This window comes from Gymnogyps californianus, chromosome 4, assembly GCF_018139145.2.
Source record: "Gymnogyps californianus isolate 813 chromosome 4, ASM1813914v2, whole genome shotgun sequence".
Taxonomy (NCBI): Eukaryota; Metazoa; Chordata; class Aves; order Accipitriformes; family Cathartidae; genus Gymnogyps; species Gymnogyps californianus.
In genome coordinates, this window is record NC_059474.1 from 59,729,600 (window position 1) to 59,801,688 (window position 72,089).

The 72,089-nt window shown below is 41.6% G+C and overlaps 1 protein-coding gene across 1 annotated transcript; it reads left to right on the top strand.

The window, feature by feature from the left end:
• Positions 1–4,129: 4,129 nt before the first annotated feature.
• ENPEP (glutamyl aminopeptidase) lies at positions 4,130–52,216 on the top strand. Its single transcript, XM_050896237.1, has 21 exons — positions 4,130–4,162; positions 15,740–16,386; positions 21,377–21,518; positions 24,121–24,252; positions 28,422–28,542; positions 30,703–30,857; positions 31,488–31,601; positions 33,274–33,408; positions 37,731–37,796; positions 39,236–39,301; positions 40,588–40,739; positions 44,500–44,579; positions 46,268–46,395; positions 46,510–46,565; positions 47,396–47,546; positions 48,301–48,374; positions 48,474–48,575; positions 48,685–48,855; positions 50,772–50,912; positions 51,738–51,816; positions 52,067–52,216. The coding sequence occupies exons 2-21, from the start codon at positions 15,773–15,775 to the stop codon at positions 52,214–52,216; spliced, it is 2,829 nt and encodes a 942-aa protein (XP_050752194.1). The 5' UTR covers positions 4,130–4,162; positions 15,740–15,772.
• The last annotated feature ends 19,873 nt before the right edge of the window (positions 52,217–72,089 follow it).

Consider the following 72,089-nt stretch of genomic DNA (forward strand, 5'->3'; position numbering starts at 1 on the left):
TTTTATTCCTCATCAAAAAAAGTCCTCATCAAAGTCATTGTTCAAGATCTCTTGGCACTGTCAGAAACATTGAATCTTGCCCCCACTCCCCTGCCCTGGCACACACTAGCCATTTCAATGCTTTGCAAGAACAAAAAGCCATTTTTGCACCTCTGCGTCAGGCCCTGACCAGCCTCACCTGGGACCCCCACCCACACCTCTACCTATTGGGGCCCTATTTAGGATCAGGGTGGGCTCTTACTCACTTCTTCAAGCTCTGTCACAGCCTGTGCCTGGCTAAGGACTCTCACCCTGTGGACTGACTTCCCAACTAGATCCCAGCCCTGCTTCATCACTGTAGGCACCCGTGTAGTGTCCTGGTGCTCTGTCAGAAATCTCACTTTTAAGGGTGGAGACTTTCCTCAAGGGATGCTGAGTTTTTGGTGCTATGACCAGGAAGTCTGTGGCTTTCCCTTTGAGGAAAGACAGCTTCTTCCTTGACACCAAAAGCAGCCTACTCTGAAGTCCGAAATTGGAGCCAAGGAAATAATTAGGGTTTGAGGAAAAACTGCCAGTCCTGAAACATACCAAAGATCTGTTTTGTGGCCATGCAAAGTTTTGCAAACCTTCTATTAGAGATAGAGTAGGGTGGGAGGGAGGATTTCAGTCTGAAATCTAAGATGCTTCCAGGTTGAAAAAATGTTTTCAGCAATACTTATCTATAGTCAAACTCCAAGGCTATGCTCTTATGTTCTGTTTTACTGTACAATATAACATTTTATTGTTTTGTCTTCAGTTGACACCGCTTAAGAATTTGGAGCTGTCATTGGTTTGCTTGTTTTTAAGTACCTTGCATAAAAATATCTAATCTCAGCAGAAGCCTTCATATGCTGAGCTGTAAGCTACCAGTAATGGGTGTGACATCTCATGATGCTGCCACACATACACTGTGGAAAGAAGCTTTAATTCAAAAGACATATCATTGTACCAATTTTACAAGTGGCTCAAACGATATTGGCTCCTCTGTTTATGATGTTAATGGGAGCTCTTGTACACTTCTTTCTGACAGAAAGTTAGGTAGTGAAGAGGCTGGGCAGAGGTTAGATACTAATCCAGAAACTTTCTGGTCGTGGAAACTGAAGTCTTGTAACATCTGTCTTGTACCCAGACATAGTAATAACAGGAGAATATCTTATAGGAGCATTGGATTTGATTTTTATTAAGAGGTTACTGTATTCAGGTCTCCTGAATTGTGAATGTTTTTTTAGTAGCTGTCAATATACTTATGATAAACTGGTTTCTTCTTTTTGCACTGAAACTTCCAGAATATGAAAAGTAAGCACTGTACTAATCATCATTAGCATAACTTTAGAAAAAACGGTATGTCAATTAACTTCATTATTTCTTTAAAGCAGTGCAAGACAAAAGGTCTCACGTTGCTTCTATGAAATGCACATTGCCTTTGTTCCTGGCACTCTTTCCTTCTACTCATTGCTCAGATTATACTCTCATTCAGTAGCGTATCAGTTGGTCAATGTGAACATGAATCTTTCTTCATTCAACATCCTTCTTACCCCAGTAAAAATTTAATCTACTTATGATATTTCTGATTTGCTAACCCAGAGTACCAGCATGCTTTGCCAGCTTGGAGCCCAGCATTTCATGGCAGGGCAAGCTGTACGGCCTGCTGTGTAGTCTGATATGAAAAGCCTGCAGGCTTTTCCTGTTAACTCCTCCCTAAAAGAATATGAGTTTTATCATTTTACTGTATGCCATGCAGAAACTGCCACTAAAGATAGTACTTTAGGCCTGTGCATGGAGAAAGGCTTCTAAGCATCTCCACTAAACATCTCTCTTCTGCAAGTGCTCCCTCCTGAAAGCTCTTTGAAAGAGACATTAACATTGCCCACTGGAAAATACCAAGTGTCCTGGTTTCAGTTGGGACAGAGTTAACTTTCTTTTTAGTAGCTGGTACAGTGCTGTGGTTTGGATTTAGTGTGAGAAGATGTTGATAACACGCTGATGTTTTAGTTGTTGCTAAGTAGCGCTTATCTTAAGCCAAGGACTTTTCAGTTTCCCATGCTCTGCCAGCAAGCAGGTGTGCAAGAAGCTGGGAGGGAGCATAGCCGGGGCAGCTGACCTGAACTAGCCAAAGGGATATTCCATACCATGGAACGTCATGCCCAGTATATAAACAGGGGGGAGTCAGCCGGGAGGCGCGGATCGTGGCTCGGGAACTGACTGGGCATTGGTCAGTGGGTGGTGAGCAATTGCATTGTGCATCACTGGTTTCCCCCCCCTTCCTTTTTTTTTTTTGTTATATTCCTTTTCATTACTATTATTATTATATTTCATTATTACTATTGTTAGTATTATATTTTACTTTAGTTATTAAACTGTTCTTATCTCAACCCACGAGTTTTACTTTTTTTTTCTTTCCTTTCCTCCTCCTCACCCCACTGGGAGGGGGAGAGGGAAACGGCTGCGTGGTGCTTAGTTGCTGACTGGGGTTAAACCACGACACCAAGAAAGATGAAATTAAGACCTTGACAAGAAGTACTATACAGCTATATTGTTGACCAGGACTCAAAGATTGAACAAAGAAAGATAGTCATGGCATAATGGAGTTGAGGAGAACAACTTCAGATGAGATGAGAAAGCAACTGACATGAGTGTACCTCTCACTGCTTTGGAAAAATGACCGCAACAGGAGTAGTGTCAGCAAAGTGTGAACTGAGGCCTCACAGTCATATCCTAGAAAGTACAGCACTTCTCTTGGATGGCACCAGAATAAGTATGAAGGATCTGAACAGCTAAACTTTTGGGTGCCTGTATATTGTCTTGCAAATGAATCCTGTGTATGTCAGCACTTTGAGCATTTTAATGGAGTAGGTTCCTTTTTCATTCATTCATGAAGTAACTTACAGCTATCAGGCACAAGCAATGGCGTAGTTTAAGTTACATAGTAATGAAATGTTGGAGTCTGGCTCTAAAAACAGCTAGGTTGTAAAAAGAAGTAGCACAGTTCACTTCATAAAAAGTACATCTGAGAACCAGAATGACTGAGTGCACCCTAAGTATTAGCAATATTAAACATCTAACTTCAGAATGGGATGGCAAGGAAACATTATCATTCTGCTGTTTACATGAGTAGAGGGAGGTTATATAGATGCAGTAAGAGCCTGTCCTTTTAGCCTGTTGGTTTCTTTTTAACAAAAACTGTCACTGAAGGATGCACCTAAAGCACTGAAGTCAACAGTCATGCTCTGGGTAATCTCCCAAACAAAATAGCATTTGCAACTTAGGGCCTTGTTTGTACAACTTGGAGGTTATTTAACTGAAGGTGACTTTTTAAAATCTTTCTGTGGTAATAAACATTCATATCAGTCTATTTTTTATACTTGCTCCACTTTCCGTATGTGAGGACACTAATGCTATTTCTGTGTAATCTGACAACCATTAAAGCCACTCCTGATGAAAGAATAAAGTCCAACTACATGTAATAAGATAAAACCATTTCTAGGATTTCAGAACATACTGGTGAATCCTGAGTAAACTATTAACCTGTTTAACTAGAAAACTAATTGCAATACTATAGTACAGGAATCCCTCTGAAAATGAATACCCAGTTTCCATTTAAGCAACATGCTGTTCTTAGAGCCAACAGCTGTGGCTACCTATACTCAAAATACTGCAGAGCTATCAGCAGAAGTCTAAAACAGGACAGTACTTTGACACCATTTGCGTAATCAGGCATATTGATTCAGGTTCCCTCACTGCCACCTTCATACAGCTGCAGAAAGTCATCTGTTTTGTACTTCTGGGCATTGAAGAGAACAGGAGTGTTAAATCCAGATGTTCTCAGGGCAGCATGCATGGGAGGGAGCACACCCTGACTCTTCCATTCCAGCCTGAGCGGCTGGCCAACAGGGAAGTGGATTATCTTCACAGAGAAGCTAGTGTGAAGAAAGGGAAACAATACTAAATCAGGAGGAAATAATTTTGATCTCCACACCTGTTCTTCATTGGTATGTGAGTGAAACATCTGTTCCTGTTTATAAATGAGCAATGAAGTTGCCACAGAGCAGGACAATGGAAGCTTGTCCTCATGTGAATAGCAAAAGTACCTTTTTCAAGATAGGCAGCTCAGGAAAGCAGCATAGGTTTCCACTTGCTGGAACAGGTAAGTAAATCATAATCTGATACAAAAGTCCCTTAGAGGCACATTTCCACCACTGCTGGGTCACTTAGCTCACAACTTTTGGAATTTGATTATGTAAAGTATAGAAACAATCACACAGCTTTGGGGACAGGCATAAACACAGGTCTGGTCCTGGCTGCTCTTATGTTGATGGGAGATGGACGTGAGAGGCTGCATGTGTAACGTTAGTACAAGGGAATTGAATCTGAAGTGTTATACATTTGTCATTGAGTCACACAGGTGCCAAAAAGAAACCAACCAAAACCAACCAGGTTGCCTCATTAACTGCCCATCCCAGGAAATATTTTTACATATATCCATCCTCCACAGCAGATATACACAAATCTCACTCAGTCATCAGGCCTCGCCTTAGAAAGCAAGTTCCTTTAGCCACCACCTCCTTTGACCACTCTCTTCCCCAGCCCTTTTATTCAGAGCAGTTGAGGCCGTTTCCTCTGTTCCCTGGTCATTGCCTGGCTTCACCCCTTGCTTTCTGGGTGAGGTTGTAAATCCCAGCAGATCAAGGGATTTGGAACTGTATTTAAGAGACTAGTTCATGCTGTTCCCAGGGGGGAGGCGGCTTTAGTGATTTGCTGCATAAAAGCACTTTCTTTCCCTTGTTACAATGATCTCTGACGCTCCTAAAGCTGTAAACGTGTGCTGGAAAACACCCGAGAAACTGAATTTTAGAATTTTCCCCTGGCAAAAGGCATTGATGGGTGAGGGTCTTTACTGACCCCAAAAGTGGAATGCAAGGGCTTTGAGGAAACGCTGTATTTAGTGTTGCAGAAATGAATCAGAGACAGTAGAAATGATGGTCTGTCTGAATTGAGCTAGTTCCCAAGGAGTTGGTTAGCAGACAGCATGGACAGACAGTACCACTTGGCTACTCAGAGGGGCTGTGATACAGGGCTGAATGTGGGATCAGCACCGCTCAGGAGAATCACTCTAATCCCTGCTATGCTGGGTGTTCTGCCCTGGGTGAGGCTGCAGGATTAGTGCTGAATTTTATTTTCTGGTGGAATGACAGAGCCAGATATCAGAGTCCTCCTCTGAGCCCTGCACTTACAGTCATCAGATAAAAAGCAGTAATAGGCCATAGAGAGAATTTGCTTGGACACTGCTGCTGGTCACATGCATGACCTGAAGCAACATAACAACTTTCCTCTCTGCGGGGCTTTTTCAGTATATTGCAGGAGACACAAAGTCCTGAGTCTTGCTGTACTGCAGGGAAGGGCTGGCACAATGTGAGCACAGACACCCAGCTCAGTGTGGCGATGGCAATAATCCAAATGATCAGACAAGCATAACTAGAACTCATCTTTTTGTTAAAATGGGGCTGTATTTCTGCCTGGAAGTCTAGATATAATCAGGGGTATAACACTGGTTTTGATAGACTTCCAGGAGCGCAGAGCTGTGGCATGTAATACATATAAGCTTTCAGGATAACCTTGGAAAGCAGGTGCTGACTTTTTTTTTTACTACTTATCTTCTTTCTTGCTTTTTCTTCACAAAAATATTAAATTAAATTACAATTTTGGTAATTCTTTTTTTTTTTTTTCCTGAAGATTCAGAGTTAAATTGGATGCTTAAGTTCACTAGGAAGCACTTGAAAAACTGGGCCACTTGTTTAAATGCTTCATGTGAATCTGGAAGTCTCAGCTGAGTATGTGCCAAAATATTGCCACAGGACAATAGGGAACAGCTTGTGCAGCATGTTAAACTGTAGTGAGTCTGCCTGAAGGCAGGGCTATGAACTCCGCTTTCTCTCCAGCACTAAATGTGCAGCTACCTCTTAGAGGAAGATAAGAGTTAAGAAAACCAAACCCCACCTTAGCAAAGCAGAGAAAGCCCTTTCTATTTGTCTATCTAGACCATTTAGGGTTTTTTACCTGGTATTGTTAAAACAGCACTGTTAAAATGTTCCACATAGTCAGAAGCATTCTTTTACAATCTGGGCGAAATATCCCCAGAATATCAGCAATTCAGATATCTGTCCTGGTCTGGGATAATGGACAATTAGAATAGTAAACAGGAAGGACTGGGGGATGGAAATAGGTTTCAGCGTCCTTTTACATTAACAACTGTAGTTGACTACAAAGACAGCGTTGTTTTGAGCCTCCCTGTAACTTGTGATTAGCTTTAGCTCCTTTTCCCATTTTTTCCCTCCTACGGGCCATGTCTGAAGATTTGAACATCTCTGTCAATAATAGAGACATCATAGACCAAACTAGATGGAAGTAAGAGGGTAGCATAGCTTTTGGAAAAAAACCGCTGACCCTCCAACTGGAGCAGACAGACTCAGATCTTGTACAGAGATGCCCTTATGTCACAGTCAAATTGATGCACATATTTTTATATAAACTTAAGAAAAATATTAAAGTTCTGTCTCTGAGAGAGCTTTTTGTTGCTGTGTATCACTGTAGTAGTGTATCTTCTGCAAAAAAAATGTTATTTCCATTCTAAAAATCACATGGAACTTAAAGGTGTGAGGAGTTAAGTAGATTGCACCTTGCTTTATTGTTAGCCCAAGTATATGCTTCAGAAACAACTTTCTTTTCTTGGAAAAGTAAGGTAGGATCATTGTAAAACTATGCTGAACAGTTTGTCCTTTGACTTTTTAATCTTTAGACTGACTCACCAGAATTGAAAAACACTGTTGATTGCACCATAGATATGAGTTCTGATAATTCAGCTGGCGATTGCTTTGTCTGAGAGTCCAGTAAGTGCTCTTCTCAGCTGAGCAGATATTTTAATGGAATTATTTAATTTAAAAGAACTTCATTTAAAGTCCTGTTCATGAGAAGCAAGCCAACAGAATGAGAGCCTGTCTTGTAATATGAATTACATGTAATATGAATTACATATGCTGGATTACAAATAAGCAAGATGAATAGCACATACCTACCTGCCTACATGGCTATGCTGATATAATTGTGCTACCACTTCATTTCATTATCCTTTTCCATTTTTTAGTACCCTACTTTTTTCTCGTGTCTAATACCAGCAGATGCATTCTGTGGGCAAGGACCAAGCCTCTACTCTGTCTAAAACCATTAGGCTGCTCTTCAATGTAAGTACATAAATAGAAAAAAGTTCTGTAAGGAAGAAACGTCAAACATCCTATGTCTAAACGTTCCCCTCAGACGAAGTAATAAATGTAGGCCTGCACTTCTCTGCTCTACTTCTTGGTCTCTCTGCAGTGAATGGAAATGCTATTATTGACTTCAGAAGGAACGAGAAATAGCCTGAAAACAGCATATACACATAGTAGTATGTGTTTCTAAAAGACATTAGGACAGAGGCTGAAAAGTTGTCTTTTATATCCATTTTCATTTATTAGGTTTGTTGGCATTTTTTGTGGCTTCTATTCCCAGAAGCTCTTGGAAGGAAGTTCTTTTTACTAAAGGAAGATTCCTGCTAAAGTCTATCATTGGGGTTTGAGGAAAAGGAAAAGAAAAAAGTGAATTAAAGTGAGAAGGGAAAGAAGGCTCTGCAGGAAATGCCTGGCTGTAACCCAATATCCCATCCTGTAGATTATCCTGTAAAACACTAGTGCTTAAACTTCTCCAGGGACAGCAGAGGCAGCTACCCTACAAACTTAAAAATAAATTGGTGCATAAGATCTAGTCTCATTTGACATTTGATTATCAGTGGAGAAGGTCTTGGACAAGGAGTTAAAACCTGGAATTGGATCCAGATAGCCCAAGACACTATTTGATTATTTCCCAACTCTAAGCCTCTTTGGCTTCATGTGGTGTTGGATATAAAGGATGTGACTCCTTAGCTGGTTTTAAAAGGAAGATGGAATATTGCTTTGATCATCTGTAAGATCTGAAATTCCTGGCTTTCTTTGATTTTGCTTGTGCTGCTTTTTCTTCAGTGCAATCTTTACTAAGTGCTAAATTTTGCTGATCTGTTCATTTATGCTCTTGGCAACCTGTACTGCTGCATACAAGCTCAAAATAACATGTTATATGCCTGAAGAATAAAGATGTCCTCATCCTTGTGTAGAAACACCTACTATTTTGGTTGCTGCTGCTCATAATAAAAATTTATTTAGATATGAGGACTTACTGTTGGCCCATAAATGTACTCCCAGACCAGCTTGGGTTTGCTAAAATAGGACAAAATATTTTATAGTACTCTTTCTGTGTGAAAACATTTGGCTGGGTGTTGCTCTGAAGGACATGACTCCCAAATAACATCAAATAAATATTACTCGTGTCAGAACCCTCCTCCTAATGTGACACTCCCTTTCAGGCAAACTTGCTAACTGGTACTCCAGTGCATATACCTCACCACCCCTCACATACACACGTGTTTGTGAAAGTGTGTGCAATGAGTGATTTAGGAATTTGCCTGGGAATCAGTCAACTGATCTTTGTCTTTCTCCTGCTCTACCCAACCACTGCAGCAGCTGTTGGCAGTGGCTATGGGGAGGTAAGGACTGATGAAAACAGATCTAGTCCTTGAAAGAGAGACATATTCCATGCAGGGCAAAACAGATGAAGTAAACATGGTTGAAGTCCCAAAGACATAGCTTGTTCTATTTCCATTTTGCAGCCAAATAGATTCAACCGAGGGGGCGGAAGGGAAGGAAGCCAGATCTATAATTGTCGACATTCTTTCATCCTCCAATCTCTTGATTCATTTTCAAATGCCTTAATATAACTACAATCCTGTTTACAAAGGGGGGGAAAAAAGGATTTTTTTGTATAATAGTAAATGAAACAGTTTATGCTACTGCAATTGTTTTCTCTTTTATCAGCTTCATCACCGTGGCCAAGAAAATTAAACAGGTAACAGACTTGGAAGTAACCTAAATACAGGTTGACAGACAATTCCCCTGAGATTACATGTCCAACTGAGCAAAAATGTTTAACTGTCGACTCCTCTTCCATTAACTTGGTTTCATTTATGAGAGTTTTCTAGTGCTGGAAATAATGCCAGCAATTATTTTTCTGTGACTTGGCATAATTTCTGATGCACCTTCAGCAGCAAAGGACTGCATGAATTTATATAGCAGAACAGATCAGAAATCTTCTCTCCTATGAAGACAGGCTGAGACAGTTGGGGTTGCTCAGCCTGAAGAAGAGAAGGCTCTGGGGAGACCTTCTAGTAGCCTTCCAGTGCCTAAAGGGGGCCTACAAGAAAGCCGGAGAGGGACTTTTCACAAGGGCACGTAGTGATAGGCCAAGGGGTAATGGCTTTAAACTGAAAGAGGGTAGATTTAGACTAGATGTGAGGAAGAAGTTCTTCACTGTGAGGGTGGTGACGCACTGGAAGAGGTTGCCCAGAGAGGCTGTGAATGCCCCCCTCCCTGGAAGTGTTGAAGGCCAGGTTGGATGGGGCTTTGAGCAACCTGGTCTAGTGGAAGGTGTCCCTGCCCATGGCAGTGGGGGTTGGAACTGGATGACCTTTAAGGTCCCTTCCAACCCAAACCATTCTATGAGTCTATGATTCTGCTTCTCAGTGGCTTGCATTAGATGCTTCATAAACAGCATCTATGGCCCCTCACTATGAATGCCACTATGAATGAGATATATGTGAGATTAACATGAAAGGTTTGCTTCTAATCTGTGTCAAATTTACTGCCTTTGAAAGCTCTATGAGTTTCCTTGCTGTTATATTATGGGATAGGTAAACTATCTTAATCTAAGCTTATTAAGCTTATTATCTAAAGCTACCCATTATTTTTACACTGTTATCATATCCTATTGCTCTTTTTTCAGTTTCTCAAGCACTTTGCTATTGACTGTAATGGAATTGTTCCCAGTGCACACAGTTGTAAGAGAGCAAGATTCAGTGTCTTAATCTCTTTTACTGATTAAAGGGTTGATTGATCCTTCCATTCTATTTGTCTTGCCAGTTAGTTCAATACCTTCTTTTATTTCCACTATATCTTTCTCAGTAAGATGAGAAACTCACAATTTACTGTAAGTGAAAACATGCCTTCCACTGAAAATACTGTTTTCCACAGTAACCCCATTACCTGCTCAATGAAGCTAGTATCATACTTGGATTTAGTACTATCACTGCATGCTGAGCAGACATCACTACTGGGCTGACTAATGCTTCATCTTCATTTATTTGGCCTCTGAACTTCCCCCTGCTTTTAAATGAGAAAGCAGTACAAATCAGCCTGCCCTGAAGGTTAACAGTTTCAGGCTGGGGCCAGTCAAGGTAAGAAGGAAATTTTACACCTCTCCTCCATCAAAATGCTTTTCTTCTCATGCCCTGCTATCTAGACATAGAAATGGATCAGTATAACCGTGTACCGAATGACACAGCAGTGCTCAAGGGCAGAGGTGGCACCTAAGGGAACTGCAACTCATATCAGATAGATTAAAAGTAGTGCCCTGAATTGCAAGTGGAGAGAGGAGGTCTTCTAAGGTATCACCCTCACTCACAAAAAAAAAAGTGAAGAGAGTGGAAAGCAAGTTTTTCATGCTAAGAGGATAAAATGCCTCCTGAAGTTCATCAAGGAATTTCCCACTGAATTTCTAAACTGCAGTATTTGGTTTTCCTGTGGGCCTCTTGGTGTCCCAATATATCCTAGAGGTTACATTGTAAAAGCTTGTTGCTTTTCTCACTTTTGCTTAGGAAGTTGTTAAGTAAGATGTATGTTGAGTGAGTTTGAAAAAATGTCCATATAAGTTAAATTGTATTTTGTTGATACAGTAGAACTCTCCTCAGGCATATTTTAAAAGACAAAGGAAATTTCATATTGGAAGCTGAAGAGCAGAGCCATAAACTGTAACTATTTTAATGACCAGTGTTGACAAGAAATACGGTACTAAAATGTAAAAATAATAAACCATGTTAGAATTGGAAAGTTGGAACTGTATTCACCAGGATCCAGACTATTCTGGTTTTGTATTAAAGGTTAATGATTAGAATGAAAGAATCCAAGCAAGCTCAGCTTGATAGCAATGCAGCGGAAGATTGAATTATATGATATGATATAATATGATACAGCAAAGCAAATGAATACAATTTGACTTGCTTTGTTTACACAAATATTATAAGAGATGACATTCGCATTTCAAGGCACAGAATCTACATCCAGGAATTTGAAACAGGAAAAAAAAGAAAGAAAGGAAATAAAGCCGCTACTAAATGTAACTCACAGTACTTTCTTGTGAAGAGGCTTTAAGGTAACTCCCTTCAGCCTTGACCCTAGTGATAAATAAAACATCCAGCACTGACCTGCTGGGGGAACACAGCAGAACCCAGAATAGGTGGTGGGACTGCACTGTGCTTCAACTGGCATGTTATATACGGAGCTCGTCAGTCTGCAGCAGGAAATAATGCAGTCCTCCCAAGGCACTGTAGCTGACAGTACCCCACAGCTGGGGCCAGATTTCAAAGATCTAAATGGGGAAACAATTATGACTGAAGAAATCCTGACTGTCTTTCTCAAATCAGTTCAAAACATTTGCATTTCCAAACAACACAAACCCAAAAGGAATTGTTTTGTAGTTAAAAACTGTCATAGAAAAGACTGAATGGAACAAGGACCACTGCAGGCCAGTAATTACTGAGACTTGTGAACTCCAGGGGATTAGTGATTGCTAGAGGGTGTTCAAAGCCAAAGATGGAGACAAAATCAGTCATTACTGACGTAGAAAAACACTGGACAAGGGAATTATTTCTGACACAGTTCATTTGTGACCTGGTGGAACACCACAACCAGTTTCACATTTCTCAAATTAATGTCCTAAACTTTTTTTTGGTAGAGGGCCACAGGGGAGAAGTCTACAAGTGCAGCTCTGCCAGAAAGCAGTTACTACAGCAGATTGCTTCATGCCTTGTTTTTTTGCAGTGACAAATCTAACAAGGAGTATTAGTTTAGCATAAAGAGAGCCAAATTCCTCCTGATGGAGGCAGAGAGGCTCCATTTATTATCCCTAAATCTTGTAGCAGGGTCAGCTCAGAGAACAGAAGGAAATCAGGGGTTCTTAGACTCTGCTGCCCTCATGTTGTCTTAATGTCCCTGGACACAGGGAGACAAAGACCTCCTTGGCGTAGGCCCAGTAAGTGTTTTATGTTATTCCAAGCATGGACTTGGCTCGGAGGAGTTTCATTTATTGTGAGTTGCAGTGGAGGGGTTTTTTTTTCTTTTTTTTTAATATACTTCATTTATTTCCATGTCTTTGATGCTTTCCAGAGCGCTCTTTTCTCATTGTAGGCTTCAATTAAGAATTTCCTGGGACTATGTGACTTCTCCCTGAATGCCTATAGCAGGTCTGTGCTAGTGCTGATCCTGGCTGTCACTTGCGGAAATTCTATTCCATTTTCCGAACTTGAAATTGGAAATTATATTGGAAATGAATGGCTGACAATGTGGGGATAAAAATTAGGATTCCTTTATATTCCTGGTAGTTGTCTGAAAAGATATCTAGATATTGCTCCTACAGGCATGTACATGTCCCCACCAGCAATGTCATGACAAAGCAGGGTGACTTCATACCCCACTCCATTTTAGGTAGCCAAAGGGGCAGGGTTAAGCTAGTGTGGTAATTCTGGTGCAGACTGAGAACTAAATCCTAACTTAAGGTGAAATTGCTTCAATTAAAAATCAACACCAAACAATTGATAGCAGGTGTTAGCATTGTCCAGGTGACTGATAAGATTGTTTTAATCTCTTTTCAGTTTTCTAGAAATTAAACTAAAGCAATTTAAACCCCTCCAAGCTTGGCCAGCACTTGCCTGCAGTCATGCTTGTGGTTTATGCTGGAGCAGCTTGGGGTGAGCTTTCTTCCACTTTGCATATGGGGATTCATCATCTTATGCCTGTGGGGAGAGGGTAGACAAAGTATCTATACCTTGTTGATGAAGACCATGGTGCTCTCCTCTCTGGGGAGGCAGATCCTGCTTCCTGCCCCTTTCTACCTAGAGACGGCCAAGCAGGGAGAGCACTGGCATTGTCTTTGGGAGCTCTGCCCTCCTTCATTGCTCCTGTGTAGAGGAATTAATAGTTTGAGCCCTGTCTTATCCTTGGACATGTATATTGGGTCCTTGGCAGCTAGGCAGCTTCTTAGCGCTGCTAGCTGACCCCAGTGGTGTCAGCTAGGAACAAAGCATATTTCTGATATGGGAGGGATAAGTTTGCTCATAACTACCACTATCAGAAATATATTACACCTATTTTTGGCTGCAAGTAGGCTTGAACCTCAGTTTTTATAAGGACAAGATCAATGCTAGAGCTTGCGTAAAACTGCACTACTGCTCTTGACTGGCAGAAGACACCAATGATCTCTGCTATTTGTTGAGCTAATTCATTTGTCACTCCTCATTAGCTTGTAGTGGCTTTTACTGCTAGCGTTGTTTTTAAGGCTTAGCAAAAGAAATACATATATTTTTGCTGTTTAGGACCAGCTCATCCACATGTTTTCTAGCTTTTCCTGAAGGAGGTAATTGTTACCGGTGAAGAAATCTGCAAGTCTCTTCATAATTACAGTAAATAACCTGCTCTGCAGTCTATAAGCTCAAACAGCATTTTTCATCTTCAGATTAAAAATGTAACAGAAAACTTCATGGCTAAGGAGAACAAAAATGGAGGGATGTAAAAAGCATGCCTGAAATCAAGACACATTTACTGTCTCATCACTTATGGCCTGCTCTGGCTTAAGATGTGTCATTTAAAATCTATTCTCGCTCTTTTTCCTTGTCCTGTCCAATCAGAACAAAAAAGAAAAGCTGAAATGGTTTTAAATGTTAAGACCATGATCTTCAATGCTGGCTCTGTTGCTAGAAGTTAGATTCTTACCCAATCCATTAAAGGGCACTGGTTTCCCATGTCATATCTAGTTTCGATCACAGCAAAGAAATGGGAAACAATAAAACCGGACATAACGTGAAACAGATTTTTAGCTTTCTACTTCTTTTTTTTTTTTTTTGCATTGGTTTTTCACTTTTGAAAATATCTGAGTAAGATGCTCTGCAAAAAAGACCTTTCCTTTTCTTAGTTCCTGGTGGAAAGCTTGCCTTTAAAAGAAGATGTTATATAAACAGTAGTGTGCTGTAAGAGTGCTGATTCGGATTGGGTGGCTAAAGTTCCCCATGGTGGCTGGCGATATTCAAAGGGAGACTTACAGAGCTTGTGAGCAGATCCATTTCTAAACAGACTGGATGAAGTCTACCCTGGAAAAGCTCCTTCCTTGATTCAGTGCATCTCACTCAGAGCACGTGTTGACTGATTCTAGAGCCTAAGTCAACCCATCCAGGTGAAACTTCACCCGTCTCAAAAAAAAAAAAAAAAAGAGGCTAAGTAGTCAGAAAGTTGTAACTAATGCGAAAAGTGATGTTAATCTGTCTCCTAATAAACTAAAACAGGAGGCATGAAGCCAAACTGATGTGCCTGATTAAAAATCTACTCACGTGGGCTCCATAAGTGGAGAAAAAGGGTTAAGAGATCCAGGGACTGAGGTTTCTATTCTACACCGTTTTCCTTTAGTTCAGCATCAAACAAGGTCAAGCCTACTGCTGTACTCAGTTTCATACTGCATTAGCAACATCTTGCTTGCAGGCCTAGCAAGGCATTACTTACAATAAGTTCCCCCAAGCAGAATCAGGCTCTATTCAATTAATTTGTTTCGATGAAGTGCCACATTGTGATGACATGCAGTAAATGCTAAATTAGATCTTTAGTATTTAAATCATATAACTGTATACTTAGAAGTGTCCCTCACAGCAAGGGTTCACAGGCAGCACTGTAATTGCTCTGACCAACAAGGCAATGCTATCCCAGGCTACCAGCTTTCATGCATGGTTATAAGCAATCTCCTGGAAAACTGGCCCTATGAGAGGGAGAGAATAATTAGACATGTTTTAAAGTTTGAAGTCAGTGATCAAAATTTATTGTTCCACTGTGCATTCTTCTGCCCATGACTGCCTCAAATTACTCAGCAAAGGTAAATGAGCCTAGAAAAGAGGGGAAACAGTTGAAAAGGCCTTGAAAGATGTATGTGATTTTTGCTGGATTTTTGAGACTTTGAAGATGTCATTTCACAAACTATAGGGTGGAAGTTCAAGGAAATCTTTGCTAGTAAAAGGAAAAAGTAAAAAAAACCCCAAACCTCAAAAACCCAAACAAGACACAGCAGGGGAAAAAAAGGAAGAGGTAGTGGCAAAGGTTGAGGGTTTGGAGCAGTTACACCTCTATCTGCAAACTCTTTCTGAAAGCTGCTGACAGAGCTTTGGCATCTGATCATCTCCTAACTGCTGATTAACATAGCACTGTTTTATATTTAACTCAGGCCAGAGCAGGAGGGGCTGGGGGTGGGGTTGTGCTGCTTATAAGGGGAGCAAGGCAGGAACAATGTTCTTCTGTGTCGGTTCCCTCCGTCTCCCAGACTAGCTGCGCTCCTTTTGATCATTCACATTTCCTCCAAATGCATGTTGTCTTTAATTAATTGAGTGTCTCGTGGAAAGCGAGGTGGGGGAGATGGGCTATAGCTACAGCTATAGCTACACAATTAAAATACAAACCAAGTCTGCTGAGTTTACTGAATGCAAGTGCTGAAGTGACTAATAAGCTTTTTTTACGGTTAGTGTTTTGCTCTCAGAACAGACTCAGGAGCAGAGATGGAGGGCATGGATTTTGAGGATAAGAAGTCCAAGAGGTACTGCATGAAGACAAAGCACGTGGCTGTCATCTGTGGCGTCGTGGTTGTTGTAGGTCTTGCCGTGGGGCTTGGCGTGGGATTGAGCAGACCTAAATCTCAGCAACCTTCAGAGGGAACAGATCAGCCAACAAACCCTCCTCCCCCAGCGGATTTGGGTCCCTGTCCTCCTAAAAATGATGAGACTGGAGAATGGAGACATTTTAGGCTACCCACTTACGTCAAGCCTGTCCACTATGATCTGGAAATGAAGCCTGAAATGGAGACAGACATTTACACTGGGACAGTCAGTATTTCTATTGTTTTGGAAAAACCTACCAGCTACCTGTGGCTCCACCTGCGAGAGACCAAGATTACAGAAATGCCCACACTCCGGAAATCCTCAGGACAGCAGATTGCTCTGAACGACTGCTTTGGGTACAAGCCGCAAGAGTACATAGTGATGAAGGCAGAAGCAGAGCTCTCTGTCACTAATGAAAGTGATCCCTATATACTCACCCTGAAGTTTCAAGGCTGGCTGAATGGTTCCCTGGTTGGGTTTTATAGGACCACCTACACTGAGAACAGACAAATCAAGTAAAGCAGTTTTTCTTTTATTTATTAAACTTCTCTATTTCTACTTGCTCAGGCCTGCTCTATTCCTGTTTCAGCTTCTCAGTCTTGTATCTTGCCAACTTGCTGGCATTTCTGGGCTGTTCTTTAATTTTCTCACTCTCCTAAGGGTTTTTGTATTCAAAACCCTTTGGCTGTTGACAAGTGAATGTGGGCTGGAGAGATGAGGGGTTTGTTGTTATTCTGAAAAACTTTTTCAAACTCTACTTTGTCCCAGGTTACCTTTAGCTTTACGAATGGCTCCCTCAGAGAGCTGGAGGGATTGAGGCCTGTTTTTATCTCTGTAGTACAATAAATAGCATACAGCTCTCACAACTCTCTCCTGTCACTCCCCAAGGTAACAGTTTCGGTGTAAAATGCTCTTGTGATAGTTTTCCTGACGTCGTGCCTCGTTAATGTTGTAAGCCTGAGGAATATCCAAACCAGAACCTCCTCGTCCCTCCTGCAGATGGTTTAAATTATGGGTAGGAAAGTCCAAACAATGAAGGTTATCTTTGACTTGGGTTTTTTGTGCTCCAGCTCTTCCTTTTTAATATATCAATAGTTATTGAAAGATTACAAAGTTAACACATTCCACTTCCCGGGTTTGCACTACTTCAGGGTGGAAGCTTGAAATATCCATTGTCCACTGCTCAGAGGCATTTCTTTGCAGTTAATGTATGGAGAGGACACTCATTGATTTTCCAATATTTACGTTTCTGAAGTGACTCATTCCAGCCTTTACGGCTAGAAGATAAACTTGGCTAGACTTTTCCAATGCCTTGTAGCAGGAACATGGAGACAAACACTGGTGTGTTTTCAGGCACTTGTTTGCCCTCCTGGGACAACGGTGTCATGAGTGAGAGTCACATCAGCTCCATTCAGCTGCTGACAGGCAATGCCAGGAGTAGCAGCAGTGACAGGCACCAGCAGCAGCAAATCCAAGAGGCAGAGGAAAAAGCAAGCATTGATTTTTCATACTTAAACATAGTTATCTGATCTGGGAAGAAGCCATGTAGAGAACAGCTCAAACCCCAGCCAGCTCTTTCCCTCTTGTTTTCCTCCATCTACCACCTCAGTATTGCTCTGACTTGGAAGGTGCTTTGATTTTATACTTTGAGCATCTGACATCCCCACAACAGTCTTAAAGTGTAACCTCTTAGGATCTTTCTAAGTTGAGGCGTGATACATCTTTTTTATTGGTGAAGGATACCTAAATATTAAATGAATTGCCCCAGGTCTGTCACAACACCAGAACAGCAGGACCAGAACGCAGGTCTCCTGAGTCACAGAGCAGGAGAGGTGAGTGTCCATCCCTCAGATCCAGACAGTGTAGGAAGACAAGGACCAAGCATCTGACGTCAGGAAGAGAGGAGAATTTCATAAGCTAAAGAAAGCATAAAATGTGAGCTCACTTCAAGAGGGTTCCTACTTCTTGATTTGGATGCTGGAAGCTACAATTGCAAGGATGATCCTAGCCAGCAGTCTGAAAACACTCAATATGGAAAGCAACTTGAGCGTGTGAGTTTGTTAGGCTTGAGAAGGGCTTTAATAAGAATGAGTGAATGGTGATTTCTGAAATGCTTTTCATGTGGTTAAGTTTTGGCAGACTTTTTGTGGGGGTGGAAGAGGTAATGTACGTGATAGTGATAAGTACAGCTTTGAAATGAAAGCAACCACCAGCCAAGTTGCTGCTATGCGGCATGAGGGTAGATGATAGGATGGGGTGAGGAAGGATGGCAAGGGAGGGGTTTATTACTTATTAAAACTGTATTTTCCCCTGGTTTTCCACTCAAAAACAATGCTGACTAGAATTAGCTTTTTTATTTTGCCTTTGCCTGAGGCAGACATCACCCTTGGAAAATTTCAACCCAAATAGTTCCTTTTTTGTCATGTTGTAAGTAAATACAAATTGGATCAGGAAATAGCAAAAGTCAAGCAAGTCTATTAATAGCAGATGTTAGAGAGAAGGGGGCTGAGGTGAAAATGAGAGCCAACACGTAATTAACCTACTCCCCCATCCCTTCTGGGCAGTGTTAGAATCAGCAGGACCTTTTGAGAGAATTAATAAAACTGGAAGGTCAGCTCCCAGGGCTGAGCTGCTCCCCAGCTATCTATCTGTGAAGGCAAAGGTTTGTCAAAGCATCGCTATAATGGCTTTTGTTTACAAACCGGGCATATGTCCAGGCTCTACTGTTGCTTAGATTCAAATCTCCCACCACACTTTCTGGAAAACGGGTAGACATGTGCTGAACATGCCTGCAAGTCTGGGATCCTTGGGAGGCTTAGGGAGAAGAACACTTCATTTGGGAATCCTGTTCAGACAGATCACACAATCCCCGTCAGGACAAAGGTGCTTTTGGACATGCCCAGAAGCGGATCTTGAGATACCTTGGGAACACAACTATTTAAATTGACGTGCACGTGCGGGTAGGGAGCAGGAAAGCAGAAACTTTGAGAATGCAGATTTTAGACACAGAGCTGCCTAGATCCTCCTGTGGGTGCCTGAATCCACTTGTAAGCACTGAAGTCCTTTGGTAAAGCTATTCCTTTGTCTGCGCATTTCATTTCCCCATTGGTGAAAGGGGAATAACAGTCCTTCCCTACTTTGCATGATGCAGTGAGCATAAATACATTATAATTTTGTTATTTTCAGATATTAGGGAAAGGAGCACAACAAGAGTCCTTGCCTGGTGTAACAGGTTGTTTTAACTCATTAGTTCCTCTCAAGGAATGTGCTAAAACCCCTTTTATTTTCTCCTTAGTATTACAGATAATACAAACATGTCACAGCAGCTGGTTTTGATTTTGCATTACTATTAGTGACAAGGTATGGCTTCCCTTTTACAGGAATTCTCTCTGTCCTCCATAAGAGGAGAACATAAGGCTTATAAAACATACTCAGCTGGGCACATCTCTAACAGGCAGACTTGCATTTAGGATTTTATTGATTAGGGAAAGGCAAAATATTTTTTAGTGTACAGAAGTAGCACTCCTGGATTTCTTCCTCAAGCAGAAAATTTTCTCAGAAGAAGCAATGAATCTGAATTTAGGGAAAGACTAGGAGAAAAATGCTTTAATTAGCTCAAGGGGAGGGGGTTTTGCACTAAATCCCTGTGCTTTGGAAAAAAAAAAGGCGGGGGGAAATTCATCATGGTTCTAAATGCACCACTGTTTTATTTTGAGAACAACAGCTGGATGCGGTTTCAGCCAAATCTTCACTTCTTATTACTATGATATTTACAACTGTCACTTCTAGTTCACATTTAAATGTCTGGACATCAACAGCAAGTAGAAGGGCAGAGGCCACCAAGCAGTGCAGAAAATCTTATCTAAAAACTACGTTACACAGTTTGAAAGGAAATTAAAACATTTCATGTTTCTAGTGCCACTTCTATGCATGCCATAGCCTGGAGTTCTCATCATCTACCCCATAGCAATGGTAGTGCTAAGGTTTTGCACTGCTGATGTCTGTCTGCCTCCACAAATATATGAGGATAGATGGATTATCACCTTGTAAATCAACAGAGATATCACAGTGTTATCAGTCTGCAGGAACAAGATATAAATGCATCAAAATATATAGCCAATTTTTTAAGCAATAGCTGTGAAGCATTGCCCTGGGGACTTGAAGTTAACTTAATAGTGAAATAGCTTTCAAATCCTACAAAAAGTAGAGAGTGACATCAAACAATTTACCAAGCAAAAGAAACTCTATTGAGCCTGAAGTTATGTTAAGGTGAATGTTCATTACGCTTTCTGCCCATGAACTTTTGAGTTACTGTTCCAATGAACATGAATGGTAAGAATCCAGACATATTACCTCCATCAGGCTTGTAAATGACCCTTGCTGCTACAAGTTCCTAATGACCAGTTTAGTATTTAACCGTCACAGGGAAATGCCAAGGGCAACAGAAACATTGAAAAATTGGTTGTCAAGTGAACTTGTAGGATTGCTGCAGATCTGTAATTTATGATGTACACTTTTAATTACTTTTTGGAAAGAAAAACTACCTTAATATAGTTGGAGCAGCTGTAGAAGTGCTGTCAGAAAATGCTCAACATTCCAGATTAATTGAAGAAGCATCTGTGATCCCTTTCACCATCAATCACTGGAGAATACGCTCTGCTACTGCATGGTTCATTAATGGGGGAGCCCAATGTCACTGTGAGAAGCAAGCACATGATATGAACGTTCACAACCTTCACCTTATTTTTTTACGTGACCCCTATTGTCTAGCTCCTCCAGTTGTTTTTGCATAACTGAGATGACTTTCTAAAGCCCCCAACACAGCTAGCATAGCATCAGTTGTGTACTAGGATGCTCACCTGAACTTTCCATACTTTCTCCAGCAGTTTCATTAATGGAGTCAGGGGAGCACAACAGCACCAGCAGAAAACTGTCTGTAGTAACTGCAGAAAAAGAAACACAGAAGCAGGATGAGATTTTAGGGGCACTTACGCAATTCCAAGGTGTCTTCTCAGGAGATGTTCAAGACTCCAATCCCAAGATATGCTCTAGTGGGTAAACAACACATGGAGTGACTTAAGTAAACATCCCTGTACCAGGACCTTAATTTCCTTTCAGATGATACCATCTGTAGTTTATTTTAGGCACAAAAATCAGTGGGAAAGCTCATCAGGAAGGTGAGCAAAATTTTTACTATCCATGAGGGGTCATTCCTATCTTATTGCCTGGCTCCTAAAAACTTTTGATGATAAACAATTGGCTTTAGCTTTTGCTCTGAAACCTAGAGGATGTTGATAACAGACTTTGAGGTATATGTGTTACACATGCCTATACAATGTCAGCTTGTGTATTTCTGATGTCACCTAATTTTATGAATGGACAAGTACACACAAATATTTGTAGTTGACTTTAGTTTGTGAAATTGCTAAAAAATTATGCTTAGAAATTGCAGATGAGATTTAAAAGGTATATAATGAAGGTTTGCCAATGTGTTGTTTGTTTAAGGAGCATTGCAGCTACTGATCATGAGCCAACAGATGCACGGAAATCATTTCCTTGCTTTGATGAGCCCAACAAAAAGGCAACTTACAACATATCTATCATCCATCAAGAAGCGTACCAGGCACTTTCAAACATGCCAGTACAGGTATGTATTTGCCAACTCTGCTGCCTAAGTGGAATGGTTCTGTAAAGCCACTGGAAAGGTAGCATGGATCACAAGGTCCTTGCATGTTCACAGGCTCCACCACCCAGACACTGTAAAGCTAATGGTTAATAAATATTCCATAAAACAGGACTGGTTGGTTGGTTAGGACTCCCAGCGGTCCACCAGCACACAACATGGCAATACAGAGCCAAATCCAAAGCTGAAATGAAATGTCTCTTCTGTCTTTAGCTAGCTGGCCCTCTATTCAGACATTCTAGATGAGTATCCCCTAGGTAATGGCAGGTTCTTCAGTCAAGCCAGGTGGACTCTGAGAAGGAATACTCTGGAAGACAGCTGCTTCCCAGATGGGAAGTCTAAAATAATCACTGAAACTACATAATGGTCCAAAGCGAGGGTCTGTTGATCACAATGTAATGGCAAAGGATCCTGCTAGCAAGAAAGTCTAGGATTATTATTTTTAATAATACAGGATCTGAAATCCCATCTGTCAGCTCATGGGTGTGGACACTTCTTGGTCCACCATGACTGTAAATTCCTAAACAATCTATTTCTGGACCTGGTGGGTCAAATTCCGAGTTTTGTACAAAATTCAATGGCATCAATTATCTACCTCTGGGCCCTCTGGAAGAAGATTGAATGGCTTTCAGCTGAGAGAGTTTCTAATGACTAGTTTAAATGAATGTGTAGTCCAATGTATAATTTCTAATGAATATGTTCTGAAGTGGGAGATAAAGTGCCAAGTTTAAAAAAAAAAAAAAAAAAAAAAAAGGAAAAAAAGAGCTTCCAGCCTCCAGGCTGTTGACATTTGCATGTTCCCAATCACTCCCCCACCCAGAAAACAAAGGTCTGCTTTACTATGTACTGTTTTATTTAAAGAGTCCCCCAAGCCTTAACTATCCACTAGCAATGCAGCTGAGAGAACTATTACCAATACGATACAGCTGCCTCCCAGACACTTTGAAAATTTAAAGCTCTGACCTATTGTTATTAAAAATATTTCTGTGATACCTAAAAGAGCACCAGGCACTTTGATGAACAACACATGAAAGGAGAGTGTTTGGTGTACCTTTCCTCACAGACCTCAGATAAGTGAGGGTACCGGCAAGGAAGGTGAGGGGATGAGACTAGATGTTATCAAGATTTAGTGGGTTTTGAAATTTACTTTACACCTTTACACGTGGACCTTGCCTCTAGTGTGGACATACAAAAATAAGCTCTCAAAGGGCTAGCTACCTCTTGTTAATTAATTTGCTAAAATCCAAGTACAGGCAGGGAAATATAGATTATACTGGGTTCATACTCAGGTTTGACTAATGGATGATAGCAGGGCACTTTTTCATCTGGTCTGCTCACAAGGTCAGTAGCTCTGTTCTTAATAGTGAAAGATCTTTGGGAAATCTTTTCAATGGATGGAAATGTAATTGTTTGTAAATGCAAGGCACGTTGTGTGTTATATGTCCTGTAGTAGTTTTGGTGGTGTGGAGCTTTATAATCAACATGGCAAAATCAGCTCAGCAAAACCAGAAACTTGTACATTTTATTTGCACTTTTCATGGAGTGAATTTTTTTTTTACTTTTTTTTTCACTGAAGTTCTGACTTTGTTGAAAGAACAAAAGATATCAAAATAAAGTCAAAATAAGTCAAATAATGGAAAAGTAGATTGCCAATATCTCTGTGAAAAGGGGTTTGTAAATATATCTCTGAAAAGCTTTTTTGCTCATGGAATCATATTACCTGTAACATTCCCTATCTGTGCTTTGTATATTGTATTTATAATAAACAAATCTCTTGAAGTATTATATCTCTAGTAGAAGGTTAGTGTCTTTTATATGCTGTTTGCTTTTGTCCTATTTAAGTTAGTCATCCAGGCAGAAGCACAAAAAATTATCAGACAGGCAATAGCAGATAATGAATAGCAGAAAAAATATTTAGAGGATGAATCACATACAACAGGTTGCAGGTTTGGTCATATAGTTCAGCCGAGAGTTAAGGACATTTGGGAAAATCAGGAATGGTTTTTAATTGATTTACAAAATAAAAACTATGATCAGCACTAAACCTTATGTACATTTAACCAACCCACCAATTAGCAGTGCTAATTTGTATCTGAATGAGTTCAGGATAGATTCATTAGACTGGTCTCTATCCTAAGTAGCATCTCTGCAATCCCTGACTCCTACATGATGCATGTATTTAAGAGAGGAGAGAATCCAGTCTCTTCACTGATCTGTCCCAAATGATGTTATTTTATGCAACTATTTCAAGAACAAAACACACTAGCATACACTGGAAAACTCTTGTTGGCAAAATTCCTGTGCATGTGAATGATTTCAAATCCTTGATGAAAATTAGAACCAGGTAAACTTATTTAGTGCAGAAAAACAAAGTCCCATTTCATGTATTGCAGGAAAAACTTTTTGTCTGTTCTCATGCCATCAGCAATGGGATGCCAGAAGACGTGAACCTGGAGAGGTGATTTATCATTCCTATGTTGTTGCAGCCTTCATAGAAATATTGCACCCTCTTCTGCATGTGTTTGCAATTCCAAAAATTGAATTAATTATTTTTCCATTTCTGCAGAAAACTGAACAGCTGGGCAGTGGGTGGACTCGGACAACTTTTGAGAAGTCAGTTCCCATGAGCACTTACTTGGTATGCTTTGCGGTGCACCAGTTTCAATCGGTAGAGAGAATATCCGCTAGTGGAAAACCTGTAAGTCCTGTTGCAGCCTGAACATGGTTCAGATGACAGATGTACTGTGATTTGCATTTTAAAAAAAAAGAAACATCTCTTTTTATAATAGAAACAGGAACGTATATTTCCCTTTCCTATAGCCTATTTTATGCAGCCTATTTTACCAGATTAGGTGTTCACAGTGGTCCCTCTGACCTTGACTACATACAGTGTTTTGCAGTCCTTCCCTGTCTCCCACCTTGGTGCGATCCCAGTCAGTACCTCCCACACAGGCACATAGGTGAGGAAGGAGCACTATTTCTCCAACCTCATCCCTGACTTGAAGCCCAGAGTCTGAGGGAATGTACAAGTCCAGAGGTATAAGAGATTCACAGGCCATGGATACAAATACTTTATAGTTTTTTGTGGGTTAAAAGGTGTGAATCTATGCACTTGATGTCTTCCTATTTACATTCATGGAGACACAGGACTACAATGCTATGTGCCACTGTGTATTGGCTCTAATATTTATTTTACAACAGTGGCTAAAGGCAACTGCCCAGTGTAAGTTCTTTACAAATAAGTATAGAAGTGATAGTGCCTACCTAAACAGCTGGATATTCGGTAGGTGCCCTAATGAAGTGAGTATGTTTGAATCTGAATCCATAAAATTAAAATAGTTCCTTTATTTAGATGCAACAGGCAGTCCAATCCAGTTCTTGCTTAGATTCAAGTCTCCTGAAGGTGCAGCTGATCACGCATAAGGAGATCACAACACATTACGTTGAATCACATTCTGAAAGCCTAAATACAATTTGCCCTTCAACATATACTCCTCATTTAGTCTAAACATAGTCTGGGATGCTCAACCCACTGTTAATTATTTATTTCATCTGACACAGAGGATGATCCCAGGGCTGTATGCTCTTGGTGCTTCCCCTTCCTTTCCCCTTAGGGGCGTAACACATGGTCTTGCGGTTCAGCTGAGCTGGCAGTGCTTTCTTCCTCTTCTGGAGGCAGTGACACCAACGGACAGGGAATCTAGAGCAAAGCCCCAGCCAGACCACTGTTCCCCTAGCAAGTAAGCTCTTCCTGAGTTTCTCTATCTGACAAAGCTCGGCAAATCGTTCCCTACTTAAGGCTGTCCACTGATGTGAAAATCTGCCCTGTATAAATCTCCAAAGTGCTGATCCAGTTCTTAGCAAAGACTTCCTGGCACAGCACTGTGCTGAGGCCTCCCTCCCCTACACCCTCACTAGCGTCACGCTGCACGCTGATATTATTTCTTGACAAATAACTAAGGCTAAATTACACTTAGCCAAGCAAATGGAGCCTGGTTTGAGATAGCGATGCAAAATTCTTAGATTCCTGCTGTTTGGCTGAGTCATTTGCAAAACAGGAGAACGTTTTAGGCCACCCAGCCACACAATTTTGTTAACCAGATGCTCTTCAGCGCAGCTGCTCCATTCACTATCAGGGACAGGACTTTGGTTACTTGGCCTCGATAGATATTCTCTAGAGTTTAGTTGTTTTAAGAATCATAATCTGTGCAGCTTTTGTAGAACATAGTGCAGTAGGAAAAAGAAAAGTGCTGAAGACATATGTAAAACTTTATTTTCTAGATGCAAAAGTTAATATTCTCTGCTTGTCCATGCCACGCTCCAGAATATGGCTCTGAGGTCAATATTTGTTTTTTTCCCCAAGCAAAACAGTAAAGCCCACAATGTTCCTGACTGGTTCTAGCTTTTCTAAATAGAAGGGAGTGTTCACTGAAACATGGTAATTAAAGAGTGTGTGTGTAGAAGCAGGGATATTTGTGTCAGTACAGAGGTTGCCTGAAGAAATGCCTTCTAATTCAGGCCTTCATTACTACATATTTTATTAACAATATTCACTAAACAATGTCTGAGGACTTGCCTGCACTAGAAAGCTTGGTTTTTAAGTGAGGTTAAAATCATAACCGTTTCCTTTTCTCTTAGCATGGACATAATTTTACCAATATAAAGTGTATAAGTAAGATTGTTTTTAATTAAGGGAGCCACATAAACTCCATCACTAAAAATTAGCGTTTCCCCAGGAAAACCAGGCTATCTTTAGAGTTTTTAATCAGATATTTAGAAAGTCCTTCTCCTAACCAAACAGTTCCTTTCCAAAAACTTTGAAGCCCAGCCGAGCAATGAGGTATTTAGATTCACCAACTGCTGAAAAGAACATTCCATAGTTTGCTGTATAAATTGCTAGCAATAAATCCCTCATCCAACAGAAAGTATCCATGTGATCCATATAGTACTTTTATAAGCAACAGCACACAGCTCACATGACACAGTAAATTATTTAAAAACTCTGCCGTTCGTTCTGAAAGCCATTGCCCTAACAAAGACATTAATGGAATCAATGGTGGGAAAAGTGCCTACAGCTGGAAACGATGCTCCTGAGCTGATTACCTGTCAGGTACCAAACGTCTGGTTTGGAAAATCACAGAAGATATTATACAAATGAAACCCAAAGTCAGTTCTAGTGCATGCTGAAGGTTTTGGAAACCATTAATATGGATCAGCTAGGGGACCGAAGACTGCTAAATTGGGTAAAGAGCTTACTGAAGTGGAAATTCCAGATTGTAATTGCAAACTGACCCTGAGGGAAATCCCCTGGCCAGAATGGATTCCCAATTGAATTTCATAAGCTTTTTTTGTTGGGTTTTTTTTCATTCCAGCTTTATTTCTGACCACTTTCCATCCTCCCCTCTTGTTGGAGGAAGTGTAATTTCATGGTATTGAAATCAATGTGTTGTCAGGCTCCAAGAGGACTCCTAGTGTAGGCCAGCTCCTTTGCTCAGTTTGGACCCTAAACTCCTGGCTGTAAGACAACATTGAGGAGTAAAAAAGCCACACCAACACAGCCAGAAGAATGTGGCCCATTCATAAGAGATGTAGAGCCTGCAAAATGAGATGGATCCGTTTTCCTAAGGCCAGAAACTTCACTCCATATAAAGATCTCTTACTTTCCACACTGGAGATTGTGGGGGACAGTGAAGAGAAGAGCCTACAGCTCCTGCCAGTGGACACTCCAGTGCTATGGCTCTGCTCTGGGGCAGAGACCTGTGTGAGCTTTGGGACAAAGAGATTGAGGGAAAGATCCCCAAAAGACTCCATAAATTCTGAAGTCAAACTTTGTCTTCACGATGTGGAGATAATATCCCAAAACCCTTTTTCAAGCTGTAGGCCTCCTCATCATGGTTATGGGTGCCATAAGGACTCTAGTCCTCCAGGGCTTGAGGTTTCCTATTGCTTGACAGTAGTAGTCAAAGCAGTCCCAGGCACCAAGCCTCAGGAATGGAAAGGTCAGCACTCAACACACCATTTTTTGCGTTCAGGGAAAAAAAGCATGCTCAGATATGCAAGAGGAGCACAGAAATGGTCACTCATCACACACAGGGCTACCAAACGTGCCAGTTTTCCTGGACCTGCGTGGTGGGAAGAGAACAAGCTGATTTTTGTCTAGGCTTTCCAGAGGCGCAGCAGCCCAGTAGGCACCATAGCTGTGACTGGGTCGCTGTATGGCCTGAGGTCCTGGGTAAACAGCCACTCTACCTGCATGGGCCAGCATGTCTGGGAAGAGTTACAGATCTGGTAAACACACTGTCTTCAAAGGGTCTGAGATCTTCAAACATACAAGAACAAGAGGAAATTATGATGGTAGTAGGTAGGAAAGGTAGGAAGAAATTGAAGAAAATAAGGTTTTATGGGCTTCAGACACATTTCAGGACAGATGTGCTCCTAAAGATTGGTCTGATGGGATCAGTCCAGATCAATGAACTGCTCAGAACAAGTGGATTCCCTTTGATTGTTCTTGCCCAGGCTTTCTTCTTGAGAAAACTAGGCCTTGGTGAAGGAGGGGCTGGTATGCACTCAGGCCCTGCTCCAAGCTTGGCCACTGTGAGCTTCTGGACATGGGTCTTGCCAGTTTTACAATTTCAGCATCCTGTGGAAAGCACGCACAGATTATGTCGACTTGCTTTCTCTTATGTACAACATTTGCAAAACTTTGTTGAATAAATGTGTTAGAGAACAGAATTCAGTGTTCAGGCCAGTCTCTTAGAGAAAACCTGCAGTGTTATAGGTATGTATGTTAAATGACTTTTCAATGCTTGACACCTTCTAATTTCTTTTAACTGAAGACTGGTCTAATTGTCTCTCTGTATTTTACAGCTGAGAGTTTACGCCCAGCCACTGCAAATACACACGGCAGAATATGCAGCAAATGTAACAAAAATTGTATTTGACTTCTTTGAAGAGTACTTTAATTTGAGCTATTCTCTTCCAAAACTAGGTGATTATTAATACTTATATTGTTCATTTTGTTAATTCTCTGTCACGGTTATGTTTCTCCTACAGGTCTCTGCACTTTCATGGAAAACAGCATGAAAGCATTTGGTTGCTAACTGCTGATATTATGTCAGGATGTTTTAAAACTGTACCCATGTAGCTCAAGATGTTCTTAAATGTCATGATGGGAGGGTTGGTCTCATTAATAGTTTAGTTACCAGTTCTCACAGTTCAGTTTGCTGAACTGAAGCACTGGTCCTGGCATGGTTATTTTAAAGTGTCTTGTGGAAAATCAGGGGAAGCATTGGTGTCGTCAGCAAAGGAACATCATGAGCTAAAATAGAGCCAGAAGAAGTTTGAGAAAAATATGTACCACTTCCATGGGAACTTCTGGACAAAATTCAGCAGTGAGATAAGTGAAGATGTAAACTGTCAGAGAGAATGTCATACTATTTATTAACCTTAGTGCAAAGTGGGTGTGTATCCACTTCTTCTTAGAAAGATGAATGTGGTCCAGCATATAATTTGTAGTTTCTACTACTGGGCTAAATAAAGACCCAGAGCTAAACAAGAGTGGGCACACTATCAAATTTTGCCCATGGTTACAAAACAAGCAAAGAAAAAGTAGTGTGGTTGGGCATCCTTTAGCTTGGGCTATCTGGACTCTGGATCTGATTTGTGCAGTTTGAACTAATAAAGTTGGGAATGTAATCGGCATTTTGGAAATGCCCCCTCCTAAGACCTCCAAAGAGGTAATTCAGTTAGGTTCATGAACTTAAAAGGATGGAAAAATATTAACTACAAACAAGTTAAAGCAATGTGATGGGGAAAAAAAAACCCAAAACTTTGAAGACCATTAACAATGCTATGCAAACCTTTTATTGGCTATTCATACATGTACCTATCAGGTTAACCTGTATTACTTTAACAACTGATTTTTACCTCCTCCTTTCAAAACATCATCTGAGTTTACTGTAAATATCTGTTTGCATTTCAACGACAACTGAATTAGGGAAACCAGTACAGTATATTGTTCTTTTGCATACTGGTCGCCAGTAATAATTGGGACTATATCTCACCTATGCTTCATATTCAAACTTTCATTTCCATAAAAGCCTGATGACTTTGCTACGTCAGCGTATGGATAGGGGCCTGTCTGTGCTACAGGGTGGACTTGTAACCCCAGGTCAGCAGTATCAAAGGGTGGATGCTCTTGTAGATTTTATGCTGTTTTTCTCAGAATGTCTATTTGTTGGCTCACAAATCTTGACTTACTATGTTGTTCCCTCAGTATTAAAAGTCATCTAGATCAAACCTGATGAATCAAATATGTTTCTGCATAATGGTTTACTTAAATATTGTATTTCACATTGATTTATGGCTTCTGGCATTGCCATTCTCCTTGTGATCCTCATTTTGACTGTCAGTGAAGCCCTTGCCAGACTATCAGCTTTGATTTTGTAATCAAGTTGTTTAAACTAAAATAAGTGATTCCTATCTTCTGTTAGGGTGGAGTGAGGGTTGTTTGTTCTGTTCAGTTTTAAATCCATCTGTACTTTTTCACCAACCCACATAGAAAGGCTGTGGTCATTATTTGCAGAAGAAAATGCCAGTCCAATTGAGTCCGCAATTCTCATTTAAACCTGTATTTATTACTGACCATAAATGAGTGACCCCCACAAATTGCCAGGAGTAGAAGCAGATGTTGTTCACTGCATGGGGCATTTACTTCAGTTATCATGTCAATAAATATTTTTAATACAACAGTGTGGCAAACAATGACATGCCTCATTATGTTACAGATAGTTTCAGAAGGTTTACTGCCTACAGTACATCCCCAGACAATACTATTAATTTCTGGAGCCAAAATTAAGTAATGTATGATACGCACGCTCCCAGGAGGTGGCATAGCATCACCTCACCGGACAGATCCTCAGCTAGCGCAACTGATCCTAGCTCTATTAATTTCAGCAGAGCCAGGGCTTGCTATCAGCTGCTATAGGCCAGTTCCCTGCTTCTTAAATACAGGTTATAGACTGCAGTTCACAGCAGTAAGCCAGAACCACAAATGGTAAGCAAAACAGGCTGTGAATACACAGAAAGAGGACAAGCTAAGTGGCTTCAAGGATACAGCGGTAATCATGTTCTCTTTCTTTCAATGTAGATAAAATAGCTATTCCAGATTTCGGGACAGGTGCTATGGAGAACTGGGGGCTGATCACATACAGAGAAACAAACCTGCTGTATGATCCCAACGAGTCGGCCACTTCCAACAAACAGAGAGTAGCTGCTGTGGTAGCCCATGAGCTCGTTCATCAGGTACGTTTTAGGACACGATTCATTTTTACAGTGCTTCAAATGTGTAGTTGCAACACTTTAATCTTGAAAATACTGTCACTAACCTCGTCTCGGGATCTTCTACGTGTGCTCACAATTTGATTGCAAAATATTGTGTTAAAACAGTTCCCCGTTAGAGCTTTAAAGTACCATAACTACTGTCTTTGAATTTTTCTCAGGAATTTAGATGCTTGGGTCCAGACTGTGAGCCAGCTTATGAAAATCTGTCTGAAATGTCTTAAAGGAACTAATTTGCATGTGCAGATGTCTCTTTTGGGCAAGCAAATAGGGACAACTATACACTGTGGAGGCTGTCTGAAAACATATCCTTACAAGCACAAATCATCAAATCAAGAGGAAGAAACTAAAAATATTTTCAGTGGCACATGAATCATTAGCAATCTCCCCAGTAATATGTAATTTTATAATAAAAGTGATGTTTTAACACAAGGCGAGGCCTGAATCCCTATTTAAACCCCAGAATTATGATCATTTTCATCTGGCAACAGGCAGAAAAGTGAACAAATGAATGTTCTATGTGGAGATGTGAGATACTGAAATGTACATTTACCCTTTAGCTAACACTACATCTTTCAATGTTTATAATTGTAGTGGTTTGGAAATATTGTGACCATGGACTGGTGGGATGACTTGTGGTTAAATGAAGGATTTGCCAGTTATTTTGAGTTCCTGGGAGTAAATGCTGCAGAACCAGATTGGCAAATGGTAATTATTTCTGTCTTGTGGAGGGTTGGCGGGGCTGGGGGGAGCATTTTGGAATGGAGTAAAAATTAGACAAGGACGATGAAGACTTAAAGTATATTTATAGAAAACTAACATAGTGCAGTGCAACATAAAGAAAAAAAGTTGGTTTAAGCTTTTCCATCTACCTATGTTATGGTCTGAAACTAGTCAAAGTAAACTTTGTAAAGTTTTAGTCTGCAGGGAAGAGTCATTCTTTTTTAACAAGTGAGTCAAGTGTTTGGTTATTATTACCTAGGTGGATTCTGAACAGAGCCTTAGCAATTTTGCAAGGTTGTTTAAAGGTCTAACCTTGGAAGATGGAGATTCCTCTTTATTTATTTAGTTGGGCTGTAGTGTCTCTTCATGGGACTTGTCTTGGGATCTTTATCCGACCTGGTGAGGGTTGGGAACCTGGGCTTGGCTCCACAGCTTGGGCTGTTCGTCAAGGAAAATATCAGCTGCTGCCAGCATTTTAAGTCTCATTTCAAATGCTCCAATTCAGACAATCTCTGCTCTGCACAGTGCAAAAATAGGTAGTGATAGTGGATGGCCCACAGCATTAACTGTGCAACAAAACCAACTCCAGTCACTTTAAGGGGGTTGCAGACAAAGAGGGTAGCCTTAAATATGCACTATACTCTGACGAATTATAACAGTGTGTGAATAAAGGGAGGTTTCTTGTTCTCTCCTTCCTCCCCTCCCAAATAGATGTGATGGCACATAGCATGCACATTTCCCCCAGCTGTCTAGGTGTAATGAGATTCTGGCTACTAGAAAATATATAACATATGCCAGTGGAAGGAAGCAGGGTAGGTTTTGCACAGGTTGAGCCCGTTGTCAAAATCTACTAGCGAGAGCCTGGTGACTTTAGGAGCAGTCAGTGCCTACTCGGTGCTTCCCCTGCCTCCCTCCCTGCTCCCCATAAATATCTCTTCTCATCCATGTTATGTGAGGCTGAGAACAAAATCATTCCTGGGTCACTTCTTTTACACTTTGAAGTAGAGGATCTGTTGTGCTAACCACATAAGAAAAATTTTAATTACTGAGCTAAATTTAAAAGATCTTTTTGCATCTAGACACCATGTTCATTTAAGATCTAGAGCCATTTCAGTGTTATCATCCTAGTGAGTATTAGAAGAGGAAAACTAAATAGAAATTTAGTCTTTTTTGGTCAATATTGATTAGGAAGTAAGGGGATTTTGACTGCAGGCCACTTAATCTTTTAAAAAAATTATAATCACTTTAAAAAAATTATAAACCTTGGGATGGGGAACCCTGCCTGCTTCCTCCCTCCCTCCCTTCCTCCCCAGCTCCATTTTTGCAAGAGGAGACCATAATCCTTTGCAGATATTGTCACACTGCTGAAATTGGTAATACAGGCTCCTTGTTTTGCCTACTGTGGGGATTTTTGTGTTATGATACACATGGGAAAACAGGATTTGCAAAAGGCAATTTATCTTAGTTAAGGAAAAAATGTATCCCTCCCCTTTCAGACATAAAGTAAGAGTTTGCAAGTCCTTCTCTAGAAGAGGTGAAATTTCATTCCATTTCCAACTGCCTCCCCCTAGAGAAGCTGCAGTTCAAGCTACATATTTTGTGAAGTTAGGCGTATAGTCCTGCCTTTGTTTCTATTCTAACATCTTCTCTTCCTCAGCTTGAACAGGTTTTAATTGATGATGTGCTTCCCGTAATGAAGGATGACTCTTTGCTGTCTTCCCACCCAATTGTGGTCGATGTGACATCTCCAGCTGAAATCACCTCTGTGTTTGATGGGATATCCTACAGTAAGGTAGGAGGATATCCTCCTGTTGTGATTTTGGATGCAAAGAAGGTGGAGGCTTGGGAGAGGAGACAAAAGTCAGGGGAGCTCGTAATCATAACTCCTAATCCACTTGGGCTGTGTCTGTGCAAACCTTTTTTCTGGGATATTCCTGACTGTTGTCAGTGACGATTCAGTCAGGAGCAACTGTGAGAGGAGCAGTGCAGCCAGAGCCTCAGTCAGCCACTGTGCGCCATGCAAACCTGCTCACAGCATGCAGAGGTGCAGGGAAATCACAGTGTCAGCAGCTTCTGCCACTAGAGTTGTTGGTTTTAGAATTATCCTAAACCAAATACTAAGCACATCCCTCTCCCATCACCTCGTGTGCTGATGCAGCCCAGTTATGTCAAGCCTCATAACCTAATGCAAGGGCAGATGACAGAAGAGCAGATGTCCAGGTGTCCTCTCTCTCACTTCCCCATCATACCTTCAGGGCAGCATAACTTCTATTTTGAGGAAGCAAGGCAGGGAACCAAGCAGTGAAAACAGGAAAGTAACTTTTTGTCTCATGTTGCTCACAGTATCCCAGCCACCCAAGAAGCCTTAGCAAAGATGGGCTACACCAGCCTCTACTGGTATTGGCCCTAAACTGGGAGATAAGTTAGCTCCACGTTTCACTGAGAGTTGTGGAGCTCAGGACTGACTTGGAGTACAGTAGTCTGTAGCCCAGGAGGTGGTAGGGGACACCCCATTAGGTATTTGACAAGATTTTTGCTCATTCTGGGGCTGTCCCTGTCAGTGGTGGTGGGGACCTGTGCCTATAAAGGCTCTCTCAGGAGCCAGCTGGAACTGACTGGAAGAATACCCTGGGTCTATCTGAGCAGCAAGACACCAGGATGCTGGTGCCGTCCAACCGCTGTCGTGACCAGGGTGCATAGAGGCCTCCCTGAGCCCACAGCCTCCAGTAGTACTAGCTGTGTGGGGCGGCAGCACTTGTGGAGAAGTGCTTTGAGGTCCAGAGCATTAGAGAGGCCAGCAGCCGTGCTGAGGGTCACCACTTTGATGTGATCAGCAGGATCCAGGCTAGGAGGCTGAAGCCGGCTCATCTCCCTCCATATCAGATATAGCCAAAGCCATTTTGTCCTTAGACAACCCTTAGACATGGAACAAAGTAGATGTCCCCCAGTTTCCCTGGTATCTAACCAGGGAGTCTCTTGACCCAAGCGCCCTGACAACACTGTTGCTTCTAGTTATTTTTTTCAGTGCATTGAGAGACATCTGAAGAAGCACAGGAGGAAACACCCCTGTCCCTCTTCCCTCTCACCACCACATATGCCACCAAGGAGAGGCAGGAGCTGGGACTCTGCTCACTCTTTCCTCAACCAGCCATCTCCCATGTTGCTTCTGACCCTGATAGACCATGTTTGTGTTGACAGGTTCTTGTATGACTCTGTCAGCATTTCCTATCTGATGCCACAACAAGTTTCCACTGAACACACAAAATCCACCATTATTAAATCCTGTTTGTTGCTTTCCCTCCAAGCTCCCATTATCAGCTAAACATAAAGTATATATTGCACTGACTTTAGCTTTAGCTGTGCTAGCGTCTGTAGCCGTAGATATTACTTTTATTAGCTAGACTTGATCCATCCATTTCCATCAGTTTTCTGTTTTCAATTGTTAAATCCTCTGTCCAACAGTACAACCAGTATTTATTGCATCATAAATGCCTCACAGTCAAATCATAAACTATGTGAAAACCTGCATTGTGTAACACTGTTCTTAAATCAAACTAACAAAAGTCAAGAAACATACAGAGCTAAATCAAATACTCTGGACCAAAATGTGTTTTAGTGGTGAGCTAAGCAAGAGACATACTTTTGCATGGTCTGGAAAAACAATGGAGGAAAAAAATCCTAGCTTTTACTCATCTCTTTGTGCCTAGATAATTGCTACATGAACTCATTTTTTTTAAGCAAAAACACTTGAGGACTTGTGCATTGTTTAGGAACCGTCTGCCTGGGATATAATTTGGCTTGGGATATAACTTGGCTTGAATGAGAAAGTCTTCACGTAGATTTAGCTCAAATTACTGTTGGTATTTATATATAAATGAGTAACAAAATTAACTTGTTTCTTTTTGACTTTATTTTGGCTTCTCTTTTGCATTTTTCTTGTAAAAACAATCTCATGATAATATTCATCACTAAACAAATAAAGAATAATTTGGAATGCTCTCTGTTAGTCTTACCAGAGCAATTACAGGGCTTATACAATCCTAAAATTCTAATGAATTGCCTAAGGGTCTGTGGAATCATTGCAGTGTATTCCGTAACGGAACCTCTAACTGCTGTATGATCGGTACGGCACTATGCGCCTAGGAAAGCTGTGCTGGAGTAGAGCTGGTGACTACACAATTAATGTATATAATTTTTTTAATCTGCTCTTAAAAAGTAATTGCATCTCACCTCTTTTCCAGTTTAATCCTCTCTCTTAGTTTGAAAGATTCTATTAAAGTAATAATGAGATTTTTTTGCCTTTGGAGTTCAAACATTGATTACCTTTTCAGAAAACAGATACTTAAATAAGTTCTGCTAGAAATTTGCTCTTGGATGCCCACATTTTTGGAACCTCCCAGCTAAAGAAGTTTAGGATTAAATGTTCCACATTTCTGCCACATACAATCTTGTCATATACTTGGCAATTACCACAACTCTCTAGGAGAAGTTATGTGAGTGTTGATAAAAGACTCCCACCCACATCCCCATCAGCCAAAGTCAGCTATTCAAATCAAGGTCACTTTCCTGAACCTCCCCAAATAGTTGAAAGAAAGGAAAGTTATTAAAACACTGGAGTTCCTATAACCCGTGATTTTGTTAGGATGAGTTTTTCTCAAATGCACTCCATGATGGACTACAGAGGAATGACAAGAGTAGGGGGAAGAGACTGAAAAGCAGTAGTAGAAGATGCAAGGGGCTTAACTATACGTTGCAATTTAAAGCAAAAGAAATCTCTGCTGTTCCCAAATGCATGCACAAGTGCGTATTTCTACTCTGGCTTTCAATATAAATGGGAGGGGATGGTCATTGAGAGGTGATATCAGATAAGAAGAGGCTGATAGATGAAGCTGAGGAACTGAGCTACCCTAGTGCATACACATGGCCTTATGATTACCATTAATCATAAGCAGCCTTATGATTACCACTAATGGATATCTGTTCTAAATTTTACTGAGTCATTTTTGAACGTATTTCATGAAAAACACATTAAATTACTGTATCAGATAAGAGTCATCCGCTGACCACCTTAACTCTGCAACAATAGTCTGGAAAGCAGTTTGAGGCATACCTGTTCAAACAGTCCCTCTACCGTGACTCGTGCAGTGAAGTTGTTCTCAGGCATGTAAATAGGGGAGACAGGATTTACTGACAATTCAGATAACGTTCTTGTTTTCATGGGACAACTAGATTTTTAAACCATTCATAGCATTAGGCACTCAGCTGCCCTTTGATTTAGTTCGGAAAATGAAAACATGCTAATCTTAAAATCGTATTTTGTGTTTTAGATGATTGGGTTTGCACTGCTTTTGTTTTTCATCATTTTGTGCCACTCTGTTCTTTGTTCCACATGACTCCTCTATTTCTCTCTCCTGTCTTCCTTTTGTTTCTTTCTTCTTTCAAGGGCCTAATTGTTATTTTTATATATTGTTTATATATATGTTTATATATTGTTTATATATATGTTTATATATATGTTTATATATTGTTTTTCTGTGACACCCAAGTAAGTAACTTCTCTGATCCCAATTCTACCCTGCTTCAGAGGCCAAAGCTCTTACACCAGTCCTCAGCAAAGCTCATTCTGAATCTCGAGATGGTATTCCCAACATGTAAAGCCCCAGACTTGCAGCATTTTTGGAGTTCCTTACCTGTTGGGCATTCAGCCAAAGTCACTTCCTCTATCAGGCTGTGCTGCTGGACTGGGCTAGTTCCCCAGCTGCCCTCACCCCTGTCCTGTTCAAAGTGAAACAGGGAGCCCTGCTCACACAAACTGGTAGAGCAGCAGGACAGTAACCTCCAGCAGCAGGGCTCAGGAGCCCTTCCGCTGGCACAGCTGAACTTGGAAACAGGTGTCTGATCACAGATAAAAACCAACTCTCACATCCAGAATTAAACTCCAGCAGGCAGGCATGCTGTGCCATGAAGGAATTAGAAAAACCACTTCCTTAGTCAGATGGATGGTTTCTATTTTTGCCTTATACAATATTCATTCACATGTTGCTTTTTAGATGAACGGAAATCCAGTGTTAGAGCAGTGTGGAATGACCTTATCCCCTTTCCCTTTGTCCTCAGGGTGCATCGATCCTCAGAATGCTTCGAGACTGGATTACACCAGACCTCTTTCAGAAAGGCTGTCAGGTAAGGGTGGCACCAAAACATGCCAGAAATGCTGCCGATCCTCGTGTGACAGTAGCAAAGCTGTCATTGAAAAAGTTAATATCAGAGATCCTGGTATTAGTAGCAAAAGTATTTAATGCATTTCAGTACTGAGTGGACAACGTCAAGGGGAATAAGTTCCACGCCCCACAGAAGCAAGAATGTGAACTGCATTAAGATTTGATAACCTGTCAGTGAGGACCTAAATTCATGACAGCTTTTAGTGGAGAAACCTCCTCCACCTCTCTGTTATCCTGTTGTCAGCTAGGATCCCCTCTTTCAGCTGTAAAGTATGTCTGCAGCTTCATACGGCCATGATCCTTCAACCCACCCAAGCCTGTTACACAGGGACACTCTTACAGGCATAAGCTCGTCCGTGCCCTGATGCCGGGGCACCCAGCCCTCGAGAGCTGAGGTAATAGGAGTAGAAAAGGGAGATATTGCACAGTTCATAGTCCTTTCTCGTGGAGGAAAAAACGTGATGCTACAAAGTTATGGAAAGAAAAAATGGGAGAAAGGAGCCCTTCCAGAAAGAGAAAGATTATCTGCCCTTTCCTCTGAACTGACACCTGTCGTCTCTGAAGAGTTACAGCACAGTTTTACCACATTTGTTCTTACCTCCCTCTCTCCTGGAGAGCACATTTATGGACTGCTACAAGACAGTTGTATTTTCCTTTATTTTTCCTTTCATTTATTCAATCAGGACAGTTCCACAAGTTGGGAAAATACAGCTACGTTGTCCACAAGAGACTAATACTTCCCCTCTACTCAAAGCCTTCAAGAACATTAAAGTAGGTAGCTGTGGCTAACAGTGAAACAAACAGCACCATCTACTGACTAAACATCATCAGGTTCCAGATAACAGGGTAGGAAAGCACTCGCTAAGCAGCCAGGTAAGACACAGGACAGGAACAGTGTTTAGGAGGCCCAAACACTTAGCTGAATACCATTATTCCTTGTAATGTTCATTTTGATCATTCATTTTGATTCATTTAGAGGTGACTAGACTTTCCCACTTCCACTCTGAGTCCACAGCTAGTGAAATCTCCTGAAATAGCTTCCTCCTTCTAAACAACCTCTTATATTAGACAGAAATTTGCAACAGGATATGCTGGTGTCCATTCAAACAAAATACAAAGAACCCTTCAAGTACAAATTTATTTCGTACTAACAAGTCACACTGGAAAATGCTGACTTTTAGCATTACGGAATGCATTGGAAAGCCAAGGAACTTCATCAGCTGAATATTGATCCATTTAACCTCCTACTCACAATACTACCACCCATGGACAGATACTCTATACAACTGATCTGTACTGTCTGTGCTCTCTGTATCTCTGTACAACTGAATATGTGTATTGTTTTCATAGGCAAGGAGGAAAGACCTGGTAGTATTTTCACAGTCTTCTACCTCTCTTTAGGCATATTTGAAGAAACACCATTTCCAGAATGCCAAGACACAACAATTTTGGGAAGCTCTGGAAGCGGTATGTTTTACAACAACCCAAACCCTTGCTAATAAATGTTTCATATCTCACCTACTGATTTCAGTTTCCCAAACTTTTTATATTCTGCAGCTCTTCTGTCAATGGGAGATCACAAGCTAGGCAGCCTCCCAGTATATTCCAACACATCTTATTTCCAGCAAATATATGTTATTTCCTCATTTTTTGGCATAAGACTGTGGGAGTGGAATAAGAAACAAGAAAGGAGGCCTTGCTAACAAACAGCCTGCTACTGAAACTTTCCCCCACAACTCAAACTCATTTCATGGGTGAAAACACCCCTCACCCACCACACACATGCACCCCATGCTCTCCCTTATCTCTAACCAGATTCAGCTGTTTGAAAGCTCTCAACAGTATCCATTCTCAAGTAACTTTGGTGCTTATCTCCATCTCTAGCTTCTGAGTCCCAGTTGGGTCATTCTCTGTGCCACCATTTTCTGATCTTTCCTTTTCCTTGAGGCTGGGCTGTTTTTTTCCATCTATCTCATTACACCCAAAAGCCCACCTGCATATTACCAGGTTCTTCCTCTGATGATATTTCCTTTCCTTGCACCACTGTGGACACTCACACAGCCCAAGTTGCACTTTTGTGTCTCCTTTCAAGTTCCCATCTTCTCCTTGGTCCCAGACTTCTTTCTGCTCAGGAGGACTTCTTCCTGCTCTCTCTCTAGTGCTCTGAATCTTCATGTCATCTACCTTGTCTGAAGAAGGAAACAGTGACCCTAGCTCCCTTCCCTCACGGGTGGCATCCTGGGGAGGCAGTGGCAGCTTTCTTCAGCTCCAGTCTCTAGGACAGAAGTTCACAGTCCACAGAATGGATCAAATTTTACATTAGTGCAGCTGCTGGTGGTTGATACTGGCTCCTTCTTCACACTCAAAACAGGGCATTCTGCAAGGAGACTTCTGGATTTGAAAAGTCTCTTTATGTACTTTCTGTCCTGTTCAGTTATTTCCTCAGAAAAAATTGAGAGAACTTAGAGCATGCAAGGGGCCTCAAATGTTCCTCAGTATTTCTTGTTCATGTTACTGGCCAGTTTCCTGCCCACATACTTCTCGTTTCCTCTGTCCATGTTCAAGTTTCCAGCTCATTCCTTCTTTCAATGACAGGCACCATAAAAGGATTTAATGGAGTATTTTTTGTACTGAACCTGCTCTTTCCTCTGCCACTTTCTGCTCTTCTTTCTGTCAATATCAGAGATGTTTATTTTTTTTCCTCTTTGGACTGAATTTGCTTTTTGACTGCAATCTTCTCCCATCATTCATAGGCAAGTAATAAACCTGTGAAGGAAGTCATGGACACATGGACTAGGCAGGCGGGCTACCCTGTTTTGGAGATGGGAAGTAATTCAGTATTCACACAGAAACGTTTTCTTTTGGATCCCAATGCAAATGCTTCTCATCCTCCTTCTGATCTTGGGTAAGTTCCTATCCAATGTCTATCCAAAACAGGTAGAAATACTGTACAGATACTCTCTTCAACTGACATACACGTAGGCAGTGTTATACCCATTCTTGCTAAACTTACTCTCAGCATTTGTTTTTAAAAAGAAGCCAGCAGGAAGTTAGATACAAATATTTCAAATTTAGGACAGCATCAGCCCTTTGTCTCAGAGTTTCTTTCTCAAACACAGCAGAGTAAAATTGGACAGGGTCTCTCAGAAAATCTTACTTCCACACACAGACAGCTCAGATGATTGCAAGTCATCTGTTGAACACTGCATATTATAGTCTGCCAGACTATGGAAAACTGACACAAAATTGTCTCTGTCCAGAAATCAGATACCATGATCCAGGTATTTTATACCACAATAGTTTATTCCTTTCCTATATGGTATAGAATCTATAATACATCACAGGGTCTTCACAAACAATACAGGATCTTCTCTACATGTATTAAAAACATGAGTTACTGTGAAATAGCTAGTCATGTATAAATGTTATTAATCCTCATCAAGAGCTACTTTTTTCCTATTTAACTCAGGATGGTATTGCTTAATTTTACCCATCTAAAAGATAGTTATCTACTCAAAGTTAGCCATCTTGGGCTCTTATGTGGCCAGACAGCCAGCTGCAGACATTCATCTACCCTATTCAAGACAGGTGGGATACTGTATAGGAACATATTTGTTAATTAACAGATGACTAACCTGAGGGGAGATGAACCCTACCTGTGGTTTGGTGGACCTGCACAGAAAAATGGCTCGGCTGCACCATGGCTTAACCAGCTGAATAACTGTTCAGAGCTGGCATTGCGTATATTCTTAGTCAGCCCCAATTTTAAGGCAACACAACTTTGCTAACATTTCACTGAAAGAGCTCCACATTAACATATATTAGGAAGGTTTCATTCCTTGAACTAGCCCAATCAACTGAACCAGTAAAACTTGCCTGTATGAACCAGAAATAAATCTACCCAAATGCAATTTTCCATTAGCTTCTACTAGTTATTTTAATACAAAGAGCAAGAACAAGGAGAAAATGAAGAAACAGTTGGGGCCACTTTATTTCATTCTGATTAAAAAGAAAAAACTTGAGCAATGAGAAGGCCCGTGGTATTGGCAGTTTAGGATAGGTATCAAAAGAGTTGGGATGAGACAATTACCCACGTATTTGCAACGTTGTATTTCTCCCAACATAAGCAGAAAAGCTTGCAGGCTTTTGAAGCAACTCTAGCTGCTAACTACAGCACTGTGCAATCTGAAGGCTGGTTTCACAGACTATTCAGGCAAAAATACTTCTTTGGGTTAAAAATTTTGGCTTATTGCACTATGCTCTGAGGTACCAGACTCGGGAATCCTACTTTTGCTTGACTTCAAGACTTACAGTACATTGCCATTTGTCATTTCTTGAGTAGAAATCCCAGCACTGTTCCTACCTTAACCTGTCAGGAAGCTGAGCTGTGCACTGCCCCTGCTATTCCCAAAGTGAGAGGGGAATTTGTTTCTGAATATGTAGTTTTTATAAAAGACTTACTTAAAAATAAAATGCAGTAATATATATTATAATGCTTATATTATCTATCTTGGGACAGGCTTACTCCCTTGCCTAAAAGTCGATCCACTGAAAATCAATACCTCCTCCTTCCACTCTCACAGATGGGGATGAGGAAGCTTCTGAAGAGATCCTACCCCAGATGGGACTGGCCTATTTCATGTCCGGGTGCAGGGTTTTGATTTAAGCAGTGAAAACTCCAGGTCTTGTGTATGCTTTATTCTCTGAACCCTGCAGGGATAGTCTCCTGAGCTGCCTGCTTGTTTCAAGCTTGTTTGGCTTGAAAGAGTCCTCTCCTGCATGCTGGTACTCAAAAGAAATGAAAGTTCAAAAACCTGTGCTCTGAGAATAGTGCTGCTGGGCAAACATGTAGCTACAGCATAACATGTCAGGAACACATCCTCAATATGCACAGTTAACAGGACACAGCTATTGTATCTTGTGCTCAGGAAAAGTATTTATGTATGTAATCTCAGGAACATATAAAGAAAAGTAAATAAAATCCCCCTCATTAAAAAACCAGGGTTTAAAAAAAAAAATCTTTTATGGGCTTTCTCTTGGGGAAACACAATACTGGGGCTTCTGGCCAAACAATAACCTCTCTAAATTCCATGGCAGTAAGCTCCGTAAGACAACGAGTAAAATCTAGAAGTGTATAAATCTGTTAAGATATTTTTATTTAGAAGATACAAAACAATAGTTGATCTTTCTTCCTGGACACAGCAGGAGATACCATAGCCTTCATTTTGGTATTTTCTGGAAGTTAATGACCATTCACTTAATCCAGGGTTGTAAAGACAACTCAGGTTTTCCTGTAGTTCTTGCCACCAGGGGGTTTAAAAGGGAAGAAAAATCTCCCTGGGAGATACTCCCTGTAGTATGCTAACATGGAACAGCAGCTGAGTGCTCAAAAGGGCTTAATAATTTTAGCAACCCTATGCAGGTGGCTGTGCAGGTACACTCATGGCATGCTCTGCTGTCCTGCTTCCCTGACTGCCTGGTCTTGGTCAGGCTGTGTCATGGCTCCCTTCCAGCCCAAATGTCTCAGCTTCGTCCTGGGCATGCCCCGGACTGAGAAGTCTGCACCTACCCACTGAAGGTATTCAAGGAATAGAAGAGGAAGAGGTAAGGTCACGTTTGGCTCCCAGTGCTTTATAATGGAGGAATTAAAGTTGTCTTGGAGAAGGAAAATAGGCTGGAAAAGGCAAGAGGTCCTACTGACTCTATCGCAGTGGTTGCTTAAGCTCTTTCAGTTTTCCCATCAGTAAAAAAGGTTTCATAATACTTAACCACTTATTTCAAGTCAGAATTGCAAAGATTAACTGGTGTCTGCACAAAGCCCTAGACACATCAACATTAAGACTCACACCAGCCATCCACATATAATCACCTTTTACTAAATTAATTGCTTTGTATCCTGTTAGATTATTATCTGACATGACATGAAGATACTGCTTAGCAGGGCTGCGTGTTCCAGAGCTGTGGTAATAAACTACACAGTATAGCACAATGGAAATTCGTTCATGTGATCTCTCTCTGATTATGGGTAATTATTACCCTCTCCAGCATACGGAGTCACCAAGAGGTGAAGATTGCATTCAGAAGGACATGGCCATAGCAGTTCACTGATTTAAAAAAAAAAAAAAAAAAAAAAGAACCAGATAAATTGTGAAGCTTTCAGACTTAACTTTAGGCATGTAATTAACACAGTACCATATTAACTTGACTAATACATCAACATCGGACACTGGACAAAATCTTACTCCACTCCCTTGCTCAGTCTACCAGATGCATTTTGAGAACTATTGATAAATACAAAGTATTAAGACAAGCTACTGCTACTCCTCATCTCTAGAGCATGAACATGCTCAGACACTTCATGTTTTTTATTTTGCTTTTCAGGGAATATAAGTGCCCCAATCATACCACACCTATGTCTGACATTTTGTTGCCTGAATAGAGTATCATAGCACAGAAACATCTTTACAACATAAACAACAGCTATTGGTAAAACACTGTGTTTTGTTACAAGGGATATTTGGTAAATGTACATGCACATAAGAACACAGTTGACCTCATAAAACAAGATGTAAGCATTAAAACAAATAAAAAGATACACTGGAGTTTTATTTTTAGCATTTGGTTTCAAACGTCATTTGATTCTCTTTCCCTTTAAATAATTTCAGTTACAAATGGAATATACCAGTGAAATGGAGACTTGGGAATTCAACAACTTATACTTTCTACAACACATCTGATTCTGCAGGTAAACTTCCCCTTCTCTTTTAAGAGTAATGAATGGATAAAGCTTTTCAATGTCCTTAACAAGAAATAAAATACAGAATTAACTTTCATGCTTTTCAGTTTTCAGATCCGGGAACCAGCACACAGCTTGGTTGTGTTGAAGTTACTAGTCATTTCTGCAATAAGATGATTATTTCCCCTATACACACATTATGTCAATTTAGGCTCAATTCAGTAAAGTGCTTAAGCATGTGTTTAAATCTAGTCCTATTCAAGGAAGCATCTAAGCATACTCTTAATTATAATGTACTAAAATTAATGGGACTTAGATATGCCCTTTGTCGAGTCTAAGAAAAGAGGTGAAGTGGGAAGCTGATGAACACATCTGTGGCATGGTAAACTGGCAATCTGAGTTCAGTTAAATAAAAAGAGCTACAATGATTAAACACATTTTCCAATGCTGAGTTCAGGAATGAGGAAATACCTACATGGATATTTTTGATGATTGTTCTATTATGCAGTCAAATCTGAATTTCTCATTCTACAACTCTACTGGTCAAAAAGGGGGAGAAAATGGGGAAAAAAAAAAGAAAAAAATTACTGACTTCTTGAGTTTTTAAATTTCATCACATGTTGGAATTTCAGAAATATCACAATCATCAGCTCTTCTCTTCTTGTACTTGTTTGAATGTTACCTATTTAAAATGCAATTTGTCTTTTGTTTTGCCTTTTTTTTACCTGGTTGCTTTCAGCATCCATGCAAAAACAAAAGAAAAAGTCTTATGTCATGATACAAGTCAGAGATTAACACAAAGAAATTTTCCTTCTCTAACTTCCACATGACATTATGGTGAGCTGCAAGGGGCTATTAACTTGACAAAGCCTGCAAAGGCATGATTAAGTGCTTACTTCTACATCTGTAAAAATGTAAGTTGCTAGTAAGGCAAACAGCAACTGTAGGGAAAAAATGCCTTTTGAAATACCTTGTATGGGTCATCCAAACAGAAAAGTGCTTTTAACTCCAGCCACCCTCAAACCACAGATTGAAGACCACTGCTTTCAAGGAGCGATAGAAAAACTTTCATAACTAGCAGCACCAACTGGACCAGGCCAAGCTTCTGAGAAAGTAACGTTTTTCAAGGATTCATTTTAAATGGGAAATTCCTTAAACATGAGTGCTTGAGTAAAGTTGCAGCCTATTTTGTAATTCCTTCATCTATGGCTACAAAAATCGAATCAGAGAAGAGTACAAGAAAGAAAACCCATAAAAAGTTGGTTGAAATAAACCGAAAAATGAAACGAACAGAGGATAAAACATGAGAACTTTAAAACTACTAGTAATCATGAGGGTGAAAAACCTTTTAAAAGAGATATTTGCAAGAACTGTTTCTTTGCAATTTTTTACTTTTTACAATGACACTAATTTTCACCATCCTCACTCTAAGCACAATGATCTCCATTTTAAATTTAACAAACTAGCTGGCCCCAATAATTACCATAATTCACTATTCTAAGACAAGTGCTGGCATTCATTAAAGTCTATAGTAACTCATCTTTACTCACAGCCATTTAAAAAATAAATAAATAAAATTAAGGTTTGGATCTTATTTTGGTATTCATTAAAACCAAATATTACTTTTGGAGTAAAGGTATCTCCAGTGAGTTCTGTGTCATGTAAGATGCACAAACCAATCACTGTTTGTTTTGCAGGAATTACGATACCATCGCCTCCTAATACTTTTGCGAACATTAATCCAGACCACATTGGATTCTATCGAGTGAATTATGATAGTCAAAACTGGGCCAGGTTAAGCACTCTTCTGGTCAGCAATCACGAAGTGAGTGTCATAACATTGACCTGTCTGGTGGGTCTTTTATAGAGGTCTGTAGAGGCTGTTTTTTCTGCAAATAATCTATATATTCTTGATCGCTCTTTTCCTCTTTTCACACAGAATTTTTCAGCTGCTGACCGTGCAGGGATTTTGGATGATGCCTTTTCTTTAGCAAGGTAAACTAATTCCCTGCAGAGATTTCAACACAAGTTTTTCACTTTCCATTGCCCATTACTTAGAATTAACTCAACTCAGGTGGTTGAAAGAAAATTTCTGAATATATTAGAAGTCTTAGTTGTTTATTGGCTTATGTCGTCCTCCAAAAGGGGCAAATTCAAGCATGCATTGGCAACTTGCAGTACCAATGCAGTCAAGAGAAATGCTCCCCTTCGGTTCAGTGGCAGAAAAAAAGAGGGCTTTAATTGCACAGGTCTTAGAAAGGGGTGATTTTGCCATGTAAGTAACAATAATAGAAGCACTCCAGAAGAAGTTAGGTGTCCAGAAAATCAGAGGCATGCCTACAATGCATAGCATGGCATTAGGAAGTTACCACCTCAGCTATCTTGTTTAAAAACTTGCTTGGAAACTTCTAGCTCTTGTACCCAGCCACGCTGACACAGATAAACTTTGGGCGACCTTCTGTGAGAGCCTGTAAGTCTGAATCTCCTCAGCCTTTCAGGATGTCTCCAGAGCTAGCAATTCCCTTTTGTGTGACAGGATTTAATGTAGTCAGTTGAGGGCTACCCACTTCTGGGCACACTGGGCGGCTGCACAATGTGAGCAGCCTCCTCACGGCAGTGAGAGCTCCTGCGGTTAGGCATTGATCAACAGTGATCCTTGGTGGTCTCTTTGGAAAACACCTCCCAAATTACATTCCAGACTATTTTCCCCCACCCAAAATTTATTATTTCAGACCTTCTAAAGTAAATAGTGTTCTAATATCTTTAAAGAAGTAAGTTCTTCAAATTCATTAACATAACAGAAGTTATGTTTTCTCCTTCCACAGACCTGGACTCGTGAATTACTCTGTTCCCCTGGAGCTCACAAAATACCTAACAAATGAAAGAGACTATTTACCTTGGCATAGAGTTATATCAGCTGTGACTTATCTCGCAGACATGCTTGAAGATGATACAAATCTCTATCCCCGGTTTCAGGTGATGAAGCAAAAAAAAACATTCCTGCATGGGACCACTGGATCTGACAATTCAGGATCTGTAACAGCAATAATATTGAAGTTCAAGTGATTTTCAATGTTTCTGAGCTATCAGTATTTACTTTTGTTACTGTACTCTTAAAAAAAGTGCTGAAAACTGCTTAGTACTGATCTCTGAATTACCTGGATTCTCAATTCAGGACTACGCACTTGGAGGAAAGAAATTATGCCTAATTATTCTTATAATCCATCACCATAAGTCACAGTACAGACATTTGTTAGTCAAGGCTGTCCTGCATTCAATAAAGAAGTATGTATAGGGCAGCAAAATCTCTGACACCTGTCCTCAGCACAAAGGATGGCTATATCTCAATGTGGCAGTAAGCAGGTTTGTTAGTTGACCTAACATGCTGAATGTGATTTAATGGTCACTAAAATAAGTATGTCCTGAACTCAGCATTATCTCTGGAAAAAAGTTGTGGCAGTGTGTCCTTGCTGTACCCCAACCTTCATTTGGGAGCACAGACAAGGCTGGAGAGAAGCAGGTTGCCTTTGTCCTATCTGTGCATCAGTACTGCAAGCATTTGGACTTAGCATGCTGTGGTGATCTGGAAAGATTGTGCATGTGTGTGTTTGTGTTACTTTTTGTTTAAGAAATGCTAGCTCTGGGAAAAATTGAGAATAAACTATGAACACAAATATATTATTATTTAAAGAAATCTACACAAGTAACAAACCCCCTTTTCCTACCTCAGGAATATTTTCGCTACCTGGTAAAACCCATTGTGGATCAACTGCACTGGAATGATTTTGGAGGCCATTTGGAGAGGTTGAACAATCTTTCTTTTTTCCTTCTCATATTATTGATGGATTCAAAGAATGCTAAGCAGTAGGAAAATATCTCTCTCTCCCTCTCTCTCTTTTAAAGGCTTCTTCGTGTGTCTGTTCTAGACTTTGCCTGCAGTATGGATGACACAGAATCTTTGAACAATGCTTCTCAACTATTCAAGCAATGGCTACAAGGAAAAACGTGAGTGCTCATGGCTTTTGTGGCTGGTGAATAACACAGCATGTGACTTGGTCACAGATCTCAAGCAGGAAAGGAGGAAGAATATTCAAGTACTGTTTCTTTATTTTAGTATTCCTGCAAATCTCCGACTCCTAGTATATCGCTATGGCATGCAGAACTCAGGCAATGAGTCATCGTGGAATTACATGTTCAAGAAATACCAAGAAACTTCATTAGCACAAGAAAAAGAAAAGCTGCTGTATGGCCTGGCATCAGTGAAGAACATTACCCTTTTGGACAGGTGATTTAAACACACAAAGGTTTTTCTTTCGCTACAGAAGCAACTGGTCACAGTTTGTTCATTCCCCTCTCCTCTCTCCTGTGCTGTCATTTTTGTCAGATTACAGCATGAGGAATGCAACACATTTTCAAGACCAGTTATCTAACACCCCCCTCCGAGCTTGTACTATAGTAGAAAAAAAGGCTTGCTCCTTTAGTGGAAAGATATTGAACACAACGTAGTTTCTGCACACAATCAATAGCCTTCAGCTCTTCCAACAGTGCCTTCACCCTGTGTAATTTTAGCTGTCTAATAGTTAAGCATCAGCAGAAAATTAGTCATCTATGTTTCCTCTATAATCAGTGAAGGGAGGCAGGACCTCCAGAGCACTGTTTATCTCAGACCAGGAAAGGGACTCAAAATCAATGGGAAGAATTGGTTTTGGGTGTTGCCAGTCACCCTCCAGTGGCTACAGGGGGAGTTTGCTTAGACTAGATGCCTACCTTCTAAGTAGCCAAAATTAGGCAAACAACCTTGAGCAATTGTTACTAACAGTCTTATGAAGGCATCTGTGCGAAGTCGCAATGCTCCCTGAAGTGCTGTGCAGATGTACTTGAGCTAGAACAGGAAATGATGTATTCATGCTGCCATGGCAGTGACGGGAGTGACTGCTCCAGGCTGGTCCAGCTGTCAGACTGGGCGAGCATCTCCCCAGGCTGCCGCTCTGCAGAGACACATCAGCTCCTTTAAACTTATCTGATAACTTTGCATGTAGTTGTATCATGTAGCGGAGATGCAGGCAAACATCTTCACCAGGGCCATTCACCGCTTTGTTGGAACCCTATCTAAATATCATAAGATGGAGCAGTCTCTGCCTGGAAGAGTTCCAAGTTTAAACAAGATGAAACAAGGAAGTATAGGAGGTTCAGGAAGAGTAAATATAAGAGTTAGAGTAATTAAAATAGTGGTAGGAGGCAGCTATATTCCTAAATTCTTGTGACCACAACAGCCATAATCTAAAGCCATTCAATAACTAATTGCTGACATGATTGAGACATGAATTAATTAGCTAGATCAGCCTATATTTGCAGAAAATAAAAAATCCCCCCTAAAGCAGGGAGAACTTCTCTCTTAAGCTACTATTAAAATAAGAAGGAAGAGGAAAAGAGCAAACACATTGAGAAAATTGTCCCTTACATATAGGAAAAAAGAAGACAATCCTTAATCCCAGCACACAACAGCTTAAGGGTGTTCTTCTGCAGCTGCTGCTGTGAAGCCATGACCACGCTACTTATCTCCCTGCGAACGTGCGTGCTGAGGGATCCTTCCACTCTGTCAGTCAAAACCATTTGTGCTGTAACTGACAGTATAACTGTAGCACTTGCAGGCATGCTATGCCCAAATGAATTTTAATTTTGTGTGGATAAGAGTTTCGGAACAAACAACACAGATTTCAGTGTGAGCAAGCCACCTGCATGCGTACTCATGGTCCCTATAAGATCTTTATAGCCTGGACTACTACTTTTTTGGTGCTTGGCTACCCAAACAGGCTGGACTACTGACTGATCCAATCTTGTTTTCACTACTTGATTAAAATATAGGAATAATAATGGGTTTTGGCTATTTTCAAGTAACTGAAACTGCCTAACTGTTTAGATTTCTTTCAATACAATTATCTCTTGACACAGTTATCAACAGATATTTATGTTTTAGATCAGTGTACTTCACCTTTAAAATGCTGCGGACAAAAACAATATTCCTGCTTGGAAATAGGCTGTAGATTATGGTGGCAAATACTTGAGAAATATAGACATTAGCATTGCATTATTTCTCATCATCACCATCAGTTAAGTCTACACTGAAAGTGTTAACTTACTATTTGCTTTCCATGGCCTTTCATGAAAGGCTCTCATTGACTCTTATGGCATTTCCCTTAGGTATCTGAAATATATTTACAACACCAGCCTCATCAAAAGCCAAGATGTGTTCACAGTCCTGAGATACATCTCGTATAACACCTATGGGAAAACAATGGCCTGGGACTGGATACGACTTAACTGGCAGTACTTAGTTGACAGGTACGCTAATGAACTCATTGGAAACTTTAGGTCTACATCTATCTGTATATCTTGTTATATGCCATGCTTTTCTATATTTTCACTCTACAGCTATAATCACTGGCCTTTGCATAATGAAAACTGAAAGCATATTCAACACAATTATACCCATCTGCTGTGAAAAAGTACTTTGCTGCTAACTTGAAAACCATTCTTTCCCTAAATGATCACTACCAATAAATGGTGATTAAAAAGTATAGAAAGTTCTACCAAGGCCATAGAAATCTGGTTATTCCATGGAAATTAGTCAGTCATGTCTCCACTCTTCCGATGGATTTCATAACAAGAAGACAGTGTATAGAATTTTTTTTTAATTCCTTCTAGCGGTAACAGCAAGCAGCAGACATACAGACAAGCAGTGGAAATAATAGCAAACCTTTTAGCTTTGCTCCTCCCTATTTGAGTGACTTCTCTCTCCTTCCTTCTCCTTTCTAAGCACTTGGTGAGGGCACAGAAGCAAAGCACACCTGCAAGCCTAGAGCTGTGAACTGGACAGCATTTGTATTGCTGAGCAGCAATACACCTAATTTCCAGCATGAGACAGTAAGTCATTAATTTAAAAAAAAAAAATCCCCCAGAAAGGATCATTCCTTTAGTAAACATATTTGAGAACAGCACAGATATTGTATAGGCGTACTATTTTACAGGTATTTCCAAAAATGCTGAAATCTGAGTGCATCTGGTTTATTGTAGCACAGTTAGAAGTTTAAGCTTCAGATAATTACTTGTGCCTTTTCTTTTTTAATGGTTTTGCATCAAACATCATTTATTAAATTGTTTTTCTAGATTCACTATCAATGACAGAAACCTTGGTCGAATGGTAACTATTACCCAAACCTTCAACACTGAGCTCCAGCTTTGGCAGGTATGGTGACAGCACTTCTCCTGGTTTTAAGTCAATATATTTAACAATCTACTGGCCAGGAAACTTGGCTTTTTATCCTCTAAATGTGTTAAGCAGTATGAGTTACTGTAAAACTATCCCAGTGCTACTGGCCTGAGCCTAAATATCTCTCCCAGCCAAAACTGCCCTTGACCAAGTCCCTGTAAAAAGCCATTTGCCCAATAGCAGTGTTATTTGCTTCATGTCAATTCTTTTTCTCTCTCTTTTCCAGATGGAAAATTTCTTTGAGAAATATCCTAATGCTGGGGCAGGAGAATTGCCCAGGAGTCAGTCAATTGAGCAGGTGAAGAACAACATTGAATGGCTAAAAGTAAACAAGGAGGAAATACGAACATGGCTAGAAGCACAGCCAGGCCCTTAAAGTTTTACTTTGCTAAAAATACTAGGCACTCATTCTAGGCGCTCAGATCCTCAGAGATATTTAGCAATGTGGATTTCTCACCTAGGTACCTTAGAGGACCAAGGCTTAATATTTTTCCTACAAACACTCAGGAGACCCCTGCCAGAGCAATGTTTGTGTAGTTGCTGATCCCAGATCCTGCCAGCACTTGTGTGCAGGAATAGCTTTAAGTTTTGAGAGATGAATTTGCCTGAACAAACAAGACAAATGTTTAAAGTTACTCAAGGCAGAAGTAATGGCAGAACTGGGGTTCTCACTGATCGCTGGTCTCTCTCCTACATACCACTCTGAAAAGCTACTTCTTGGTTCTCACAGAAGTCTATCTAGTATACTCAGGGATTCTTTTCCAAGTGCACCTCATAGGAGCTTTCTCCTGAAGGGAATTAAGCAGTAATTTTAACATTGTCTGAAAATCGTCCCCTATATTTATAGCTGTAAAAATTCTACATTTGGAATTTAGCTTTGCATTCTGATACTACAGAAAGGCCAGTTAAGCTTCCCTCTCCATTGATTTTTGAAGTTTAACTACCAGTACTCAAGGGATCAATGTTATCAGCTTCTTTTTCAATGTTATTAGTTGGGATTCTGTAGCTTGGGGTAGGGGTTGTCTTGGTTATTTTTGTCTTATTTCTAAATCTTCTCAAAAGAAGAACTTGTGGCAGCCATTACTGCAAACAAGACATATGGTATTTACTGTCTCTTTTCTTAGGGAAAAATAAAATTAAAAAGTCTACCTGGAAATCTCAGTCTCTTTCTAATAAAGTGGCAAAACTGCCTGGCAAATAGAAAAGTAGCTGTTACATAGCCCAGCTATGCCGTACATATAGCTTCAGTGACTTTTGAGAGGGAAAAAATCTATTATCTCCTCTGAGAAAATACAAAAAAAATGGCAAATTCAGGCAGAGGGGGAGGTGAGTCCCACTGCTGCAATTCAGTCTACCACAGAAGTACAGGCAGCAAAGAAACGACTCTCAGTCCCAAGTCCCTCTGCCGCTGTGATGGTGGAGAAGGCAACGGGGCTGCCCTGCCTGACCCTCCCAAGCTGGGAGCTGGGGTGCCTTGGAGCTCCCAGGTTTCCATGTGCTGTGTCCTGACATCATATGGGCAGCAGACGTGAGCATCAGCCCCATCCTCCTTACCTTCTCCCTGGTCTCCTGAGTGGAAAGGTGCAGCAGAAGGGAACCAGCTAGAGCCAGTCCCTGTCTGGATGCCCTGGGAGCAGGACCACAGAGCATCTCACAGTAGGTAGCCCTGGGAGAGATTAGGCACAGCTGTCGGGAAACTCTGCAGCGGGATGGGAGGACAGAAGCATGGAAAAGCACTTCTCTTCCCTTCGTCCTGCAATGCTATTCAAAGGGAAAGTCGAGATGTTGAGGAGATGGCTCTAATGTACAGAAATCCTGGGGTATAGGCTCTGCCTGCCTCTGGGCCTTGGTATGGCACAGAGGGCTCCAGAGAAGCTTATATAGTCCCAGATGGAAACACTTTACCCTGCTCCCCCAGGAGATTCAGGGCTGGTACTGTTTTGGGCCTCTCCCTAGATACACAAATAGCTGCAACAGGCCCAGACAAATCTGGTGACCACATCAGTTGTCCTGTCAAAGGAAAATGTCAGTCATTTGCCTCCTGCAAACAAAACATGGCAGGATTTTGACTAACAGTGGTTACAACTTGCTACAGATATACCAGCTGCCTTTAAGGTGAAGAGGTGGCAAAGGGCCAGGCAGTTTCTTCCAGTTTTTCTTCTTGCTCAGATTCACACACAGAGGACAGTGAAAGTTAAGCAGCTGCCCACACCCAAACTACCAGCAGCTCAGCACACTGGGAGCAGGCTGTCCTTGGGCAGCTGCCTGCTCAGTAGGACACATGCCAACTTGTCTTCACGATTTTACAGTTTCGATGAGTAAATTGAAGGAACAGAAGCCAAACAACAACTCTCTTGGTTTCAAGGTCACGAACTGGTTTGGTAGCACCACACTGTAATACTATCAGCGTGTTGTATCACTGTGACTATACAATAGTATGATCAGCTCAGAAAAATTTTCTGTGCACTGTCGATGCTGTATGTTTTAATTGGAAGTTTTTAACTCCAGCTGGCCATGATGTGCAACAATGTAAAGCCGATATGAAGATGTTCAAGCAAGTAGCCGAGTTGTTTTCCCTTTCAGAGAAGATTTAATGAAATTTGGCAGAAAGAACTGATTCTCTAACTATTCGTACGCTTCTGCCACAATTTGCTGTAGCAAGAAAAGTATGAGTACTATGGGAATGATACAAGATTAAGTAGTTACTTTAAGAGATTTCTATCCTTTGTTACATGTAGCCCCTACTACCACTGAGTGGCATCAGGCTGGCCAACATTGTCGGTTACAGTAGTAGGCTTTCATCAAGGAAAACATAACAGGTAATGAAGATTTTCCAGGGTGCTGGAAAGCTATAGCAAAAGCAGCCTTCATCCAAATCACATAGACATACCACTGTTCAAGACAAGGCACATATTGGTAGCATTGTGTATTGCTGTAGTAGAAAAAATTTTAAAAGGTCAATCAGAGAGAGACAACAGAAAAATACCACTGAGGCAGAGAGAGAGCAAGAAACCAAGGACAAGCCTGAACAACTACTGGGCTCATGACCCTGAGTGAATGGAGGAGAGAAGGGGATTTAAATAGTCAACCAAGCAATTGCCGTCTGTCATTTGTTTCTCGCTCTGTTCGGGAAGATGGGACCATGTGCAGCTTTTGTGCCCGAGCTACCCTGGATCAGAGAGACATTTGACTAGTGCTTGGATACTTTTGATGTTACAGAAAGGTTAGCTGGATTTCTACACTGATCTTAAGTGGGTAGGTGAACATGGAAGTAAATCCAAAAGCCCTAGAAGAAGGCTGCTTTTATGGTAGGGTAAAGGTTCTGTCAATTTGAAATAATGTTCTCTAGATTATGCAGTGCTCTTGCTACCTTTAAATGGCTCATGGAGAATGTACTGTATGGCATGTGCCTCTCTCAGACTGTTTGTCCTAGACGGATAACAAATCTGGTACATGCTAAATCTTTTGGTCAGGAACTAGTGCATTTACAAATGGTCTGTGATAAGCTTAAGAATGCCAATTTGAAACTGAATCCAAAGAAATGCGAACTGTTTTAAAAAGAGATAATTTTCCCTCCGTCATTCGATCAGCGAGGAAGGAATTTCCACTGATAAAGCCAAGTGAGGGAGTGCAGAACCGGCTGGCCCCTTAGATCCACACAGCTTTTTGAGGCTCTGCTGTTCCTATTGTACCACAGCAAAAGCTATTGCATGCAAGTGAAGTAGAGAAACGCTTTGAGTAATCCAAGTGAGATGCGGTGGAGTTAAAGAGGGGCCACTTTGACTGTTGCAGTGTTGCCTTACACTAGCTCTGCAAATCCTTCTCATATCAGCCACAGCTGTGCATCCTATAAAGGGTGAGCCCATGGGCCCCAGGAGGCTGTAAGCCTGATTGATAGGCACATGAAAACACTTTATCATCTTGATGATTCAGGTAAAGAAAAAACTGAAAACATTGTATTACTGCACAGAACAAAAAATGAATAGCACCAATGCAAATACCAAGGCATCTACAACTGAGTCAGTTCTAAAACAGCAGTTAAGATCGCTACAAAGTACACAGACGTAAAAAAAATACCATATATGTATGGTATGTTTCACCATTGAAACAGGACATGACTAGGAATTATCCCTCCAGTCTTCCCACAATGACCAGTGCCATTTCTTGGCTATAATCATTTTGGGTGATGGTGTCTTCCAGCAGCTTTTGGGACTCAAGGTAAAAGGGAAAAAGCTAGTTTGTGATGGGCACAGGAGAGACTAGCTGAACAGGGTCAGAAGGATAGGACCTTATCCTGTTGCTAGCAGCAGCAATACCATACTACCAGATTAAAACTTCATCTTGTGTTATATGTATCCAGTTATGAAAGTCAGTCAAACAAGGTTGTGTTTGCTTTCCCAAGTGTTTAGGCAGAAGCCGGATGACCTGGAGGTATTCCAACTTCACATCCACACCTATGGCAGCTGAATGTATGCTCGTATGTGGAAAACTAGTACAGAACAATATAGCTATATGAGACTAAGGAAATGTTCTCCAGCTCACAGGTACTACAGTGGTTCATATGACTGCCCAGATATCTGACCTTTTCCAAGACGCACTTCTGAAAAAAACACAAATCTATTTATAAAGGTATCTGAAATGTATTTGGTTCAGATAAATCTGAGATTTTCTGGCTTCCCAGTGTATATTCTAAAGAGTTGTGAGGGAAGAGCAAATCCTGAAAAATATGACCATGACATAGTATCTGAGAGACACCGTTCTTAAGTACCACTCACTAGTTGTTTCAGCAGTCCCTCACCCGCAGAAAACCTTTCCATATCAACCCTCTCTTCTTCACAAATTGATATCCAGAGACTGCTATCAAGCTGACATCTGCCTGCTGGTGGTTTCATGATGCTGAAACAATGTGTATGGATGGTCTCAAGAACGAAGCAGTCAGGGAAAGGAAGAGATTGACGCATGAGAGAGGACTGGAAACTCTTCAAAAGGAAGGCTGGGGATACAGGGTCATTATTCTTAGTAAGAATCAAGAGTTAATTTGAAATAGATATTGCAGTTGTATATGTGACCATACAACCTTCACCCTAGCTTAAACCATTAATGTTCATTTTTCTTTGGAGATGGATGAAATGGCCAGGTGACCTCTAAATATCCTTTTCAGTACTTCTGAATTTTTTTAATTGTTTGCAGTGAACAACAGACTGGTCACTGATATGGTTTCTTCCAAGCTGTGCAAGGCCAAGCACAGATCATGAGGCTCTGCCATTCCAGAGTTCCCATTCTGTATTGCCTGCTGTCAAATGCATTCATGCACCACAGGTCAGTGAAGAAGCCTCTCCAACCAAGAACTGCATACCACAGAGCTACAGAGCTCATACCTGTAGCAGCTCTGCAACTCGGGGGTATTTTTTGTGTCTTTTGCAAAGAGGGAGCCTGAAAACAAACAACTGCAGGATGCTCTCTGGAGGGTAGTTAACGCTATTAGCCAGAGCAAAAGTTGCACAGTTATGGCAAAAAAGGTGTTAAGCCGTAAGTCAAGTTCTTATAAGCCAAAAGAGTTGCTGTGGCAGTCTAAGAAGCAGATTTTCCAGGTGTCTGGTGGGCAGCCAAAAACTGATTTGATTCATTTATTTTAGCAAATAGTCACTTTCAGCAAACTGAAATTACGGCCCACCCAGGTTCATTAAGCAACTTCAGCTAGAGAAAACACTATGGACCTGAAGTTATAAAATCACTGATAAGAAGTCATCACCACCCCTTTTTCTTGGGCTGGAGCACTTGCAAAGAAAGCAAGCAGATCAAGGCTCAGTTCTGCCTTCTCCACAGAAATGTACGTGAACCCTTCCACATGACTATACTGGGCCTGGTCTTCCAAATTCTCCCATGGTATTTAAGTAATAGCCAGCATCAAAAGCAAATTAGTAACTTTCTAGTTTGGTGCTTCACATGAGCACCTGAGAACACAGGATTGCCAGACCCTTATATTTTATTACTACTTTAAGTAAAGATGGATGTCTTCAACAGAGGCTGCTAATAAGCTTAGATCTCCATTAATAGGCCCGAAGTAATTAGAAATGTAGAGGAGCACCGTTCCATAGTACAGTGGTTTGAGCAATAGCCTGAAAGGGCAGACATGCGGTTTAAAATTCTCTCCAGCAGAAACAATAATTCACCAAGTCTTCCACCTCCTGCACAAGGTCTCCAAACACTGCACGTTAAGGGGCGTTCCTCTCCTCCAGTCCTCTTGTAAATGCAGCCCTTCTTTTACTTTACCACCTCAAGGACTCCAAACCAAAAGGCTCAGTCCTGTGAAAGGGAACATTTCTGTGTCAGGCGAGACAAGATTTCAGCTTTTCATTTCCTCAGCAGAAAACAAAGCTTCATTCAAGCTGCACAGACTCACTCCCCTCCTCCCTAGTTCAGGAGAAAAACAAACAAACAAAAATGTGCTCCCCCAGCGAATGCCCCGAAATAACATGACTGTTGGCTTCACATGTGGGCTGCTGAGCTCCCCGGCCAGACTGCAACAGAGGAAAGACAAGCTCCAGGCACGAAAGTGAACCAGCACAAACTAGGAGGTGAACCGGAGCAAACTACACCCTCAGGTATCGCCCTAGCCACAAAACAGAAGCACACAATTGTGCAATTTGAGAAAGGCTGATGCAAGCAGGGACTGGTTTTAATGAACATTGAGTCAGTCACTGCGTATTACAAAAACAGAACAGCCAGCAGAGCCAACAACGCATAATTAGCATTGAAACAACACAACGGAGGGGAAGGTCAGCTATGGCTAAGATCGGATTGCAGGAGGGGGAAATCAGGTACAACTCCAAACAGCATGTCTTAGCTGGCACTAGAGCGGCCCAGTCAGAAAAGTCAGGGCTAGGATGAAGGACATTATTCATGCAAGCATGATGCTACGCTAACACACCGATAAGGTGCCTTCTGCTCTGCTCTGCACCTTGGCCAGACCGCTCCCCACCTCCCCCACTCATGTCTGCAGATGCATGGCTAGAAGAGAACACAGCAGAGCAAGAAGTGTTTGGCTGTCTTTGCATTTTGAAAGAATGGAGAACACCTCATTTGGCCAAAACAAACTGCTCATTCTGATCTAATGGATGGGTGGGTTTACTCAGGAAAAGGACATTTTAGGTGTACCTTCTGGGCTGTCTGAATGAACATGGAAACAATGTGCAGGACAGGAGAACAGAGAGGCAGTTAAGTTGCCAAAGCAGGTTGATGTGCATGTCCTAGTGACACAAACAGCTTTGTTTAAATAAATACACCTGGTTTGCATGTTAACAATTCTGCACAAACTATTCAAGAGCTCTTTGCAAAATATTGAAGGGATTTTTATTATTTTAGCTAGGACTCCTTACATAGGAGATGAACGCAACCTGTCAAAGACAAATCAGATGGGGAAGATTAAGGACAGAAAACAGCAAGCATCAGAAAACATATTAGTGAAGTATCATTAAGTTTTTATTGTGGGAAATTTATTACTCCAAAAACATATGTTAAAGTAAAACATAAATTTCCTACAATAATTAGGAGCTATTGCTCAAATACTTCTTAAAATACAACTCAAAAATTTTGATCTATTTTCTGCGTACACTAGAAAAAAATTAATATCGGTGGTCTGGGAAATGTGGTTTGTCCATGTATTGCCTAATCTCACAGGGCTGTAATAGCTAGAATGATTTTATGGTTAAATGAATGGTTTAGCAGTGGAAATAAACAGGATAACCATGCAGATGCATCACGGTGATTAACTTTTTTTCCTCTTGTAAAAGAAAGAAAAAAAATCTCCTTTATGGGAGATGGAGGACGTGCAGTGAAGTTTTTCTGTTTTTATTTCTCCATAGTGTATTAAGAGCAGCCTCTAGTGACAGTTGGTAGCCATTACATTTAATTATACCGGCTTTAATACAGTGTGCATGCTTATGGAAACACTTCCTTAACTATTTGTAATACATCTTTAAAAAAAAACAAAGTTGCCTTAGAGATCTTATGAACAGCACCAGTCATTAAGCACACAAGTGCTTCTAAGCAGCATCGCATAAGACAACTTAACCTAGAATAAATGGCAATCATTAAGGCTAAAATTTGTAGGCATGAAAAAAAAAAAACCCAAACCCATAAAATAAGCTTCTATGTCACTTTTGAAGATGACATTTAACCATTTGAGTCATCAGAAATTGCTGAAAATGCAAGTTATGTTTCAAAAAGCAGTGGACACTGCTACAAAGGACCAAGAAGCCAAACACTCAGAACTCGAGAACTCGAGACAGTCGAGACGAGCTTGCATACACGCCTGTACGCAGCAGGCTCACTGGACTCTGGCATGATGGCTATTTTACCTCAAGCAGTTGTTTGCAACTTAAAAAAAAAGCTTCCTAGCAAAAACAGTCATGTGTAATTTGCAGCAATCATAAATGCCCATAAACTCCCTTACACCATCCTGAGCCACGTATTTGTTAGCTTTTTTCACCTATAGCAACAGAAGCATTAAAAATATATTACCTCTCCTTGCAAACTTGACTTTCTTTACAAACACACTTGTGCTTCGAGGGGTTGTGGAAACAAGCGTCTGCCCGTGATCATGACAGGTAACTCGCTGCGCTCAGCAAAATGGTGAGGGGCCATGGCAGGACCCATGCTGCAGTCGGGAACAAGCTCTCGCTGCCGGAGGTGTGGCAGGGAACGGCAGGGCCAATGCTGCAGAGCTGCTTCCCCCCAGAGGCAGTCTCCCCCTCAGGCCTGCCAGTAGCCGGCAACAAAGCCCTCAACATTTCCAAAATGGGCTTGTGTTTAGTTTTTTTAATCCATTGCTTTTGGGAGTCGTATGTTCTTTTATTCCTCGCTGAAAAGAAGTTAGGAAATATTTGTTTAAGAAACCTTACCACCTGCCTCTAGGTCATTACTTCATTTACAGAAGAACAATCATCCCCCATTGCCTGTAGTGGCTGCCCTCCTGCAGACATGGGTCTGCTCAGACCTCTGGAGAACTGCTCCGGCCAGTCAAGCTTGCTTACAGAAAATGGACCCAGGCTCACGGTCATGACTGTGTCCATAGCCTCAGCGATTCAGTGACGTTTTCACGGCATTAAAAAGGGAGGCTGGAGAGCAAGAGAGAGGCCAGGAAATGGTGTCCCAGGCAGGACAGCAGTCAGGCGTCAGGCACCTGTCCCCTCAGCACCGAAGGGCAGCGTCTGGCACAGGCGGTGCAGCTCCTCTCCCTCAGGCAGCTGGGCAGGCAGGCCAGGAGGAGAAGCCACTGGAGGGATGGGCCTCCCTTGTGCGGCTGACTTTCCACGGGCTACAGTGAACAAAGCCTGAGGCCCAGCGGTGGGGCAGAGTTCCTCCTGGCAGAAATGAGGGTTTAGAGCACGAGGTCCCTGTATTCAGGCATGTCTCCTGCCTCCCGTCACACCTGCTTCCTCCGGCAGGGTGGCCTTGCTCTTACGCAGTCTGAGGGGCTGAGGCCTCTTCCAGATACTCAGCTCACACCAGTCAAGTTGCCATTTTTCTCTTTTAAAGTAAAAAGCCTCTCCCTGAGAGCATGGGTAGGGGCTCGGCCCTGCTGCTGGGCTCTGGGCAACAGCTGAGTTGAGCCCCCGCAGCATGGCAGCCTCCTGCCGCTGTACCCCCGCAAGCACCCGCAGCAGCTCTGGCTTCACCTCACACCAGCCATTGGGCAGTGAGGTCCCTTCACAACCCCCAAAGACATTACTGCCTCAGCTCCCCTCGTGGGCTCTCCCCAGCAGGGTCACCCTCGGCCCACTCTGCCTCCTCACCATGGTGGGAGATGGCAGCAGTGCTTGGGGATGAGCTCAGCTCGAGGGAGGGGATGGCCCCTCCCGGCACAACACATCCCTGGCCGTCCTGAGGCCACCATCATGAGGGAGACCTCTCTTGGGGGGCCAGGAGCCTGCCAAGTGTTTGTGTCCTCTCCACATAGCAGGCAGGGCCGCAGGACGGAGAAAGAAAGGCCCTGCCACCATCCTGTGTGGTCTGCAGCGCCCTTGTCCCCCCTGCATGAGGTTGGGCAACACCCAAACCTTCGGCAGGTCGAGTCTCCCACACTGCTGGCGCGCGAGGGAGGGCAGGGGCGGGTGGCCGGGGCCGCTCTCTCATTACAGCCACTCATCGGACGCTAATCCAATCATCCCGCTAATGAAATCAGGCTGTGCCGCTAATGAAATCACCCTGCGGCGGGCAGCATTGCTTCGCAGCGCTGCTGCTCTCGGCATTGGGTCGGCCCTGCTGGCAGGTAACCTCTGCCAAGAGCCCCTCAAATCCGCTCCTGCTGGTGGGGACAGGCAGCAGGTCCGCTGCCAGCCACTCCAGCCGCACAGGCTCCAGCCCTCCGCCAGCAGCAGCCCCTGCCCTGCCCAGCAGACGGCAGGGAGCAGAGAACAGGATGGCTGATGATAACGAGACACCAATTACTGGTTTTCCACTTCGCCGCCAGCACGGTTTTGCTCAGGGAGCTGCCGCCCGTGTGTGCTGGGAGGGGAGGCCACCCGGGTTGGGCCCTCCTCAGGCGATGGCCTCCCTGGGCTGCGTGGCACAGATGCTCGGGGAGGGAGGCGGTGTCTGCAGCACTTACAGTGACTGCATAGCCAGCTTCAGGGTAACGCTGCTAATGAGTAGCTCACACGAATTAGCAGAGAAGCGTCCCAGCGCCCTGGTCCTTGCCTGTCTGGGAGTTATTCCCAAGTGTTCCCAGAGTGTGTCTATTAATCAAAAAGAGAAAGGGCACCCATTTCCTTATGAAATGCTTTACTTCTGATACTACCATGCCGACATGGTAGAAGGTGCTGAAAAGAATGCTAATGCTGTTCCTTTTTAATGTCTTTTTGCTCAGAAGCCTTTTGAAGACACCAAAAATACGCCATACTAAGATTTTTTTTACTTTAAAAGCTTCTGGAGGAGTAGGGGAGCATCCTGAAGCATCTGGCTCATGTTTGGAGTGAGGTCTACCTTTAATTGGATTTTTTTTTCAAACAACTTGGAGCTGAAAGAAACGCAGGAGACAGTGATAACAGTATTGTTTGTATGAAACCTATTCATAGCAAAGGCTTTAGCATTCTGCAAGCTAGCGTGCTTCTCCAAAGGTCTGCTAGTTAATTGGCTCGTTGTTTAAGGGAAGATTTTAATGGTGTAGGAGGCATAAGCCTTTGTAAATAATATTATCTTAAATGCAGAAGGCCTTATCATGCACTCCTTGCTCAGGCAAATCTCCTCTTGAGATCATCTGGAGTTTTGTCTGAGTAAGGAGCGCAGAATCAAATCCATAATGAGCCAACCGCTTAATCAAGTGGTACAGAAAAACACAATCAAGCAGTTTTCAGTCACATCTGCTAGACATCAGTACTGCTGCGATCTCACTAGAGGGAGCAATTTATTCTGAAATATTAGTCAATATTAGCTCAGTGCTTAGCCAGGCCACCAGTGGGTCAAAATTAAGAAGACTTTTCTGAAGCAAATACACATTTTAAGATAAAAAGACAAACAAAGGGAATAGAGAAATGAAAAGACAGCGCTGGTTAAAAATCCTAACTTCTGAAACACTGAGTTCTAAATAGAAAAAGGAATCTATGCGACATATGGAGATGATTTTTTATGTTGTTTTTCCTGCTGAAATATCTACAGTAGAGGTTTTGTCCCTGTTTCCAGTAGAGATTCCTGTTTTGAGGGATTACAGATCATTTTGGTTGGCCTTTGATGTGAAATTTTGCTTTTATTTTAAAGCATGGATAGAGCTATTCTCTTTTTTATCATAGGCTGTAAAAGGAAATAAATTCCCAGATGCACTGAGATTCTTAGAAGTATTGCTAGCACTCAGGCTCTGTCAACATTTCCATCTTAAATCATTATTTAATGTTGAGTCATAAACACCTTTCTGTAAACATTTATTTAGTGCCTGACAAGGTCTCCCCTCTGAAGGGGGAGGGGGTGTTGTTGCTTAAAAAAAACAGGGTTTTAAAATATTTTTAATGGTATCTTTAAAGGCTGTGTTCTAAATCTGTCATGGTTCAATACTGTCGTTATTCAAAGTCTATATCGGGGTAAGTTTGTTCTGGACTTGTACAGTGCCTGGCACAGTAAGGTTCTCAGAGACCTGAGGCACTGCAGCGAAAGCAAATAATACAGATTTAATACTGACTGTGTTTATGCAGTCTGACCCTGAGTACCGCTTAGCTCCTGGGTCGTGCTGTCTGCCTCAGCTATGTCTTGACTCTGTGTTGGGATGAAATGTGGGAATGCAATCCCTCTGCTTTGCCCCCTGCCCAGTCTGGAGGGAGGAAAGGGGATCTGTGGACTAGGAGGGAACCAGAGACACCTCCACGAGCTGAGGTAATATGGAGCACTCCTGTCCCACAGGCAAGACACAGCCACCAGGAATTAATCCCTCCTCACAAAGCCAAAATGATCAGCTTTGTGCATCTATGTGAGTGCAGAAGCTAGCTCTTTGTTTGATGTGCTCAGCAAAGAGTCGCTGGATGCAAAATGACCAAGCTTGCTCCGATGGCATTTGGATACAGCCTTTAAAAGCCCTAAACCTGCCATCTGGTCCGCTAAAGAGGAGCCTTCTCTCTATGGAGCACCAACTGTGTATATAGTTTGCAGGATGGGAGCTGAAAATGTCTACTTGTTACTAAGCAGGATAACATCACTACCCCCCACAATATGTATTAGACTTAAGTTATCATTATTAGCAGAAATAATCAGCATCACAGTTCTGTTTGGTGACGATGTTGGCTCTATGCTTTATACAAATAAAAATCAATTTTTACTTTCCAGATCTGACATACACAGAGGACAGCTTACGCCCATATCCTCGCTGCATTTCAGCAGGCTGGATGGAGGTATGTGCTCTGCACTACCCCAGGCTCTGGCCGCGTGCTGGTACAGAGAGCACGATGTTATGCTTAAGGAAGCTGTACTTGCGATACAGCAGGATCCACCTGGATCTAAGTGCCATTTATCACAGAGTAAGAAACCGAAACGGAGCCCGAGGAAGGGAAGAGGAAAAGAAAGACCGTGCAATCTTCATCTCTATCACAGCCTGAAAGAACAGCCTCTCTTTTACTGCCGCTGACATTTTACTGTCAAGAAAACCAAATCTCAATTTTCACTGGAAGATTTTAAAAGAATGGCAAGTGCAAGCAAGTGCAGATTTAAGGCTACCCTCAAATGTGATTGAATAGCGGGAGAAAAAAACTTTCTGTAGTTTTAATCTCTACTAATCCACCAGGTTTTCATTTTTGGTTCCAGACTGAGATTTTCTGGTAATACTTCATACAAAAAAATCAGGTCCTGGTTTATTCTACTGGCCTTACTCTACAAGTGAATGCAGATTTAGTAGCTGTGGCATCGGGCAAGGAGGAAGCGAAATCTGACAGACCGACAGAATGTGACTAATAACCAGTTTATACAGAAAGTCTTTTTGTTAACACCGATGTAACTCCTTTGCTGAGCAAGCAGGGAAAAAACTGTTTGGTTCTTTCAGCAAAGTACTGAAGCACAAGCTTAACTTTAACTATGTGAATAATGTCACTGACTGAGTTCATATATATATACCCAGTGTTAGAAATTTTAAAATATTTGCATCTTCATTTAATTGCTGAGGAATGTCCCACTGCTTTGAGAAAAATTCCAGAAAGAAAAGTCTGAATACTAAAGGACATTTAAAAAAATTAAACAAACATGGGTACAAATTACCTTCATGTGCCTCCCCTCCAGCTTATGATCATTTCTGGTGACACCTGCCACTGTGTATACATATATATTTCTGTTCTCTTAGAATTATTGCAGTACCTATCTTTATCGCATTAGGTCAAATAGTACTGATGCAACCGAATGGTAGGTAGTACATAGGAGACCATGTCGTATTTAAAAATTCGTTTAGTAGCTTAGCTCGACTGAGGGAGCAGCAATAGCCTGGATTCTGAATTGCTTGATTTCTATTAGTGAAAATCCTGAGTGGCCTAAAAACCAATCTAAACAAGTTATGTATGTAAAGTGCACGTAATCCTCTAACATTTAATAAATCCATAACATTTAGTTGTCCATCTCATAAGGAACGTCTTTAGGGACCAAGGCTCCTTTGGACTAGCAGTGATGTTAACAGGACAAAGTTAGCCCTTAACATAACAAATTTTTTATTTTATTTGTTTCCCATTAAAATGTGTTGCCGGTTTAGTGGAGACTGAGATTCTTAACATGATAGACATTGTAGGAAAACTTCAGAGGGCTCTATATTTCTGTTATTTTAAAATGCTTGGTATTACATGTAAAACCAAAAATGTTATGTGTAAAAAAATATATAGCTGTTGTATTTTTTACAATCCTAAACTTAAACACAAATTCCTTCCTTCCCCACATATGGTTGGAGGAACGGGGGTTTAGCTTTTGCATTCACCAAACTACGCCTAATTCACATGACCGGAGTGCTGTACAAAACCCACAAAGGCATCCAGTAATCAATTCTTTGGAGGAAAGTGGGTTCATCTATTTTTGCTACAAGAAAAAGTTGTGCTTTGCAAAAAGCCCTTTGCCCTTTGCCATGTGAATTAGCAGTGCACTGCTGTTAATCTAAGTGGATTAAAAAAGGGTAAAGACTCCTGGTCCATGAAAGCCTGCTCTATAGACAGATTTTGTACAAGTGTAACTGTGTCGGTTGTGTGGGAGACCTGGGGCGGGGGAGCACGAGGGGGGTCTTTTAACTGCATCTACAGCTCCTGGTATCAATTCACTTACAGTGGCAGGAAGGTGCTTGCAATTCATTCCTTTTCCTGGCAAGGAATAATAATATCGGTATGGGGTCTTTATATTGGTATAATGGCAGTCACGACGTGGGGGAGAGGGGAAGGGTTGTGCATAAGAACCACGCTCTCATGCCCGAGTGGTTGAAGCGACACAGCTTCTGTGTGCAGACCTGGCCGAAATAATGCGTTTCCCAAGAAAGACAACAGCGCCATTCTGCAGTTATAAAGCACGGGGCTTAAGAATTTTGCTTGTAAGCATATCTAGGAGCTTGGCATGCTGACTAGATAAATGTTTAAAAATAAGTCTAGTGCCCAAGCTGACAAGCTTGTGCCTTTTTTAATATATTCCTCTGAAGAAGAAAATGGATTTGTCTGAAAGTCTGTTTCATTTGACTGAGGTTCTCATCAGGGATGTAGTGCTTACTCGCCATTTTCCTTACTTACCTGAATATTTTTCGTATCTGGAGACAAAGAAGATAAAGAGGGTTGTACTCTATTAATCACCTTTCTCTTTGTTCTCAAGCTACCTCTCTTCCTTCTATCCCTCCTCCAAACACACCTCCCTTGCCAAATCTTTAGAAAAAAAATAATCGCTGCTGTATTCTTTCAGGGACTCTAGCACTTACTGGTACAACATGTAATACTTGTGTCTGATTTGTTTTGTTGGTATCTGAATGGGAGACAATAAAAAAAAAAATCACATAAAAATAGAATTTTATAAATAACAGATGTGAGCTTTTTTTGTGAAAAATATTTGGGTTTTAAAGTGTTCAAAGTTTTTAAGGAAAAAAAAATCTAATTCTGTTTGCTTATTTGGTTTTTCCTTTTTTTCTTTTGTTCCTGTCTCTATTTTCCTGAGGGCAGAGGGCAAATAAAATTTTCCTGGGGAAGACAAAAAGGAGAAGTACTGTCTTTGTTTTTAACATGGTGAAATGAGCACAGAGAGGCTAAAGTCAAGAAGTTTCCACAAAACTGGGTTACCTCAGAGATGACACTCTATTCTTTGGGTACTCACCGTTACCTGGTACAAATCCCACTGGTATTATTTACCAGTAACATGTCTAGCAATTATTTCCATTGGACAAAATAGGGTTTGAAGAAAGGATTTTGCAGAAAATTGCGTTGTTCGACGTTCCCTTAGGGCCAACGCTTCTGATAGCTTCCTGCTCTGTCGCATGAGGATCTGGGTGGCACTGACTACAAACCTCCTCAAACTGCAGCTCCACACATCTCCCTTCTCTAGCCATCATAACAACAAGTAATAATCTCCATGCATAGGTACAAAACTGCTCATGTATAGATATAAGCTACTAACTGCCAGTGTTGACTTGCGGCAGAGCCACTGTGTGCCCTCAGGTCTCCGTCCCGGGGCCTATTGCGGCTCCATGCCAGGCGTGGGGAATACTGCACAGCAAGGTCCTGACCCAACATGGGCTGGGGACATCGCTGGGACACGTACATGTGCTGTGGAAGTCTAAATTGCTGCCAGTCCCGAGCACATAGGCACCGTCCCAGCAGCTGAAGGCTGCGCACCAGTACTGCTCTTTGGTCCCCTGTCCCCACCCATGAGTAAAGATTCAGCTTGAGGCTTCTCAGCTGCGTAGCAAACCACCAACCACCGTTTTCCTCTCCTGGGATAAGAAGACAAAGGCAGAGGCAGCCCGCTTTGCCAGATGGAGGGAAGAGAAAATGGGATAGGCCGGAACTGCGTTCCTGTGTGCAAAATCCTGAGGATGGAGGCATGTCACTCCCAGTCTGGCTGATGGTGACAGCCCTGCTTCTAGCCAGCCACAGCTGCTGCCACCTCAGCCCTGAGCCCTTCCTGGGTGGAAGCAGCAGCCACCTGGCTTTGCACGGCCGTGGCAGAGGTGATGCAGGCAGCAGGGCCCAGCCACTCAGGCTGAGCTGCTTTCCCTGGCATGCTCTTCACCATGCCGATGAAGAACTCCTCTAACCGCAACCACTGTTGTCACCTGCCTTACCCATGCTGATTGCCCACTGCTCACGCTTACAAACTCCAGAGGGGATATAACCCATTGCAGTTCTTCCTAATGCCACAGTGCCCTTGTCTGTGCTGTCTCTCGTGGTCTCCAGCTGGGCATGCCCTTCTGTCTCAAGTAATGTTTAGCTCTCCATCATCTCTACAGAGAAAGTGCTCAGCCCTTCCTAAATTTCAGTCTGGCCTGGATGACTTAATTCTTTTGACAAGTTCTACTTTACAAAAAGTTGCAATTCCAGCCACGACTTGGCCACAAACTCTCCTTAAGATTTTCCAAGCTGGCCGAGGACAAGCCTGCCCAGCCCGGTGGAGCCTGGGCTGGATAACTGGGGTTCAAAAGTGCAGCCTGCAGGACTGTTTGACAGATGACTGGGTGGTTCCAGAAAGTGAAGCAAGCAGCAGCCCCCACCTCGCGATCATCGCGGGGAACCGGCTGGGACATACTGCAGCGTTTTGGCTTTGTAACACATCGATGCATGTTTCCTACAGCAGCCATAGTCTGATGAGAGCTGGCGGGGGCTACAGCATGTGTAAGCTTCAGAGAATTTAGCTGCCCAACTCTTAACAAGTGTCTCCGGAGTATGTCCAAACTAGAATTTCACAAATTTGGCTGATATTATTTAGGAAAGCAAAGGGCATGTTCCTAACATCAGAGTAACCCTGTCAGTAAATTCACATCCCTGCTCCTAAGCACATACAAGCCAGTGCTTTGCAGCAGGATGGAGGTGTTTTTCTCCCTTTAGAAAATGAGCCAAATGACAGATTAATTTCATTATCCCTGGAAATGGCTGAGCCATTTCTGCTGAATCTTTAACCAAAAGATAAATAAATCATCAACCAAAGATAGACATCCTTCATGGATGTGTTTAGTATGAAGGAAAGCATGAAAAAACATTAAGTGCCTAAAATAGCCTTTTACAAAAGGCAACTTTACATTCTTATGGATGCAATGTAGTGCCATGTTTCCCAGTAACAGCATTTACTATTACAGGCATCTGTGCCACACCTTTTGCCAAAGTACTTCTTCAAGGAACAGGAAAAATATTTCACAAGTAGCGTGTTAAAAATAGTCTCGCTCTTCTTAACCCATTAGCAGTGAAGTTAAATATGCTTCATCGTGGGATCTTCCCCCAGCTGCTCAGATCCCGTTATCCAAAAGACCTTCTGTGTGCTGTCTTCCCCTCCCCTACAGAGACAAATTAAGCTGTCCCTATCCCGTTCCCATCTTCCCCTTCTCGCAGCTATGGCAAGGGAGTTTTACAGTCCAGAAAACATGTGAGCTGCAGGCAAAAATATCAGTGGCTTCTCTGCTTGCTTGGAGACGTCTAAGAGAATAAAGTGTGGTCTGGGGCTTCATCATGGACCAGCATCATCCTCCTCCTCAAGGGTCTTCAAAGCAGCTGTGACCAGCAGCGTCCTAGGAATGTCATTTCCATGCCATTCTTCTTTTTGACACCAATGCCTAATCTACTGAATAATATGATCCCATAGGATTCACAGCTCATTGGGGATTACCTGGATTCACTGAGAAAAAAACTTCCCCCAAAATCTTCACAAGCAGATCCCTGGGAGGGTCAAGGACCTGGGTCTACGGCAGAAGGAGAAGCATCTGTCTGTGAATTAGAAATCATCGTTGCCTTTTGCATATAGATGCATTGAGGTAGGGAGGTTAAGTGACATACCCAGGGTTACAAAGCAACCAAGTGGTAGAACAGAAAAAGAAATCTGGCATCCTGAGTCCTATTTGTCTCTAGTTTCTGTTCTCTCATTCACTGATGTTTTCAAATCTGTAGTTAATGTCGCTATAATGCATTTAGAGATGAATACAAATAAATATTTTTTCTTGTGGGCAATAAAGATGAGTTGATTTTGCACAGTTGTAAAATCCTGTTATGTATAAAGGATTCTTTATTTTATAATAGCTATTAGAATGTTTGTTTGTAGGATTTTCTTGGGCTGGAAACTTCAGAAGAAGCATTGCTTTGAGCTAATCATTTAGCAAAGGACAAAGATGCCTTAGATTGCTGACTCGTCGTGTAGTTAATGGTTCTCTCATGCTTTTCTCTGTCAAATGTGGCAACTATGACATCAAATGTTATCTCTGTAAACACATGCCAACTCAAAATAGCACATGGGGGGAAGGACGAAGAGTTCCTTATCCTATATTTTAGCCAAGATTATGGTCATCACCATGTTCCTCTCACGACAGAAAAAAATAGACTTCAGTTCAACTATGCTTTCCGAAAGTTAATTTTTAAAAATAAATGACCGATCCAACAAACCATTTGGCTTTCAAATTAGCCACCTTAGGGGGATCATAATCCGAGTGCATAAAATATGGAATTCTAATTTCTGGGATGCCAGAATTTGAGCTATGGTATATTATTTGCAGAGGCCCACCATGGGCACAAGGATAGCTACAGCTATTAGAGACTTTTTTCCGAAGATTTCACAGGACAGTAGACTGGCAGTTCAGACAACCAGACTGTTTTGTTGATCTGCCACTGATCTGCCATGTGACCTTGAGCAAGTCTTTTCACTTTTCTCTAGCTCTGTTTCTCCTTCTACAATTTGCCTTATCTATTTAAATGGCAGCCTTTCTGAGCAGGGAATTTCTCACCTTGTGCTAGCTAGCAGTGCTTAGCTGAATGTGAACCCGTCTTCTCCGGGATTATTGTATTGCAAAGCTAGCAAGCAACACTACCAATTAAAGCACTACTATAAAATACTAATAAGCTATCATCCTGGTTTCAGCTAGGACAGAGTTAATTTTCTTCCTAGTAGCTGGTATAGTGCTGTGTTTTGGATTTAGTAGGAAAATAATGTTGATAACACACTGATGTTTTTAGTTGTTGCTAAGTAGTGTTTATACTAAGTCAAGGATTTTTCAGCTTCTCATGCCCAGCCAGCAAGAAGGCTGGAGGGGCACAAGAAGCTGGGAGGGGACACCACCAGGACAGCTGACCCAAACTGGCCAAAGAGCTATTCCATACCATATGACATCATGCCCAGTATATAAACTGGGGGAGCTGGCTGGGAGGGGCGGATCGCGGCTCGGAAAGTAACTGGGCATCGGTCAATGAGTGGTGAGCAATTGCATTGTGCACCGCTTGCTTTGTATAGTTTAATTCTTTTAGTATTACTATTATTATTATTATCATTATCATTGTTTTTCATTCCTTTCTGTCCTATTAAACTGTCTTTATCTCAACTCACGAGGTTTTTTTTTCCCTGATTCTCTCCCCCATCCCAGGGGTGGGGGGGGGAGTGAGCGAGCGGCTGCGGGGTGCTTAGCTGCCGGCTGGGGTTAAACCACGACAGCTATTTTTCCAGAGGGAATCTTAGTGCAGCCAGAGGAGCAGTAATGCCCCCTTCTCCAGTACTTCACTTCTGCTGCTCTTCCTATCCAGGAGCTGTGACATAGCATCACCAACACTGCCACTTTACAGTCAGGTTTTTGGAGGCAAGCCTCA

Bases quoted from the DNA above. Each gene is read 5' to 3' on its own strand.
- ENPEP (XM_050896237.1), top strand. From the start codon at position 15,773: ATGGAGGGCATGGATTTTGAGGATAAGAAGTCCAAGAGGTACTGCATG. The intron at 31,602-33,273 runs GTAATTATTTCT...TCTCTTCCTCAG, and splicing joins CAGAACCAGATTGGCAAATG to CTTGAACAGGTTTTAATTGA. The intron at 48,856-50,771 runs GTGATTTAAACA...CATTTCCCTTAG, and splicing joins AACATTACCCTTTTGGACAG to GTATCTGAAATATATTTACA.